The following is a 71,624-nucleotide window of genomic DNA, read 5'->3' as shown; positions in this document are numbered from 1 at the left end:
ATGAACTGAGCTTTTTGGCCGAGGTGACGAGTAGACTAGCTTTTCCACTTCGGGGTACCTAGTTTTGGCATTACATAGGACCTTGCTGACATAGTATACAGGTCTCTGGACTCTGTCATCTTTCACCAGGACCGAATTGATGGCCTCGTCTCCAATTGACAAGTACAGATATAGAGTTTCCCCTGATGTCGCCCAAACAAGGAGCGAGGGTGAGGCGAGGTATAGCTTTAGCTTGTTGAAGGCACGCTGGCACTCCTCCGTCCACTGAAAATTTTTCAACTTCTTGATGGTGCAGAAGAAGGGAAGGAAATGGTTTGCCAACTTCAACATGAAATTGTTGAGGGTGGCTATCCAACCGGTGAGTCTCTATGTCTCCTTGACTGATCGAGGGGGTGTCATGTCTAGTATGGTCTGTACCTTGTTCGAGTTGGCTTCAACGCTTCTTTGAGTGACAACGAAGCCTAAGAATTTTCCTGAGGTAACTCCGAAGGCACACTTGCTCGGGTTGAGCTTCATGTTGAACTTGCATAGACTATCAAAGGTCTCAGCCAAGTCTGAGGTGTGTGCTTCGGCCTTCAGGCTCTTGACCACCATGTTATCCACGTAAGCTTCGACGTTCCTCCCCATCTGATTCTTGAAACCCTTCTTGACAAGGCGCTGGTAGGTGGCCCCTACATTCTTAAGGCCAAACGACATTACCTTGTAGTAGTATGTGTCATGCTCAGTGATGAACGAGGTCTTCTCCTCGTCGTCTAGGTGCATCTAGATCTGGTTGCACCCGAAGAAGGCATCCATGAAGTTGAGTAGTTCATACCCTGCAGTGGCATTGACGAGGTAGTCTATCCTCAGCACAGGAAAACTATCCTTCGGGCAGGCTTGGTTAAGGTCTATGAAGTCAATACAGATATGCCATTTCCCATTAGCTTTCCTTACCAAAACCAGTTAGACAACTAGTTAGGGTAATGTACCTCACGGATGAAACCGACATCAAGTAGCTTATCAACTTCCTCTCCTATGGCCTTCCATCGTTCCGATGCAAAGTTCCTCTTCTTTTGTTGGACAGGCCTAGAGCTTGGGTCCACGCTTAGCCTATGAGTAATGACTGAGGGGTCAATTCCGGGCATGTTAGCGGTAGACCAAGCAAAGACGTCAGTGTTAGTTTTGAGGAAACTTACCAGTTCGGATAGGCATTCAGGGGGAAGGTTGGACCCAACGCGGACCATCTTCTCTAGGGCTGACTTATCCAGGAGAACCGAGACAAGGTCCTTAGCTGGCTGGCCTCGGCTCACTGGCTCCTCCTGGAGGTCGATGCCTTCCAGTGACAAGGCCTCCTTATTCTTTCCTTTTAGTGCCGACACGTAGCATTGGCGAGCGATCTGTTGGTTCCTACGAGCAACTCTGACGTCGTGCTCAATGGGAAACTTGAGGGCCAAGTAATAGGAGGGCATGGCTGCCCCTAGTGCATGAAGGGTTGGCCTCCCCATTATTGCGTTGTAGGGAGAGAAGACCTTCACCACCAGGAACTCATGCATCCAAGTCACCTGGTGTGGTGTTGTCCCTACCGTGATGGGTAGGGTAATTTTTCCTTCCAACCTGACACCGCCACCGGAGAAGCTGATGAGGGGAACGTCAACAGGCTGGAACCGCTCTGGTGTGAGCTTCATTCTCTCATAGGTGTCGTAAAAAAGAATATTGGCTGACGAACCTCTATCCACCAAGATCTTCTTCACCATAAAATTGGAGATGATGGCTGCAACTACGAGGGCATCGTCATGGGGGACTGTGACCCACTCTAAGTCCTTGTTGGTGAAGACTAGGGCATGTGGACAGCTCAACCTCTGTGGAGCGTCCGGGTAGTTCTGCTTCTTTGAGGCAGGCTCCTGGATGTTAAGCTGCTTGGCGTAGGATTTTTGAGCCGAGGCCGAGGCTCCACCCGATGCCATGCCCTCGGTGATGACGTCAATGACTCCTACCACTTGCTGATGCTGCTACTACTGCTACTGGGAGGATGAGGCGTCAGACTCTCCTCCGACAAACTGCTTGAGGTGCCCACGACAGATAAGGGACTCTATTTCGTTCTTTAGATCGTAACAGTCCTCGGTGTCATGCCTAGTGCCACAGTGACACTTGCAGTACTTCGTGGGGTTCCCTCTCTTGCGGTTCCGCTTCAGCTTCGTTGTCCACTTCACAAACTTCTTGATGAAGCGCGATCCGGCCGGTCTTAGCTGTCCACGACCTTGCTTCTGAACGGGGTAGCAGGGAACCTAAAACGGAGGAGATGAGGAAGCTCCGGGGGGAACCCGGTGTAGCGGCTCCAAAGCTCAAGTTAGAATCCTTCAAAAGCAAGATAATACCAGATAGCGCAAAGTTTGCATACCTTCTTTGTTGGGGGCAGGGGGCTCCTATAATCACTTTGCGCACTCGCTCCGAGGCCCTTGTCAGGTCGGGTATGATTACCCTTGCGCTTGTCAATTCGGTCGTCGTCCTTTCTGCTGGGACAGAACCGTCACTGCCTAACTGTCTCTCTAACTGGAGATGGCGGTGTCAGCGGTGGTGGAAGGTGGCCGTTTAGAGTGCGTCTGCCAAGCGTCAGATCCCAAGTCAGCCAGGTGCGGCGCCCTCGGGCACGGACTTCTTCAGTGTCAGGCATGGTACGACTTGTTTGGTTTTGGTGCCCAGAAGGTGATGCGGAGTGGTGAGCGAGGCGAAGTCTTGACTTCGGAGGTATCTATAAGGTAGGTTAGTTCGATGAGGTGTATCCCGAACTGTTACATGGTTGGCCAGTTTGGTGAGGTATATCCCGAGCTGTTACAAGGTTGGCCAGTTTGGTGAGGTATATCCCGAGCTTTTACAAGGTTGGCTAGTTCGGCGAGGTATATCCCGAGCTGTTACAAGGTTGGTCAGTTCGACGAGGTATATCCCGAGCTGTTACAAGGTTGGCCAGTTCGGATTACTCTGGTTTTGGGCCAAGGGTGAGTTCAGGCCCCCCGTAGGGAGTTCGGTCCGCTGGTGTCCCCTTGTTCACGCCTTAGGCTTGGCCCTTTTTCCGAGTTGTTGTTTCTGCCACATGTCGCATAACTGTGAGGTCGGGTCAAATCTTCCTTCATCAATTGCCCCCCACTCCTCGCGCCAAGGGTCTTGCCCTGGTGCGGGGAGTTTCGCAAGGTAGTAGGTGGATTTGCCCCATCCTTCGGATCTTGACTACGCGAGTTGCTTTTGCCAGGGTTCTTCGGTTTCTGTGAAGGATGGAAACGTGCCTACTCATAAATGCTGATGGTTGCGACAGCGCGCGTTTTAAATTTCAAAAATCCACGCCGCTGGGACGTGACAGCGGGTCATTCAAAAAGGCACGCCACTGTTGTACGTCGGCGGACGGCTGTCAGGGAGACGTGCGGCGCGGTCAGTTTCGGAAAGACGCATGTCCACACGACGTCGGTTTCAAGAAGGCATGCGCAGACGTTTCGCTCTTTTCGGAAAGACGTGTGGCAATCACGTCTCGACCTTATGGGACGTGCGGTTAGTGAAAACGTGGGTCGTTGGATCATCTTTGATCTGCACGGTCGATTCTTGGTTACTGTAGCTATAAATAGTGGGGGACCCCAGTCGATTTGTCACTTCTGCGGTTTGTCTACTGAGCTCGCATCCAAGTTTTTTCCAGCTCACGTCAAGGCTGGTTACATAGCCTTCAAGGTTCTTTGGCTTGTTCCCGTTTTTGGAGCCTTCAAAACTTTCTTCCGATGAGTACCTTCCTGAATCCAGCTTTTCCTCAATGTCTAGCTTTGATAGCTCAGATGATTCTTCAAGTAGGGCCGACGTAGGTTCTACAAACCGAGCCGTGTCCCCCGACTGCCTCAGTGATCCTGAGGTGGAACTCGAGGACTATGAACCAGTAGGCCGAGCTGCTTCGGGCAGTTTGGCGTCTACCTCTCGCCGAGGTCGGATGCTAGACAGGTTTGGTCCCTCGACCATGACGCCTAAGGGGCTTCAATCCATACTTATGTCTTACAACCTTCCTGGGGAGTATACATATTTTATTCCTTCGGGTAGCTTTCCTTGAGAACACGGTCCTGATGAGATCGTGATTTTTTGAGAGCAGCTCATTGCGGGGTTGTGACTTCCTTTCCACCCCCTTCTCATCGAAGTCATAAACCACTTCGGTGTCACCATTGACCAACTTCATTCGAACTCTATTCGGAACCTGGTGGGGACAATTTCCCTTTTTTGCGAGCAAAATTTCTCCTTGGACTTAGAGATATTCTCCTCCATCTTGATGCTCAAGAGACAGGCGGGTTCTCTTCCTGGGGGAAGACGGGCGTATTACCTTTCTCCTCGCCAGGGTTTTAAGCTTCTGCATGATCTTCCTAATAAGGTCCCGGCGTGGAAGCGGGACTACTTCGGTGTGCGAAGTGCACAAGGATGGCCCTTTCAGACCGGGTGGGGTGAGGTTGCTCCTGATTCAGGTGTTACTCTTGATAAAGAGACGGTGAAGGGCCTCCGGCAATGGGTACGACAAGGTTTAAAGTGCCATCACTACTTAACGGAGGCCAAACTTATTGCGGTCGGCCTGAGTTCGGGTAGGTTTCTAGCTATGCGGTTTCTTGCTTGCTTTGTTCTTTCATTTTTTCTGATTTCGAACTCGTTTCTGCAGGTGTGATGGACGCAGAGAGAACTCGTGGGGGGCATCTATTCCAAGGTATGAAGAGGAGGAAGCGGGTCGCCAAGCGAACTCGTACCGAGCTGCCCCTGGATGAGGAGCCCCAAGTTCCAGACCACACGCCAGAGGATCTGCCAAGGGAGCCCGAGGTGACTCCACTGATGCATGAAACTGTCAGGGTGCCTTATGCTGAGACCACTCATACGGGCGCTCCTACGTAATCAAGTGCTCCTGCTCACTCTGGGTCCGCTCATACGTGGGCTGGGCCCTCGGGTTCGGGAGCTCAAGGGGAGTTCAGGAGCGTGTTGACGCCGAACTACGCTCTTCAGAAGAGTAGGGAGGCTACTTTTCCTGAGGAGATCGCGGCATGGACCGATCTTCCCTTGAATCAGGTCGCCTGCCGTGCCGTAACACATGCTATGGTGGTAAGTTAGATTCCGTTTGCCTTTTTCATTTCCTGTCACTTTTGCTGTTATTGCTCACTTGTTTCTTTTGGTAGGTGAATTCTTCAATTCATGCCTTAGCGGCCCAAGTGGAGAGGAGCTCGTGACAGGCACGAGATGCTGAGGCTGCCGCTCATGCTGCTGAAGAAGCTTTCCGTGCTGCAGAGGCGAATACTCGGGCTGCTGAGGCGGCCGCTTATGCTGCCGAAGAGGCTGCTCGCATCGCGATGGCCAGACAGGCAAGGTCTCAGCGTGACGCCGAGGCCATGGGGGTAGTTGTCAAGCATATGGCGGACTTGAAGTTGGATTTGCAGCATCAAGTCGAATATCTTCAGGAGGACATCAGGGAGAGAACACAGATTTTTTCCCAAGGCATTGAAGACGCCAAGAAGAAGGCCGTTGAAGACTACATTGCCTCTCCGCGTTTTGACGATCTGATGGTGGATTCTTACAGGAGGGGGTTCAAACTGAGTAGGTGGATGATCCGGAATACGTACCCCGACCTCGACGTTAGTGCCATATCCACTTCGCGTATAACTCAGGAGTTGGCCAATGTTGCCGATGGCGAGCCGGACTCTGAAGGAGAGGCAGGGCCTTCGGGTGTTGTTGAAGTGCCTTCTGATGGCGAAGAAGTAGCTCCGGGCATGTAACAACTTTTTTTTTTTGTAAGCGCCTTCTGATGGCCAATGTACTCCTGTTTCTTGCAACGGAATAGATAATCTTTTTGCCCAAGTGTTCCTTTTCCCCGAACTGATTCTTTGTCGAACTGAATATGCCACTTTCTTGCCCGGGTTATTATACTTTCGCGACCTGTTTTGCCGCGAAAGCTTTTTGCAGCGAACTGATTTTTCGCCCAGCTGATAATATGCTCGACTTCTTTGCTTGTTTACGCCGAGGTTCTTTTTGGCTCTGCATCATGGCACATAGGACCTGATTTCGTCCACTTCGCTTGGCGGTTTATAGGTAGTATCGCCTTAAGTTCACGATGTTCCACGCTCGAGGTACTTGTTTGCCTTCCAAGGTTTCAAGTTCGTATGCCCCCCCGAGTGCTCTTTTTACTTTATAGGGCCCTTCCCAGTTTGGTCCAAGTTTGCCTATGCCGGGTTCAGGCACCATAATCTTACGAAGGACCAGGTCGCCGACTCGGAAGCTTCGTTCCTTTACTCTGGTATTGTAGTAGCGAGCTACCTGCTGCTGGTATGCCGTTGTTCGGATGTGCGCGAGGTCCCTTACCTTGTCCAATAGGTCAAGGTTGGTACGTAACTCGTCTCTGTTCGTCCGGTCATCGTATGTTTCTAGTCACAATGTTGGTACTTCGATTTCCGTCGGGATCACTGCTTCAGTGCCGTAGGTGAGGTTGAAGGGGGTTTCTCCCATGGCGGTTTTTTCTATAGTTCAGTGAGCCCATAAGACACTTGGTAGCTCTTCGGCCCACAATCCCTTAGCTCGATCCAGACGTGCTTTCAGTTCGAGCAAGATGGCTCTGTTCATTACTTCCGTCTGACCGTTTGCCTGCGGGTGCGCGACTGATGTGAAGTTTTGCCGAATCCCCATGTTTTGGCACCACTCTTGGAACTTGATATCCTCGAACTGCTTGCCATTGTCAGAGATTAGTACCCGAGGTAACCCGAAGCGACATACTATGTTCTTCCAAAAGAAGTTCTGTATGTTTCGGGCCGTAACAGTTGCCAGAGGTTCAGCTTCTATCCACTTCGTAAAGTAATCTACTGCAACAACTAGGAATTTTCTTCCACCTGTTGCTGGTGGCAATGGCCCCAGGAGGTCGATGCCCCATTGTGCAAAGGGCCACGAGCTGGCGAGGTATTTGAGGTCGGAGGCAGGTTGATGGTAGATATTGGCGTGCTTCTGACACTTGTCGCATTTTCTGACGAGCTCGACAGCTTCTGCCTTCATCGTTGGCCAGTAGTATCCTTGTCGAAGTGCTTTTTGGGCGAGTGCTCTGCCCCCCAAGTGTCCGCCGCACAGGCCTTCATGAGTGTCACGGAGTATGAACTCGGCTTCGGCAGGTCGCAGGCAACGCAAGTAGGGGAGCGTGTACGACCGTCGGTATAACCGTTTGTCTATTATGACATATTTGGCTGCCTGGCGCTGCACCCTCTTGGCCGCATTGCGTTCTGTAGGGAGGGTTCCGTCTATCAAGAAGCTCACGAGTGGGTCGATCCAGCTCGGCTCTGCTTCCAACACAGGAGTGACCTCCTCTGTCCCCCCGAGAATACTAGGCCGAGGTAAGTCCTCTATGTAAACAGTTCTCATGTTGTTGTGACTTGTGCTGGCTAACCGGGACAGAGCGTCGGCCTCAGTGTTCTCTGACCTCGGGATTTTCCTGATGAAATGTGACTGGAAGTTGAGCAGGGCTTCTTTTACTTTGGCCAAATATGCGATCATGGAGAGCTCGTGTGCTTCATACTCGCCTGTAACTTGGTTGACCACGAGCTGGGAATCGCTGCAGATGATCAAGTGTTTTGCCTTTACCTTTTGCGCTAGGTCCAGCCCAACTATCAGTGCTTTGTACTTTGCCTCATTGTTGGATGCCGCGAACTCAAAGCGTAGTGCGTATTCTAATTTTGTGCCGCCCGGGCCACATAAGACTATTCCAGCTCCGCTGCCTTGCCGGTTCGAGGAACCATCCACGTGAAGGATCCAGGGCTCCTCATCCCAGTTCACGTTTTGCCTGACCAGGAGAGATGCCACACTAGCTGCTACTTCATGGGGTTCAGACTCTATTGGCTCGGGAGCTCCGGGTTCGCCCGAACTAGGGACCTCGGGCTCGACATGTGGGGCTTCGTGGCTGAAAGTGCACTCGGCGATAAAATCTGCCAAAGATTGGGCCTTAATAGCAGTTCTTGGTTAGTACTGGAGGTCGTACTCGCTGAGTTCGATGGCCCATTTCGTCAGTCGACCAGAAACCTCGGGTTTGAGTAAAACTTGTCTCAGAGGTTTGTCAGTCAGGACGATGACGGTGTGAGCCTGGAAGTATGGGCGGAGTTTCTGAGCTGCTGTCACTAGGGCGTATGCTAGCTTTTCTATCTGCAGGTACCTTGTCTCTGCTCCCTGCAAAATTTTACTAACATAATAGATGAGTCGTTGGACCCGGTTTGTTTCTTTTATTAGTACCGAACTGACCACCTCATCGCTTGCCGAGAGGTACAGTTCTAAGACCTCGCCCTCCTCGGGCCGGGCTAAGGTTGGCACACTAGCGAGGTAACCTTTTAGCTCGTCAAACGCGAGCTGGCAGTCCTAGGTCCACTCAAACCCTTTGCCTTTGATTGCTTTGAAGAAAGGTAGGCAGCGGTCTGCCGATTTGGACATGAAGCGGCTTAGAGCGGCTATGCGGCCGTTTAGCCTCTGAACCTCTTTTACTTTCCGATGTGGTCTCATATCTAGAATGGCTTTTATCTTGTTCGGGTTGGCCTCAATACTGCGCCGATTGACAATGTACCCTAGGAATTTGCCTGAGGTGACGTCGAAGACACATTTGTTGGGGTTCAATTTCATGCTAAACTGACGCAGGATTTGGAAGACAGAATCTAAGTCTTGTATTAATTCTTGTGAAAACTGAGTCTTGACGACCATGTCGTCTACATAGCACTCTATCTTCGTGCCAATCAGGGGCCGAAACAGCCTATTTACAAGTCTTTGGAAAGTCGCCCTAGCATTTTTTAGTCCGAAGGGCATGACCTTGTAGCAATATTGGCCGAACTCGGTTATGAAGCTGGCTTTTTCCTCATCGGATGTCTCCATCCGGATTTGGTGGTAGCCCGAGTAAGCGTCCAGGAAGCTTAGCAACTCATTTGCCGAGGTCGCGTCCACTAGGCGGTCAATTCTGGGGAGGGGGAAGCAATCTTTCGGGCAAGCTCGGTTCAGGTCGGTGTAGTCAACGCACATGCGCCACTTGCCGTTTGCCTTTTTTACCAACACCGGGTTGGCCACCCAGCTCGGGTAATGGACTTCCCTTATGAAGTTTGCTGTGAGGATCTTCTCGACCTCCTCGTTGACCGCCCTCCAGCGTTTTGGGGCTAAGTTGCGTTTCTTCTGTCTAACGGGTCTGACTACAGGGACAATATTAAGTTTGTGAGTTATCAGGCTGGGGCTAATGCCGGGGCATGTCGGCCGCGGACCAGGCAAAAATATCTAAATTTTGAAGTAAAAAACTCACCAGTTCGGTTCGTAGGGGTTCCTCGACAGAAGCTCCGATCTGAAGTGTGCGAGCTAGGTCCGTAGCCGAAGTCGGGATTGCGACTGTTTCCTCCATGGGCAAAGTTCGTTCCTTACCTTGTTCCGCAGGCCGCTCCAGTTCGAGGTCGTCGGCCGCCTTGGTTTTTCCCTTCAGGGCGGCAACATAACACTTGCGGGACTTGAGCTGGTCGCCCCGCGCTACCCCCACACCAACGTCCGTAGGGAACTTCATGGCCAAATAGTAGGTGGAGACCACCGCCCGTAGGATATGCGTGATCGGTCGCCCTATTATGGCATTGTATGGGGAGGGAGACGCGACCACCAGGAAATCATGGTTGAGTCTGACCGCACAAGGCCATGTGCCGACTTCCACAGGTACTGTTATTTTTCCGAGGGGCCTGACTTCCTCACCGTTGAAACCCACCAGGGGAGTGCTCGTGGGCTTCAACTCGCTCCTCTGTAGCTGTAGCTGGTCAAATGCTGATTTAAAGAGGATGTCCGCTGAGCTGCCCGAATCTACGAGTACGCGTCTGACCTCGAAGTCGCTGATCCTTAGCTTAATGACTAGCGCGTCATCATGGGGGTAGCGGACCCCTCGCACGTCGTCCTCCATGAAGAAGATTTGTTCTTCGGTCTTTGGTCTCTTTGGTGGGTTCCGTTCCTCGAGTGCCGCTTCGCAAACTAAAGTCCGGGCCGCTGCCGAGGTACACCCTGCTACCACTAAACCTCCCGCAATTACATGGATGGTTCCCCGAACTAGCCTCTATTCTGGAGGCTGTCGCTGCAACGGTTCGGCAGGTCTGCTGCTAGACTCGGGGGCATCCTTTTCGTGCTCCCCTTGCCGACCTGCCTTATTGTTATTATTGTTGTGCTGTACAAAGTTTTTCAAGTATCCACGACGGATGAGCCCCTCTATCTCATCCCGGAGGTTATTACACTGCTCGGTACTATGACCATGGTCTCTATGGAAACTACAATACAAATTCTTATTTCTCTCGTTCGGATTTCCCTTTAGGCGAGGTGGCCACTTCACGTCCGGGGCGTCTTTAATCGTCATTAAGATCTTGGTCCGCCTTGTGTTTAACGGCGTGTAATCCATTCGAACTGCTAGGGGAGCTCGGAATGACTGGTTCGGCTTTGGCTCCCGGGCCGGGTTTTTTCTGTCGACCGGGTTGGAGAGCTCGCCTTCCCTCTTTCTTTTCTCGTTCCCGCCTTCGGTTCGTTGGTTGATTTCTTCCTCTGTTCTCATGAACTTATCCGCGAGCTTGAGGAATTCGGCCACGGTTGCAGGCTGGTTAGCCACCATGTGCCATTTGAATTCTTTGTGTGTCACCCCTCTTTTGGCCGCCGTGAGCTGCACTGCAGGGTCCAACCATGGTATCTGCAAGCATGCTTCGTTGAATCACTTGATATAGCCCCGGATGGATTCTCCTTCCCTTTGGACTACTCCGAAGATGCTTTCCTCTGTTCTGGGGCACCGTTGGCTGGTGACAAAGTGTGCGGTGAAAACTTGCACGAACTAGGCCCAACACTTTATCGACCCAGGGGCCAGGTTCCTGTACCAAGTGCGGGCTACCCCCCTGAGGGTGGTGGTAAAGGTCACGCACATGCACGATTCGCTGGCCCTGGCGAGGTGCATTTGGGACTGAAAGGCGTCAACGTGGTCGTTGGGGTCGAAGGACCCGTCGTACTTGTCTAGAGGTGGGAGCTTGAAATTTCTGGGTAAGGGGACCGCCAGGAGTTCTAATGTGAGGGGGAAAGGAACCGAGAGAATCGGGGCAGCTCCTACCTCGTCCGAGCTCGTCTCTTTGCCTCTGAGCTCTGACAAGACACGGGTGGCGGTTCGGCGACTTCGCCGGCGCCTTCGTTGTTGAGTGGGCCTTGTATTGGCACTGCTGGCCTCCGTGTTACCGAGCTCAATGGGCCCAGAATGATGGTAGTCTGCCGCCAGGGCGCCGAATCAGTTTTCCATGAGCGGGAACTCGGGCTTGGAGCACCAGGGTGCCGACCTCGCGGGCGAGGTTCCCGACCCGCCTGCGAGTTGCGAGGCGGGGATGATATTTTTCTCTCTTCGGCCTGGGGACGAGGCCTGGCTGTTAGGGGGGTTCTGGGGCCGGGAGGCCTTTCCCTGGTGGGGGTGTCCATCCTGCGGGGAGGCCTTGACTAGCCTCGGAGCGGGGTGGCGAGGTGGAAGTAGTGGTTGGTTCAGTGGCAGTTGGGGGAACTGCTGTTGATAGTGATACTGGGAGATGTTGTGTAGTACTTGGTGCTGGTGAAGCTGGTGCTGCTGGAACTGTTGCATTTGGGCTTGGATTGCCCGCATGCACTGCATCAGGTCATCCAACCGGTTTTGGTTGGCTGCCAGGGGGACGACAGTCGGTTCAGTAAATGTTGTCTCAATAGGGGGAGGAAAGGGGATGCTTGTGGTAGGAAGGTTTACGGGTGCCACTGCTTGTGGCGCGTTCAAGTTGGGGATCCCATCCACCGAAAGGGGGATGGTGAACTGTCCAACGCACACCACGGGGACTCGAAGTTGTTCCCCGGTGGTGTTTGTCTTCGTGCCACGTCCGGCATTGCTGGAGGAGGCCATGAGTGTTGGGTTTTTGAAGAAAAGGGGTTATGGAAGTTTGGAGGGAGGCTTTTTGAAGTGATCCCACAGACGACGCCAATTGATGAAGCGCGATCTGGCCGGTCTTAGCTGTCCACGACCTTGCTTCTGAACGTGGTAGCAGGGAACCTGAAACAGAGGAGATGAGGAAGCTCCGGGGGGAACCCGGTGTAGCGGCTCCGAAGCTCAAGTTAGAATCCTTCAAAAGCAAGATAATACCAGATAGCGCAAAGTTTGCATACCTTCTTTGATGGGGGGCAGGGGGCTCTTATAATCACTTCGCGCACTCGCTCCGAGGCCCTTTTCAGGTCGGGTATGATTACCCTTGCGCTTGTCAATTCGGCCGTCGTCCTTTCTGCTGGAACAGAACCGTCACTGCCTAACCGTCTCTCTAACTGGAGATGGCGGTGTCAGTGGCGGTGGCAGGTGGCCGTTTAGAGTGCGGCCGCCAAGCATCAGATCCCAAGTCAGTCAGGTGCGGCACCCTCGGGCACGGACTTCCTCAGTGTCAGGCATGGTACGACTTGTTTGGTTTTGGTGCCCAGAAGGTGATGCGGAGTGGTGAGCGAGGTGAAGTCTTGAGTTCAGAGGTATCTATAAGGCAGGTCAGTTCGGCGAGGTGTATCCCGAACTGTTACAAGGTTGGCCAGTTCGGCGAGGTATATCCCGAGTTGTTACAAGGTTGGCCAGTTCGGCGAGGTATATCCCGAGCTGTTACAAGGTTGGCCAGTTCGGCGAGGTATATCCCGAGCTGTTACAAGGTTGGCCAGTTCGGCGAGGTATATCCCGAGCTGTTACAAGGTTGGCCAGTTCGGCGAGGTATATCCCGAGCTGTTACAAGGTCAGCCAGTTCAGCGAGGTATATCCCGAGCTGTTACAAGGTTGGCCATTTCGGATTACTCTGGTTTTGGGCCAAGGGTGAGTTCGGGCCCCCCGTAGGGAGTTCGGTCCGCTGGTGTCCCCTTGTTCACGCCTTAGGCTTGGCCCTTTTGTCGAGCTGTTGTTTCTACCACGTGTCGCATAACTGTGAGGTCGGGCCAAATCTTCCTTCATCACTTCTCTTTCCCGATCTACATCAGTATCTGAGTGCGGGTGGAGTTGAGTGGCATGTGTCTTTGTAAGCCAAAGCCGGAGCCGGTGGCTTCTTGTTGTCTTTGCCGCCATGGTTGTCGAGGTGGCACTGGTCCCTGCCTTTCCTCTTCTTCTCTGGGGGCCCATCATGGCGCTCAACTGCCCTTTCTTGGTTGTCCCCGGCCGAAGCCTCTTCGGCCGCAATGTATTTTTGGGCCTTCTTAAGGAATTCGAGTTTAGTCTTTGGCGGGGTCTTGGCGACCAAGCACTTAATGGTCGAGCCAGGGCGGAGTCCGTTAATGGCTGTGTGCTTAAAGACCATAGGGTCAAGGTCTCAAACTTCAAGCTCTTCCTTCTTAAAGCAGTCAATATAAGATCACAGGCTTTCACCCAGCTCCTATTTGAGTGACATCAGAGAGACTGCGCTCTTCTGGCATCATCTACTACTGATGAAGTGGGCAAGGAACAACATTGTAAATTGCTCCCATGAGTTGATTGATCAGGGAGGGAGGCTAGAGAACCAGCAGCGAGCGGCCCCCCTGAAGGTGGCTTGGAAGGTTCGGCACGTCAAGGCATCAGAATACCCATAGAGTATCATGAGCGCCTTGAAACCCTCCATGTGGTCATCGAGGCCGGTGCTCATGTTGTACATTTCCAGTGTGGGAGCCTTGAAGTGTGGGATAGGGGCTCCAAAATGATTTTCGAGGTGAATGTGTCCATACGGCTAGCGGAGTTGCCGTACTTGATGGCCCCAATCTCAGCTCGCAACTCAGCAAGCTCTGTGTCAGCGGGAGCATGGGCCCCACTTCTGTCCTCACAGACTCGGTGGGCGTCGACTCGGACTCCCAAATACTCCGAGACAGGGTCGCTGTTCCTCTATGGGTGCGACGATCATTCAGTACGTCCCAGAGATCCAAGACGGAAGGGGGAGTGGTGTTATTCTGAAGATTGATGACTATCTTCGGATTGAGCGGGCACGCTTTCCCTTCGGCTAGGAGGACATATGTTCCTTCATGGTGAATCCCAAGGACAGTTGTTGCCTAATTCTAATGGCTCAGCTAGAAATTTACCATGGCCGAGCGTTGGTGGCTCGACATTCTCATGTCAACCCTGATCCTTTGACACCCCAGCGTGGCGGTCACCTCAAAAGGGACCTCTTGTTCAGGAACAAACTTCTTCCATTCATTAAGTAAGGCGGTCCAAACGATTGAGGACAACCTGAAACTGTTTATAGGTGACCAGGTTCTGATTGTTCCTGGTTCTCCGCACCATGGCTTTCAAGCTTAAGAGGGTTTGGATTTAGAGTATGCTATTTTTTTATCCTAATGTGGGGGTCGTCTTAGCAATGGCTTCACACAGAGGTAAATTCACTCTCTAGGTTCCAAATATTGACCGAGGACTTCATGGCCTTGGAAGAGGTGATCCAAAGCTGAGGGCCACAGACCGAGGCGTGGTCCCTGGTGACCAAAGGTACTGCAAGATAGGGAATGTCAGAGGCCTTGGGTGGGTACCCGAGGCAGAGGCTTCGACACTCAAGTTAGTACGAGGTGTAAAGTAGGAGAGGGTGCAGGCGAGTTCTTGGCAATAGTCCTCGGATGCACCAGATCTCCTAGAGTAAATTCTGAAAAAGCAAGGTAGGTGCAGGGAGTAAATGAGTAAGCTGTGTTAGAATTTTCTGTTTCGGATCCCATTTAAGGGAGAGTTACCTCTTATTTATACTTAAGCGTGCTAGAGGTAGGTGAAGATGAACGCCCTGAATGAGAGCCGTACGAGATCAGGCGGCAGGCCCTGCTGGGTGCATTTGACCACCATGCGATTGACTCCGTACAAAGGTAGCAGGGCTCCCTCCTGTTGTGGCTGACTTTGTTAGACATTAGTGGGCTTGGCCTCCCAGCCCGCGATGGGCTAGGCCAAGCTAACCCACACCAGATGGTAAAAGGAAATGCTGACCCCCTAAAACTATCAGAAAGCTAAAGGAAATTTTTCTAAGGAATTTCACAAAATATGTTTACAATTTTCCCTCAACAATCTTTTTCGCTCTAATTTTCTATCCAATCAAACATAGCCTAAAAGGAATCAGAATTGATCCGACCCCTACAAGGCTAGAACTACAAGAATCATCACCAGCCCAAAAAGGCAATTCCTACCCATTGACAAACCCAGTTTCACTCCGATATGCTTTGGGCAAATAATCCTAATAGCCCAGAACGAGTCTTTGTATACAACTTCCAAAGTCTTGCCTTAAAAAAAAAAAAAAAAAAAAAAAAAACTCCAAAGTCAAAATAAAATAAAATAAAATAAACTTCTGTATTTATCACAATGAGCATTAAAAAGCAAAAGAATGGAGAGAAAAATTAAAGAATTTCATTTTATTTAAATGCTGGCCAGTTTTAGCTTTTAGGCCAGATTAATAGTGTGACAAAGGTAGGTTCCATGGTGGGCAGCTTAAGGTGGAGAAGGAGAAGCTGAGCGTCCAACAAGTTTTAATGCTTCTTCAAGGGTCTTTCTAAACTTATCTGTATTAATCCTGAAATTCTGCCCATCTATGTACACTGCCCTGCTCACGTTGTAGCCTTGCCTATGTATAGACCATGGATCCGTGATGACTGGGTGATCTCGACCGTATACATCAATCAACGTGGTCTCGTCTGGATCGATCTTGTACTCCAAGTAATATATACCCATTTTATGGGACGGCCCACCATAGTAGGCTTCAGAAGCCCATTCCAGACCCCATCCCACCACCTGCACCACCACAGCTCCCTCCGGCAAGAACACCATGTTCGTCAGTCCTGCCCCGTGAGCCCCCACAAGAACATTGCAGCTGTTTAATACCCCAGAAAACTTTCGTAAATTCGCCATATCTTCAGGCGAAGCTCTAGTCACATGGTACCCCAATCCTTCTGCCACCCTTATCAGATCTTCTTCATTCATGAACATTCTCGTTCTTTTGCGTGAAACAAGGACCAAATTTAGTTCTGGTATCTCAGACTCATGCTTTACTCTCAAGTTGAATGATTCTCGAAGGAACTGCTTGAAGTCTAGCGTAGAGTATCCACCCGGAATTCTGCTGGTATTGCAATAGAGGGTGTCATGGTACTTGAGCCCAACAACAGCTGCAGGAAAGCAGTGCACCCTGCCATCGTCGGCCGGATTGATGACCCCATAACTCGATAAGCCTGAGAGAAGTGAGTCGAATCTAGTGACCCACCAGGCATTGAAATCAGTCACGATGAACCTTATGCGCGACTGAAAATGGCGGCATGTAAGGAAAAGTGGGATGGCGATCTCGTTGAATTCATGGTAGATGTTGCCGGTGTAAGTGGTGGCAAATATAACGGCAGGGACGTCGTGGGTAACATCACAGGCTGGTGGGATAAATGTGCTGTTTGGGATCTTTATCTCCACCGGAGTAACAATTCTCATGTTGTTCTCGTCTTCCTTCTTGGGGTAGGGCCGAACCTTGAGCGGCGCATCTGGTGGAATTTGTTTGGACGACAGATAAATTGTTAAGGAACGCATGTCGATCTTCATTTGTTGGTCGGCGACACACACATCGGAATGTAGATCAGATTCGCATGAGTAGCCGGTGGTTTCAAGCTCCATTAGATTTTTTCCTGTTAGCAGCAACTTTGCCAGTGGTAATTAATTTCATACAGAAACCAGAATACAATAACAAATCGATCGTTCTAGCTTGTTAAATTTCAATCAATCTATCTGTTTACTATGTAGTTTTGGTTTTTTTATTTTCTGCAAAGTTAGGATTAATCTTTAATTGAAAATTATTAAGATGTAAGATGGAATGTTATTAAGATGTAATCTTTAATGGAAATTAGAATCTTATTCTCAGGTGGAATGACATTCATGGCATTCAGCCATTGAGGGAATGGCCATTCCCTCCCCCTCCCTTTAAGAATAAAATCTTATTCGAAACTGATTCCAATTTCCATTTTCATTCGACAACTATAATGAGGAATTTAGATCCTAATTTCCATTCCGACTATGAACTAAACGAATCCATAATAAACTAAGAATCCGGAATTAATGGGTTGAATTTGAAATCCCTTGCATGCAAATAAGTTTAATTCTAGAATATGACAACCTTTATTTTGAAAATTATAATGTAAATAGACGCACAGGAACAGGGGCAAATTAGTAAATATCATATGGACTAAAAGATTGGAAAAGGTGGCTAATATAAAGGATACCCTACTTGGTAAAGGTAGACAGCTCAGATGCCAGATGGGCAACATCATCCCTCCATCTGGTAAAAATAAACAGTTTGTGTATGAAAAACAACTTAATCCCTAGCTGAGCTGAATAAGATAGCCAAATAGTTAAGAAAGCTTTTCCACGTGGCAATTCAAATTGATTTCCAAATGTCAACACCTGTTGGAGCAAAGCCACAGCATAAAGGACACACAGAATGACTCTAATGGATCGGAAATGGAAAAAAGTATTCGCCGCCATGTACCCAACCCCATCGGGCCCACTCTATATGATTGACATAACCCCTTCTTTTTTATTGCATTTATTTTTTTATAAAAGTCAAAAGATAAAAAGATAAAATTGTGTTAGTGAGATTTAGGCCAGTTTGAGAATGTTTATGTTAAAAATAAGTATTTTATTCAAATAAGTATTTATATGTATTTGGCACCCTTTTTTAAGTCTTATTTTATAAAAAAAAATTATGCAAATATTTTTATAAAATCATTTTAGTAAAAACATTTTTATGAAAATACTTTTATAAAATTCAACTAAGGATAGTTTTATAAGTAGTATTTTAAAATTCATCTAAGGATAATTTTAGAAGAAAAAAAATGATAAATGCTTATTATATAAGCACTTAGAAAAAAAAACTAAAAATTTGGAGTTAAAAAATAAATCTTTATTTTTAAAATAAGCACTTATATAGGATTTATCAAATACCAAGTACTTAATGGTATAATTTCTGCCCAAATAAACATTCATTTTGAATAAATACTTATTTTTAAGCACTGCCAAACATGACCTTAATCAGAATTATTGATTCAATAATTCAAGATACAAGACAGTTGGCGAAGAGTAATGCATCATCATCTCCCAGAGTCTTTTAGATATTTGAATGCTAGAGAATAAAACCCTTTTCGTATTGCATTTTGTCCTCTTTGTGATTTAAGGCCTCCGTGATGCGCAAGTTACTCAAACAGATTTTTCAATTCTGCTATTGGGACTGATGCAGATGCAGAGGTGAGATAGGAATGTTGTACACAGAGGGAGCATAATATTAATAATATATCAAGGAAGAGTACCTCGCACGAGTCTTCTTAGATGAAGCTTCAGAGGATTCTCCTCCTTTATGTCTTGTGCTTGTGCGCCTTTGTCTTCGTCGTGGTTGTTGGTATTCGCACTGAACCGATCTGTTAATTGCTGCCTCCCTTTTAAAAATGAAATATTAACGAAAACATTAAGATTGAATAAGTGTTTGACAATTAGATAGCATTAACTGAATTAACGAATTTTGTGTTGATCGACATGATCAATCGACCCTGATAAATTCCTAAGGTTGTACGGAAAGTAGACAGGGGCCAGATACCACGCCAGAAACAATGAAAAGGGGGCGGGGGGGGGGGGGGGAACACGCAAAGAGAGAAAGAGATGGAAAAGTGAATTACATGAATCAATTGACCAAGTATCTGACCGGAAAAACGCGAGGTAGAGCAGAGGGAGAAGTAAGGCGAAGAAAGAGGCTGCAGTGAGTGCTACCCTTGGCGATTCCTTGGCCATGAGCCGGTGCTGACCGGGAGAACCTGCTGGCTCGACGGACGACGGTGGTGTTTGTCAAAAGACTCAAAAGAAGATGTATCGATAATATCGATAGTGAATACGATAGTACTGCATGAATAAATAAATACTAATCAAGAAGAAGCCACGAGAGTAGAAAGTCTACTCTCGCGAGTCGTTGCTCCCTTCTAAGTTATAACTTGTAACACAAGGCGGCTCTTTTATTTAATAAAAAAATAGTGGGGATCCGTGCCATATTTTATTGATTGAAAGTGAAATAATGAAAATATATATTTTTATTTTCTATTGTAATACTATTAATTAATATCATTATAGGTGTTTAAAATATATAATTTATAATTTATACAAAAAACAAATGTATTTTAAATATACTATGAACTAAATACATTTATTTCTTGAAGATTGTTGATAATTAGAACATTTTGGTGGTTATATTTGTATTTTTTTGGTAATTTGTTATATTTATTAGAAACCATATTAATCCATTTCTGCTAATTTCTTGGATAGTTTTCGGTAATTATAACAAAAGTATTGGTACTTTATTTTGGTTATTTTCTTGGCTAATCTCTGTTCATAAAATGTAATTTTCTGCTATATACTGATTAAATTATATATAATTACTATTAATTACAGTTTAAGATTTAATTATATTATTTACAATATCAAATATAATTTAAATAATATTTAAAATACAATTTAAATTATTACTTATATTAGTTAACAATTTTAAAAACTGTTAATTAATAAATACTGTAATAAATAATATTGCAATTATTGTAAAATATGGTTAATTATTAATACTGTAATTATTAAAAAACTTAAACAAACCGGAAGAGATAAGGGAAAAATTATGCTTAGTCAGATAATAAGTACATGCTATAAACAATTAAATCTCAAAAGACAACAAAAATAACAAAAATTCTCAAAACAAAAATAAATAAATAAAGTAACAGATGATGAACAGGAAATTAGCAAATGGTTGGGAAAACTAAGAAATTGCCTCAAAAAATAAAAAAGAACATCGATTGTTTAATTATGACATACTAAAAAATTGGCTACATATTTTAAGCCTCTTTTCTGAATTCTGAGTGGGTCTCTCTCTCTCTCTCTCTCTCTCTCTCTCTCTCTCTATATATATATATATATAGATAAATAGATTTTTATTTCCACGTTCTTTCTCCTTTAAATTGCTTTTTCTCCTTTAAATTGCTTTCTTGGTGTGTATGTGTGTGATGGCAAAGCATTTGGGAATTAGCTAGGACCAGAGCAGAAGGCTAGGAGAATGAAAAAGACATGACAAATCGGCAATTCTGTTCCTTGTATATTTAGAAAGAGATGAAATTAGACTCTAATGTACAATCGAAATCGACCATCGACCAACTTTGGTGAATTACATTAACAGTTTAACACCATCTCTGGGAATTAAAGGGGGGGGGGGGGGGTGCTTCAACTCGGGCAGAAATGCTATGAACAGTACATCTTTTATCTATTTCAAAATTTCAATCCACTGTTACTATCATACACTTGTGCCTTCCTGTTTGTTTATTATCACTTATCAGAAACGAGATATTCCCAAACGATCACTCCCCAGTCCCCCCCTCCACATATTTTCTTCATCGATCATTTATTTATTTATTTCTGGGAAACTCTATGATGCCGGAAACGGATGATACCGAAGAACTTTGACCAATTACCGCACTCCTCAACAAATAACCCTCCTACCTCCATTCTCTTCTGTATAAGACGGAGACAGCATCATTTTACTACTATTTGACTTTCTCCCAAACAAACATGATAAAGTCAAATATGAAAGCAAAAATAAATCAAAATTTAAATGGGCCGTTTGGGTTATCATACATTAATCCTAATGCAAATGAAATTATCGATGCAACCAGCAAACTGAACCTATAGTATTTTCGGCAGTCAGAGAAATGAGGTGGGCTATTCGGAAGTTGGGATGGTTCAAAATTTAAATATATAGAAGACCACTGCCGTGTTGGGTGGATGCTGCTTTGGACATATATAGTTGTTTGTCCAGTCCAAAGTACAAAGTCTAGACTGGCCCATGTTGCTGTAACCAACCCATCAAAACGTAGTTCAGTTCAGCCCACCAAATTCTCATCCTATTCCTCGTTCTGGGCCCCAGTGGATCTTCACGCACCACTAGTTCATTATTGGATGTATGATGCATCTGAAGATACTACTTATAATAATAGAGTAGGTAGGCCTAGGCATGCAAAACAACAATTAATACAATAGTGGATATCTTTTTAATGGAGGATACCTCTCAAAGATTTTGGAGATTTGTGGCCATGGGAGAGATCAATTGTGGATGCATGTCTCATAGGTATCCTGCAATCTGCATGCATGATAATTTTTTTGTCTAGGCTTCTATTGACCGTTGATTAATGCTCATGACAAGTGCTAATAACGTGCATGAGGCGTGTCACGTGAGCTCCTCATTCTAGGCTATCACATCATTCATGGCCATTGATCACAAAGATAACAAGAGTAAAAAGCAGCTTGAGCCTTGAGCTGAATGAAAGCATGGATTTGAAATGGGATGGTCGACTGGCCGTGTCATTGTGAGACAGCTACTTCTCATTCATGGTCCAGATAAAGATCCGATTGGTCGTCTGTAGAGCTTCCCTCTCTCTCTCTCAGAGGGAATGCTCTCGCTTCTCACTCGCCAATACATAAAGAACAAGGGATAAAGGCATTCAACTTTTAACATAAACATCCAAACATGATAATCCTAGCTAGCTAATAAAATATTCACACTAACACATTTCTCAGCTGTCTTAACCAACATTAGCTGTCTCTCTGTGTGTATCCATCTCATATTGATGACTTCATGGTATTTTGCATGGATATTCCCAAATGTACCAGATGTGTCATATCCATACTCCTGGATTGGAATCTCAAAGTATGCTATTTACATAACATTTTTTTTTTCTTTTTTCCCCCTTGTTTCTTTGAAGTAAATTAATAGTTAATGTACATTATAAATGCATGGTGCTTAAAAGAATAATATAATCTTATCTTATACATAAACCCTTATTTTCTTCTTCAACGAACATCAGCATATTTTTGTGAGTACGATCTGACCGGACCAACAACCTCCAGTATCTCAAGCCTCAATTTCATTTTGGGTTACCTAATTTAATTTATACAACATTCCCTCTGTTATATTCACTAAATAATTAAAATTAAAATTAAGAAAAAAAAACACTAATGTGCATTAATATGAATTAAACATGACCATGCATCAAGCAAAGAGACAAATTCTGTACAAACCCAAGTACTTTTCACTAAATACAATTAAAACTAATGAAAAAAATCAAAAACATTAATATATATAATATTAAACATGAGTAGCAAACAAAGAAACAAACTCTGTACAAAGTAGAAACCCAATGAGGGGATCGAGCCATGCATGGAATATTTATAGAATAGCATGGTAGAAACCCAGTCCCAACCAATGAACCTGACTGACATGAAACATGCAAAACTAGTAGAAAAGAATTAAAAGATACACTTAATTAGTTAGATGGCCTCATTCTGATAGAAACCATGAACATTTTTCCACGAGTCCTCCCTCTGTATGTTGAGTTGTTTGTGGAAGTTATTGATGAAATCTTCAGCCTTAGTAAACAGCTCTTTTGCACTAAGAATTCCCATTTCCTCTTCTTTCTCGTCATCTTCTCCAATCTCTTCTTCCTCATCCCCACCTCCTATGAAGAAAAGGCTTGGCATGGAGGGGCACTTCTTCATCATCTGCACCTTGACAACCGTAACAATCTTCTCGGAGGTCGATTTTCCGACCACCGGTACCTTATTGGGCTTCTGTTCACTAGGGCATTTGGGTACTCCGTCATTGCCACCAAGGACATTGGTGGCATTCAGTGTGTAATCAGGAGAGGCCTCTGCAACAGCTGAAGAGATGGCAGTTGGCTTTGTTGCAGCGACAACAGAATCGGGCTTCTTGTCTTCCTGGGGACCAGAGAATGAGGAGAGAAGCCCAGCATCGGCACCCAGAGCAATAATAAGGAGATTGACGAGGAAATAGAGATAAGGGGGCCTCATTGATGTCGATAGCAGAGGCGTGATGAGGAGGAGCGAAGCAATGAAAGACACCTTAACAATTTCAGACCTCTGAAGCTTGTCCATGTTTTTATTTCTCTTCGAACTCGATTGCGCGGGGTAGCTAGATAGTAGTAGTTAATCGTGATATATAGGACTTGAACACGTATATATAGAATCACAAGCTAGTAGGAATTAATGCATATAGATGTTGATAAACATCAGAGAGAGAGAGAGAGAGAGAGAGAGTCTGTTACTCTCTCTTTTGTCGTTTGAGGACTAAAGAAAGTTGATAGACGGAATGTGACATATAGACACAGGCACTGCTCTGGAGTATGGAGTCTGGGCCCTCCACTGTAACAAGCAAAGAAGGGAGTGGACTAGTGGAGGAAGGGTTGATAGATGGAAAGAGACGTATGTAAACCAAGGCAGCCAAGACAATACACATGCAGCAGAGGTGAAGTACAAATCTAATTGGGTGTTGCAAGATAAGGTCGGTGCGCGAGCATATTCCCACAGCTTTTTTTCTGAAAACGTTGCCTCTCGAAACGTGCGGTGCCTGGTGCTAGGTTTCCTTCTGTGGGTCCCAAAGCTGGGGGACCCACGACACATCTATGATCCATCTAGGAACCTTGTTTGGTTAAACTACTGAGAAGGGGAGAGAGAGAGAAGCAAAAAAGCGAATCTCGTCGTCGGCCATCTTCAACTTGGATTTGTGGGTTTCTGGGTCCAGTCCATATTTTCAAGTTTTTAACACCCCAACTTGCCTCCGCCTGCCCCAACCTCTTTCAGTTTTTCTGGGAGGGAAGATGCCGCACTCAGCTAGCGTACAACCACAGGACCCATTATGGGCCCTCTGCCTATAAAAGAAAAGGAGTCCATATGGGCCATACGAACCATTGGACCCAACGTAATCTTGATTCTCGAATTGAAATATACCCAATAACTTGGCCCAGTTTGTCTACAGGGCTTAAGGCTGAACCGTTCATATTTCATAAAATGGTCTCTTTTTCTCCTATTTTTTGATTTTTTCTTCAATATAAAACATCTCTCATTTCCTATGTCATTCCAGCTAAAGTGCAACTAGTAGAAAGAGCAAGCACAATGCATTCAAAGAAGCTTTTGGAACAGAGTTATTAGATTCAAAGCACATATACAATCTGAAAATAACCGCTCTTTGTATGCATTCAAAGACAGAATCAATTTTGTTGCTGGCCCATCTAATTGAACCGCGAATCTCTGAATCACAATGTAAATTTGGATTCTTGATCAAAATTTCTTCATTTGTCATTTCTGTTTGGACACCTCCAACTTGTACCAAAGTACCAAAGAAAGCAGTTCAAAGCTCAAAAGCGTGCTAGAATGAAGGATCCAGCCAAACCCATGGGCCAGTAATCCCAACTAGTCGGTTAAAATGATATACAGCCCAAATTTGTCTTGGACCCAAAAGCCATCAAAACAGCCCATCTCGTCAGCACTTTTGCTTCAGTCAGCCTTCCACTTCCACTAACAAAGATTTTCGTTGATGGGATGGGATAATCTCCTCAGCAGTCAGCAACCTCTTCACTGTGTTCAAAAGTGAAGCCTCTTTCTCTGAAATTGGAAGAATTTAGAGTCAAAAAGGTGAATCTTTAGTGAGATATCCCCAAATACATGACAACACTTACTACGACTACATGAGTTTTATTATTCCAATCTCCCACTCTGCTTGATTTGATCTCCCCAGACCCTTATCCCATCTTGTTATCTATCAACCCAGATATTTCTATGGTTACTGTTTATCACTGAAATTGCAGCCGTAGTACTAACCTAACCTAACCTAACCAAGTAGTAGCAATGTTTTCAAACCATTAGGCTGTGTTCGATTGCAATGCAAATTTACTTGTACTGATTCAAAATCATGGCAGTGCAAATGATTTTGGTGCAAATTATGGTTTTACTTTCATCTTATTTTGAAGCTTGAAGTAAAATAAAATAAAACCCAAAACAAAATTAAACCAGAATTTGCATTCCCATGCATTTGTACTAGTGTAAATAAAATTGCACTGCAATCAAAACACAGTCTTATTGATCAAGAAATTTAAACCAGTGGGTCCCTTTTTGTGGCTTGGGTCATTCAGTGGGTTAACCCGCCGGTTGAATTGCTAAACCAAACCACATCTTTATATTATAAATCTCAAAGTTTCGTGTTACAATTTACAAAAAGTAATGTTAAGAGTTGAGAGAGTCTTGAGACCTTTTGAGTTCAGACTGAAGAAGACTTAAAAAGCCTTGAATAGTTGAACCAAGTAATTAAAGAGATTCCCTTAGGCTTTCCTTATCCATTGCTCAAAGCATCCAAATTACTAAAGGTTTACTTTTTTCTGGAGGCCTCGGCCCTGGGTTGCCATCATCAACTAAATCTGGTCTGGATCAATGGTGACTCATACACAGATACAGTGATGCCCTAACCGTGGAGATTAGTCTAGGACAGTTTGGGATATGGATTTTAGTGATAGGTATATGGATACGTGATAATGCCAACCCAACAACGATCTGCCAGTCCATATCAATCTGGTAGTGGTAGTGGGGTTTTTGATGTTTATCACTAGAGCCAAAATGCCATCCATTTCCCTTTGACATCAAATGACGAAGACATTGTTTGCTTAGTTAAGCCGGGTTTATTCAAAGCACGAGACAAGGTAAACAGATGGAGAAGAAGATTGCCTTGACAAACAATTTTTTTCCTTTGTTTTAGAAATTGCCACGTCAGCAAAATTACATGTTCTTCAAATGTATTTTTGTTTTAAAAAGTAAAAATTAGATGGTTTTGTTTAAAAAAAATTGCCAATCTGAAGGAGCTGACAATGAGTCTGAAATCCGAATACATAGTGAGTGTAAATACTAAAAATCACCAGACTGCCGATCCAACTAGCTTGGAAAGCTACCCAAAATTCTAAAGGAGCTGATGAGCTGTTTTCTGTAAAGCCTACAGCTCTTGTACATAATCCTAGCAGCAGCTACATATCTTTCCATAAACTATTGAATAGAATTATTTCGTCATCCTGTAAAAAAGTAGTACATATTATCACCTTTACACCGCAATATTAATCTAGATTTCATTCTCCCGTGGCATCTCTTTTCTGTCAGAGTATTATCCATTTCATTTCCTTGTTGAAAGCTTTCGGATTTGTTTAACCAATTAAAGCTGGGTTACTCCGACAGTCCGACTCCAACTCCAGTGTTCTTGTTTCGTTTTCACAATCAAGAAAATAAAAACTAGAAGGCAGGTCCCATTCTTCAGGCAAGGGTTGTATTATGCTAGTTCGGATAAAGTAAGCACGTTAAATGAGTATTTGGAAATCCTTAAAATACCCCCAGCCTATCCTTGAAAAAACATTAATACCCATTTTTGACAATTATCAAAATATTATCAAGTGCTTATTTTTGTGTCTATAAAGCATGCCCTACAGCACATCCCAACCGTGTATTGAAAACATCTTTCAATGATATGCATGCGGGGAGTTAGTGGAGGCACGCTCTGTAGGGAGAAGATTTGAACTCAGCTAGCTCTGCTACCACTGCTGCTTTTCCCATGTCATTCATCATTCCCATAGGTAACTAAACTCGCTATTCATTGAATTGAGGAAAAAAAAAACTTTTATCCATTGAAAACACAATTTATGGAGAACTCTGCAACATTACAGATAGGAATGGTGGAAAATAATGAAAGGCTGACCATTGAGAATCATGAAATATAAGTGTAGATAAAACTGGTGCAGCTTCCAATTTGATAAGAACGGGCTTATGATCTCTTTCTCGTAGTTCATTTCACTACTCAAAATTTAGCCTGCTTTCATCCTTTTCCCCATGCATGGAAAAAATACTGTTCAGACTAAAAAGCTTACGCAGTATCTGTAACATCAGATTCCTTGGCATCTGATCAATATATTGCCTCGCATTTTCGGCCAAGGTAGCCTTAAATGACAATTACCCAAGAAATTACATTCTTCTGAGGCATTAGTTTAAAATTTTTAATTGCTTCGCTTACTCTCCATTATCTAGAAAACCGCACAAAATCATTATATTCCAAGAAAACAGATTCCTCAATGGCATCTCAGTGAGAATATATTTGCTGTCTATTTGATATATTCAAAATTTCAAATATGGCCAGACTCACCAACCAGAGCACCAAGCATTTACCCAAAACCATTGGCTTCCAGGAAACATTGTTCTTCCTGGAACCAGCTTTTTTGCGACCCGACGAACTCCCATGCACCTAGATATCAAACTGGTCCCGGCATACACCATTAGCCTTGAAATATTCAATTGATCATCGCAAAATCATCTCATATGCTTTTTCCAGGCGTTTTATTTAAAAAAAAAGGCTTATAATATCTAGCAATTTCAAATAGACGGCGATCATCTTGGGATCTGACATTTTTCACGCTCATCAACGTCCCTGCTCCTCCGAACCGGTGAGGTCAAAGTTCAGGGGAGGTCAATGCAGTTGCCGGAAATCGGAGGGGAGGTTTAACCGTTTAAGCTATAACCATCTGCTATTTTTCTTATCTCATCATTTTGTGTGAATATGATGTTGAACAGCCACTGTTACCTTACAAAATTTGGATGTAAAGCATAAAGAAACTGTTACTCTACATTTATAATTTTCATCAATTCATGTAAATCTCTTTTCGGTGTCTCTCTCATGACACCCTGCGACATTATCTTTTCCCGGAATTAAAAGAAGATGGTCAGATGCTGTTAGAAGATGAGAACTGGTACCGGTGGGACAATTATGAGTGGTTGTCTATCACGGCAGTGGCAGTGGCATCAAAGGAACCCACTATCCCCTCATTCAGAAGGCGGATAGCAGCATCCTCCGAGAACTTCCTTGCAAATAGGAAGCAGGATACAAACGTAGAATTGGTACGACACCACTCTGTCCGTAACTCAGTTTCATAATACACATGGTCAATGCCCTGCATTATATAAATGCAAAATGGAATTGTTAGAGGGAGAGAGACAGACAGAGAGAAGCTACAGATTAATCAGTCTTCAAATCAAGAGCAACGAACAATGACATGCATGGAGCCATGAACTGCAAGAAACATCAAGAAAGCAACATTATACAATATAGATCCTGCAGCATTCTACAGAAAGAGAAGCATAATTTCTTCTGAAAGTTGTGCCTAGTTGAAGCCACTTATTCCTTAACAGCAAGAGAAGGGGGAAAATAGGGGAGTAAAATCTTTAAATAGGTCATGTAGAGTGGCTCAAGATCACCTAAGTTTCATTTAATGAAATTGGGGCTACCTTTTCTTCCTCAATGAGCCTTTACCATGCTAATAAAATGAACTGGAGCGACGTTTTTTCAACCTTTCTGATGGCTTACAGGTTAGATACTTTGTAATGTCAGTGGCATTTCTTATTATGTCCACACTGTTATTTGCCATGACTACCAACTACGCATTGAAGATCTCCAACTCTGATTAATAAATAAATAAATAAACACATCCATCTCTATAATGGGAGATGATGCATATGACCAGGATCGCATGTTATGTGAATGTGCCTGCTGAAGCATCACATGGCCTATACATCAAGGGATCAAATCAAAAGATGCAAGATAATTCACCTTAATTTCTTTGATTTGTTGAGGACTTGTATTTGCATAATTGAATGTGACAGGATGCCAAGCTTTCCCCTCCGTTTCTGTGGTAGATTGGTTCCACAAGGTGTAGGTCAAGGTTCTTCTTTCAGCTTCATCTTCAAGGTCTGTCATCTGGCAGGACCATATATAGAACAGAATCAGAAATTTGGTTGAAAGAAGAAACTCCTCTAGAATATGAACCTAAGTATGCCTATTTCTGTCTGTATATATGCATATATTGCTTACTGCAAGTAATGTCTGCACATAGTGTTCATCTGGGATACAGTTATGCTGCTTCTGAAGTTTCTGCATTTGATATTGAGGAAGTAATCAGAACAAAGAGGAAGGAGTGTCATCAAGAATGAGAAATATAAAATGCTAGCAAACAAGAAATATCTTTTTCTTTTGATGAATAACATCTCTGAATTTTATTATTGGTAATAAGAAAGTGCTAAAGCTAATTTCATGCATCAGATGGCAAATGCCTCAGAATTTGTTAGACTTCTTTAACCAGCTCTTGAAGGACCCATGGTAAGCCTATTACAGTTCTCCCCTTGGAGAGTATCAATCCCCAGAACATCTGAATATACTTCCACCACAAGCTATGACATTGAAGAATGCTGACATCACTAAAAACAGAGAAGCAGGTCCTCTGCTTGTTAGAAGCGTTGAACACATCCAGGAAGGTGGATCTATCACTGTGGGAAGCCACTGGTGATTCAAGGTAAAAGATAGACCAAACAAATGGGTGTAATTGTTGTATCTGCATGCTTCCCTTCCAACCAATCAAAATTTCCTTACTATTAACAGAAATAACGTAGTTCCATAATAAGGATAATCCAACCAGTCAAACTTTTAAGAATTCTCTGCGAGCTATTGAATGGAGGGATCCAATTTCATTTGTGCCTACTGGTATCTTTTTCTACATCAACAAAGTCTCAATTCTTAAAATTAGGCTTTATAAAAAGCTTGGTTGATCAATATCCATTTTCCAATAAGACCAAGATCACACAATACAAATGTGATTCAAGTTACCTGTTCATGGGCCTGACTTTACACTGTGTCGGGCTTGGGCTTCAGGCCAGGGCCATTCAATTTTTTTTTTTTGATAATTGAAAGAAATTTAATAATCAGCAATGATAAATAGTACAATGTCCCCAAGGAGAGGCACAAGATGCAACCTCTCCACTAATTAAGTACAACTTTCCAATATACTAGAACAAGTTAATGTAGCACAAAAAAGATCCTCCCTGGAAACCCTATTTGGCCAAAAAATCAGCCATAGTATTAGCTGACCTGCTTTTACCCATTTTACTTCAACTCACATATTATTGGTTAACCACTTTACTTTTTTTATGAGGTCTTTGTAACCCCAAATGGTAGCATCCAGGTTTAGGAGGCACCTTGTTACCACCTGAGAGCCCTTCAACTAGGAGATGTTCCACCCCAAGCTGGCTAGTGATCTGAATTCCTTGTACAGCAGCTAGTATTTCTGACCTTGTAGAGTCCCCCATTCCCACCGGTCCTGAGAGAATAAGGAGATGATGTTGTTATCTTTATTCCTCAGGACACCCCCTATACCCGAAGGCCCAGGGTTATCTTGGCTGCTCCCATCAAAATTTAACTTGATGACACCTTTTGGAGGCGGATCCCATTCTAACAAACTTATATTCTTCTTTGTAGAAGTATTAGCTATTACTAACCAATTCCTCCACAGGTCATCAAAAGAGAAATCAGCAAATATATCCAAGATTTTCAGCCAATGTATTGCTCTTTTTAGAATATAGTCCTTCACTTCATCCAAGCTTCTTTCCTTCTCTAAGAAGACTCTTGCATTCCTTTCCTCCCAGAGAGTCCATAAGGTGACCGCCCTAATACATTTCCACGTGAACTTGCCTCTTCTGGTGTGCCATACAAAAATAGATGGGTTAAATAACAAACTCACATCAGATGGCGTAGACCACCTACCTCCAAATAAACTAAGGCTCCAACTCTATAAGGCTGTAGCAAAGGAGTAGGAGATCAGCAAATGGAAACAGTCCTCATTCTGGGCCTTACACAAGGAACACCAGTTCGGGGAAAGACAAAGAAAGGGTCTCTTTTTCTGCAAGTTTTCCAATGTATTGATTTTCCCGTAGTAGAGGGCCATTCAAATTTTGACAAAAGCCAAGCCCAAGGCCCATGAACAGGTCTGTTATACTATACAATAGAAAGCATACAAGATCCATGATGCAAAATCCCGAATTTCAAAATTTCAATTGTACAACAATTCTATGGTATGCAGTTGCTGTTAGAGTTTAATAGATCTACAAGTCCATTGTTTATGGTGCAAGACAAAACTGAGATAACAATAAAGTCATAGGTTTAGAAGTCTTTATTCAGTTGTACAGATTTAACAGTTTTTTAGCCATAGTTGTTTGGGTAAGCCTCTATTAACCTACTCACATAGTGTCACATTCTTTACTCCACATTTTGATTAGGTGATTTTTTTTCTTTCTCAGCTGTTTTGCATATATTAGGCTTTGTAACTGTGAATTATTTTCATGACAGAGACCCTATAGTAGTCCATACATGTCTTACTCTTTTCGTTTCCCTAAACCCTTCTGCTACAAGTTTTGGAGAGTAGTTGGTCACACCTATACCCATAATTTTATTTTAAACCTAAATTCTCAACCTTAGGCAACAGAATGCAATTTTGGGCCCAAAAACCAAAAGCTCTAGTATCAGCAACACAAATTCATTCATTTCATTAATAAAAAAGAGAAACATTACAACCAGAGGTTGTGAAGAAACTGTCTATTGTCTAACCCAATACAAGACAAACCCACCTAACTGTATCACAGCCTTTATTACAACTGAGCCCAGTACATCTGCTGTCGATTTACTCCTTGTTTTGCTAAACTATTAGAAGATCTCCTAAGAGCATGGCAGCTTTGTCCTGTTCAACACCTTTTTGTTTAAAGCAAAAAGTAAAGAAGTTGATTGACTTTACTCAGGGACTCCCGTAAATGAAGTGTCATGGGAAACTTGAGTAATGAATAATGCTACTTGTTTGGGCAATTTCACCAATACATCTGTGAAAAAGGACAATACACTAGGGGCATTTTGATTAACAAAAGTGTCTAGTGTTTCTATCCTTTTCACAGGTGTATAGCACCAATGCAGCTAGACTCCACAGTATAAATTTGTAATTTTTTTTTTTTAATTTCCATTTTCTACTAATAGGATAGGTTAGGAAATTTAAATTCCAGAAAAGGGTATGGTATATTGGTCAAGGAAGAGGAGACAATTTCCATTTAATCCTCTACCTCTGCCCCTACATCCTCCCCTTTTCTACACTCTTCTCAAAGAAACCTCCCAAGTACCCAATATGATAGGTAGTTGTCAAGGCAACACCTAGGCAACAAGGTGCCCATGGAGTCACTCACTTCATTGCCAAGGTATTTTGTACATGGTGCTATTATATACTTTTCCTATTGTTGAGATAAGGTAAAATATTTTATTATATTGATAACACAAAATATATACAAAGCCCTGCACAATAAGACACTGGGCAGGGCAAGTACTTTTCTTTTTACAACCCAAAATCCCATTTCAGTCAACTTGATACAAAAATATTACTGAAATAAAAAAAAAAAAAAGAGTTATAAGGTATATTCTTGAACATCCTGTGTGCTGCCGCCCAAGAGTATAGTCTTCCCCAACAACCTTTTAAGACTGTATCTACTGTGATGAATTTATTTATAAAGAACTTCCTATTTCTCTCTGTCCAAATGGATCACATCACTGCTACTGAAACTACTCCCCGTACAATCTTTCCTTTCCTGGACAAATCACACAGCTCCATGGCAATGCCAACAGGTCTTTTTGAAAACAAAACTGCACTCCAAACAGCCTCAAAGATAGGGGCTCAGCCCCTCTATTTTCTAAAATTTCTTTTCCTTCTTCCATTTTCTTCATGAATATGTTGATTTTCTATGTTTTAGATGAAGTTCATACATTTTTTATGATGATTATAGACAATTACTGGTGAAAGATGATTGCTGCTTGCCATGGAAGATAATGAATTACCCTAGGTTTCGTGGATTTTATTCAAAAAAAAAAAAAAAAAAACCCATCGCCTAGGTGACTAGGTGACCCCCTGCCACCTTGTCTTACCTTGGTGCCTTGAAAACTACCCACCATTTCAGCTTCTCCTTTGAACATTTAAAGAATTCCAGAATTTTGTCTATCCTCCCAAAAAACAATAATACAGGGTTCTCATTTAACCTCCAAGGCTCCAACTGTAACAGGTCTGGGAGGGAAAACCTTGACATAGTGAACTTTTTAATGATAGTATTCTGAAAAACACAATCATATCATAAAGTGTACGAAGGATGAACCATGAATCATATTGTAAATCAATTGTAAGATTGTTTTAAAGATCGTTTTATTTAGTATACTATTGTTTTACAGGATTCTTTTAAAAATTAACAATACATACCAAAGAAGAAATATACCCCGTTTTTAATTCACATCCACCATACTGTACTTAATAGAACAGATTTTACCACCTTTAAACAAGAAACAGAAGATGATGCAATTAAGTTTGAATTTAAGTCAATTAACTCGCATATGATGGCTATGATTTCTAAATGGGTTTTAAATAACCTAATAATGAATCTCATTCTAGTAAGATCTTCAAAACAAATACCCTTTTAAAGAAATTAAAAGAAACAAAGGAATGACAGAGTAGAGAACTAGATCTCAATTTAATTGAATCATATGACTCTTATGAATCATAAGATTCAGATGGCAACTGCACAATTTTTAATAATTGTATCACAAAATCATAAGATTTTTGTTTTTGATCAACGAAGAAATTCATTAAGCATTAAAATTAAATTTAAAATTGTTACAAGTTGAAGCATTCCAACTAAACCCAAATACAAAGATCTAAACTTTTGCAAAATAAAATTAAAAAAAAAAAGTATATTGAGTGTTTTTTCAGTGGAGAATGCTTTCAAGTCCTTCTAAATCTTGGTTTGAGGAGATGTTATCGGTACTAATTTCCTTAAAACCCTCATCTCTCTACCTCTTCATCTAGGGGTGCAAATGGATCGGATCATGATCCAATCCTATTTGGTCAAATTCGGGTCACCCCTGTTCGGATCTTTGGATCAAATCAAATAATAGGACCCGATCAGAAATCAGATAAGATTCGGATCACCCCCTATCCGATCCAATGTATATTATATATTTATAAATATAAATATATATAATACATATATATATGTTTTATTTATTTATAAATATATTTTTTATATTATTTATTTTTTATAAAAAACATGTATATATATGATGAAAATAATTAAAAAAAAGCTTGTATTTTTTTACTTTATTTAAATTAGTATATTTTATTTCTCTTTCAATAATTTATTAATTTGTAAAGAAAAAAGTCAGATTGGATCAGATATGAAGACCTAACGTACCAATAGGATTCCAATTCAAATTGAGTCCTATCAGATCCACTCGGATCAGATCCAAATATCCAATATGAACGGTGCCAGATCAGATTCGAATATTCCCTGATCCGAATCCAATCCAATCTGTTTGCATCCTTATTCATCCAAATCCAAGTGCAAAAGAAGCTTGGAATGCAAATTCCTCAAGTTCTTGAAATTTCAAGCAACCAATAACTAAGATAAGCGAGAAAACTACTAGAGGCTAATGTCAAATAATTTAAAATATGTCAAGGAAACAAGATAGACGATTGAAGGACCTACCTCTCGGATTTGGCCTTAGCAGTCAACTTCTAGTGATTAAACTAAGTGGAAATTGTGTTTGATGGAGAATTTGGCCTTGTAGAACATTTCCAATCAACCTTCCAAGCAAAATATGAGAGGGTTATTAAACTAAGTGGAAATTGTGTTTGATGGAGAATTTGGCCTTGTAGAACATTTCCAATCAACCTTCCAAGCAAAATATGAGAGGGTTTGTGTTATTTTTAGGGGTGTCAATGGTATTCAAAAATTCAATTTCAAATTCGAGATTCTACGTAATTGAATCGAGTTCGGATAATTCGAATATCTAATCTGTCGAATTCGGATAATTCGAATATCTAATCGGTTGAATTCGGATATCCTATCCATATCGAATAGCTAATTGGATTCGAATTCGGATATGACCTGATTCGATTCGATAAATATCCGAAATCAACCAATTATTTAATTCGTATATATAATATATAAAATATTTAAATTTTTTACATAATTGAGATATATAAATTAAACTATATAAAAATTTATATATTTATATACTTTAAATAAATAAAATATTTATTAATTACCTAAAATAATCAATTGGTCGAATTCGAATCGAATATTCAAATATTTAATAGAATTCGAATTCAAATATTAATTTTCAATATCCGTCGGATATCGGGTTTTCTAATCGGATCTGAATTCGGATATTGCCTTTTTCGATTCGAATTCAATGTGTTTACACCCCTAGTTATTTTGAAGTGAGTCAAAATTTGGAAAGGCAACGAGCAAGGGGCAACTGTTTGGGGCGGATTTGAACCTTGGATTGCAAGCTTTTGGGGGGTTTCATGTGAAAAATGAAATCAGAGTTCTTTTAGATGCTTAAGAATGTTGTAGAATTGTTTCCCCCCATTTGGACACAATTTGGGTCCCTTTTTATAGAGAACTGAAGGGTGAATCAGGTCTAGAACTTGCCCAGACACGTGGCTAGAGTTTCAAGAGAACGTTTTCATGAAAAAAAGTAAAAGATTTTCAATATGGAGAAAGCGCAAAATCAACCTTACCTTATGGGTGCAATCTTTCCCCTTGGTTCGGGGCCGATTCCAAGGGGTTTTGTGCATCCAATGGGAGGCTAGGGCGTTACTAACACATCTGGTCCAAATTTGGGGCTCCGAATGGCATAAAATGTAAATTGGGGTTGGCCATAAAGGCCATTTGGTTTTTTCCAAGCATTAAGTGGGGGTATCTTTAGGTTTTTTGGGTTTTTTAACTCTAATGGACATAATTTTATTGGTCCAAGTGTTTAGAGGGGTTAAGTGTAGGGCTGACATCAAACCTCGCTCTCTTGAGGTCTCAGAGTAGGGTAGATGAAAGGGCGATTTAATCCGGTGCATAGAAACCTTTTGGTTCACTAGTCAAAGGGTAGAATTAGGGCATGAAATTTGACATTGTAGGGTTTTTTGGGTCTTTGAACATGATGTGAGGTCTATTGTTCAAATTGGGGTTCGGTCTTATTTTTTGGTCAGAAGAAAAGCAGTTTGATCATAAGTGGCAGATTGTAAATTCCAACCAAACCCAAAAGGTGAATTGGAAGGAACAAGAAAGGATTGGTTCATTCTTATGGGAAGACATAGCAAAAAGGCCTGGAAATTGATCTTTCAAAGGGGAATCCTCAACCCAAACATGTTCCCAGAATTTGATAAGGTTACCAGAATGCAAATCATACATAATCCATGGAGAAAATAAAGGCAAGATGGCTTGAATATCTTTCCAAGGGGAAGCTCTCATAGCCCGTGCTAGAATTCCTAAGTCCCATCCATTATTTGCCAGTCCATGTATACTTCCCACCACCTTAACCCACAACCTTTCTTTCTCCAATGAGAATCTCCACAACCATTTCCCTAGTAAAGCAAGATTCCTAATCCTAATATTACCAATACCCAACCGTCCTTCCTTTTTACCTCTACAGACCACCTCCCACTTTACCCTATGGTCCCTCTTCTCCTCCCCCAGCTCCCACAGAAAATCCCTCATTAGCTTTTCCAATCTATTAGCCACCTTCACCGGTATCCTGAAAACTGACAAAAAATATATAGGAAGGTTAGCCAATGTAGACCTAATTAAGGTGATTCTCCCTCCTAGAGACAAATAATTTCTTTGCAAGTTACTTTTCAAATCTCTCCACAAAAGGAGCCCAAAAATCATCTCTCTGAGGATTACCCCCTAAGGTAAGCCCAGGTAGGTTAATGGCCAGTTAGACACTACACATCCCAACATATCTGCATACTCCTTAATCTCCCATTCCCCCATATTGACTCCAACTATACAACTTTTTTCAAAGTTCACCCTAAGATTTGACATTTGTTCAAAGAGTTGTATAGAGAGTTAAGTGGGTGAGAACAAGGTTCAAAGTATCAGAAACGCCAAGTGTATCGGAAAGGCAATTTTAAGAGATGTATCGAGATATGCATGTGTATCAGAAAAAAACTAAAATACGCATAGATACGCTTGGAAACACTATAAATACTTTAATAAATCATAAAAATACATCAACAACACTAAATATAAGACCTCAATTAAGTGTATATACATTAAAATAATATATTTTAATAGTTTTATGAAAAAATATACTATAGCTAATTATAATTTCATTAAAAATCCTATGCTTAACATAAATTTATAAATTATAATTCTTAAGTTTTAATGTTTTATGGGATGAGCAAAAACAAACTCTCCTATCCAACCACAAAACATGCATTGGCACAACTTCTATGTGAAAATATAATTAATAATTATTTAATTTTTAAATAATCATTGTTTATTATTCATTTCTAAAAACTATAAAAAATAAGTAAACATTATATAATATATTCAAAAAATAGTTATTAAAGAATAAATTTCAATTGCTTTGTGGATATGATAGATCATCTATAGAATTATAATATATTCAATCATTGTGATCAAATGTTAAAATATAATTAATTATTTATTTATTTTGAATTCTAAAAAAATAAAAAAATAATTATTAAAGAAGAAATTTCAATTGGTCTATGGATACGATAGATCATCCATAGAATTATAATATATTCAATTGTTGTGATCAAATGATATAATATAATTAATTATTATTTATTTTTTAATTCTAAAAATATAAAAAATCAAAAAAAAATATTAAAGAAGAAATTTCAATTGCTCTATGGATATGATAGACAAATCCATAGATCTAAAACATATTTAGTCTTTATAGGCAGAGAAAAAACTTACATTTCAAATTTTTTGTTAATTTATATTTTCCCCAAATATCTTCATGAAATTTCCATAAATCTAGTGATAGCACAAAAAAATGTGGTTTTGAATGTAATAAATATAGATCAACATAAATTTAAACATTCAAGAAAAAAGAAATCACATATATTATAAAATACCTATTTTTTCCATATTTTTTCAAAATTTGAAAAAATCTTCAAAAAAATTAACGATTCACACTTGTTTCTTGCAAACTTTTGCAAATCTAGCACTCTAGGAATGAAGTTTGGAGTTTTAGAGTCATTTGAGGGTGAAAGAAGGCTTGTTTCGGGGAAAAGAAGCTTTCTTTCCACCTTTAATTTTTTTTTAGTTTTTGGCCATATCTTTTTTCATCGATACGCTACTGATACGCCCCAATATGCCCTTATATGCTGCAAATATGGGTCCGATACGCATGCAAAAAGACAAAACATCCGATTTCCATGCGTATCCTGTATCGGTTTTTCAAAGGTACGATACGATACGCCCAGTATTGGGCATATTGTATCGAAATTTTAAACCTTGGGTGAGAAGAACTGCAACAGCTTGGCAGAAGATGGTCTAGTTAAGCAAGGAGTACAAAGAACTCAAATTCTTGTTGTACTAATGCCTGTTTTTTATTAATGAAATCAGTTCTGTGTTGCTGATAAAAAAACAATGGCTGAAAGCTTTCCTAGTTTACATAAACCAATATCTCCTAGTCATTTTGGAATACACCTCTTATACGAGATTTCTTGGCTAGATTAGAATGGTAAGTCTGATTGTGGACATTGTTTATAACCATTCTACAATTCAAAATCAAAGATTTTTGCAATTGTTCAATTGTTTGGGGGAGTGAAATCGCTTCCCCAATTCCAGATTAGTTTCCTTTCACTTGTTTTGCATAACAAGGGATTACAAAAAGGGGAATTTTTTCAAGGTTCTCTCTAATAGGTTTCTTGTTTTGTGTACCAATTTTATTACAGTAAGTTTCATTCCTTTGTTTGGGGGTGGGTGGGGGGAGGGGGGAGATCTTAAAACTAGTAAGTTTTGGAAAGAACAAGAGAAACAAAACTTTGGGGAGCAAGAAAAGAACGGGATGGAGGGTGCGCTTGGGAAAGAAAGCTTCCAAGAAGTCAACGGGTGGAGATTTAAGTTGGAAATTGAGTCGAAGAGATTACTACTTGAGCAAGGAAGAATCAATGGAGGAACCACTTTGAAGATCAGAGAAGACAGAAGAGCTATCATTTTCCTACCCAAAAGTGTGATAATCTGGCTAAAGGGTTTCACCGATGGTGCGATTTTTTCACTTAAAGTTGGGTGGAAAAAATACAATGTTAATGCAGAAGACCTTTGAGGCCGAAATGAGAAAAAATAGGAAGGGATGGTTCGTGGCAACAACAGAATCTTTTCGCAAGAATAGGAGGCAAATGATTTGTACCAGAAGGGAAAGAAAAAAAAAAGGGTGGTTTATCTCTTGTGGGCAAACTTCAGGATTTCCTCTGCTCTGTTATAAGGCCAACCCTCAAACAAATGGTCTGGGAAATTGGTCCCTAAGACAAGATGTAAGGGAATTATTGAGCCTTACAAGGGAGTTGGGTGTAATTGTTAATTGGATTAGGAGGTCAGCAAATGCTTTAGCTGACTTACTAGCAAAGCAAGGGGTGAATAGAGAGTCTTTGTTTTGGGCTGTGTTGTAATTTGATGTTATGATCAGGGGTCACTTATCCTTCTGTAGGTGACAGTTGTAATTCTGATGTTCTAGTTAATGAAAGTTACCGTTTCCTATCAAAAAAAAGGAGCGTGGAGAACAATTTTCCTCTAATTCTCCAGCTTTTTTAGACAAGCCTCGTGGAGAAGAGAAAACTTCTAGCTCAAAAGAAAAGATGCCCACCCTTTGTAAAGTCATGATTTCCAATCTGAAACCTGTCCAAAAACTGTTAGTCAAGGCAGAAAGAGGGAATTAGGAATGAGACTGGTGATTAAGTTTGAGGAAGGGGTAAAAAATTGGAGCAAAACTTCTGGTACAGTGGTGGAAAAACTGGGAATCAAGAATACAGAACTCCTCTTGCCATTCAAAGAAAGGAAAGCAATACTCTCTCGACGTAGGAAATGTGGAAAGATACTTCAAAATAGTTGATACTGAGGAGCTTCGTTTCTTGGTGCAAAACTGGATGCCATGTTGCAATGAGAAGATTATCACAGACAGAAGTTTTTTAGTTAAATTGTTGGGCCTTCCTTTTCATCTTTGGAAAGAACCTTTCCTTGAGAAAATGGTACGAGCTCTGGGAGGGACTACTGAAGATTTTGATTTGCAAGATTTGCATGCCGCAAAGATCCAGATTGCTGGAGTGAAACCAAAAAAACCTTCCCCATTCGATCGAAGTCTGTCCGGATGGAGTTTGGTATAGGGTATGGGTAGCTTCAGAAGTGGAAGCGACACTGTGGGGGGACGACGCCAAGGTTGAAGATGAAGGTGGTGTGGCAAGGAGAATCCCATGTGGAAGTGAAGGAGAGGTGGAGGGAAGAGGGATGAGGAGGGATCCTTTTCAGGAAGCTGAACAGTCTATTGGGGATTCTCGATTGGGGTGCTTGCCTTTTAAAGAAAAACATTCAAATTCTTTTTAAAAAATAAAAGAAAAAAGGGGCAGGTGAGAAATCTTATGCTAAGGTGGAAAAGGGTGGAAACTTTCTTTCACTGGGAGGGAACTCAGACCACCTTTTTTCAGTCGAACCAGCTGCCCACCTTGAGTCTACCTTTAGGCCAGTCAAAAACCAAACCCATGTGATAAATTAAAGTCACATTAGTCGGGGGAAGGGGCCATTTCCAGACAGATTTGGGTATCTATCATTGTCCCAAAAGAATGTGGTCATCTCCCTTCCATCGAATGCTAGAGGTGCAGCGACTGCAGACTTGCAATGAAGCTCCCTCCATTGGAATCCAAGGCCTGATGTGTCGGAAAATGGTGCTATCCCACCATCATGTGACTGTCTGAACCCGAGATGCATGAGGCATCGGCTGGAAGAGAGACAAGAAGAGGATATTGAGTGGGTCACTTGTAGCGTGGAAGAAGATGAAGATGACTCAGGAGCAGCATCAAGTTTAGGAAGTTTTGGGGATGAAAATCAACTTGGAAAACATGTAGGGGAAACTCTCAACCTAGAATCTCTTTTTCATGTTGACGAGGAAAGATGCAAGGGAGATAATGTTTTGGTCTTGTCTGATGAGGTAACAGTAGGGGTGGATTCAAGCCGAGCTGAGCCGAATACTTGGCTATTTGAGCTCGGCTCACTGAAATAATGTTAGGCACGAGCTAGAGAATTGAGCTCGAGCTCGGCTCGATTCAAAAGCTCGCAAGTTCAAGCTCGGCTCGAGCTTAACTACAAGCTAAGCTTTTTCTAAAATTAAAAATTATACATATAAAAATATTTTTTTATTTTACATGCAAAAAATTAAGAATTATAAAAATTATTTATTATTATACATATAAAAAGCAAAATATATACATATAAAATTTATTTTTATTTTACATACAAAAAAAGAATTATAAAAATTATTTACTGCTTTAATAAAAAATAAGAATATTATTATATATATAATAAAAATTATTTATTATATATATGTATATGTATGGGTATGCATATATAATGAAAAATTATTTATTTATTTTACTAGGCTCGATTAGGCTCGTGAACCTCATAAGTTGAGCTTTACTGGGCTCGATTAGCAAACGAGCCTATATATCGGGCTCAAGCTCTGCTCGAAGCTCAGTTTAAATTAAGCCAAGTTGAGCTTTTCACGAGCCAAGCTCGAATAGCTTGTGAGAAGCTTGGCCCGTGGCCATAACAGTAGCATACGGTGTATTGCAAGGAAAGACTCCTTGAGGGGGGGGGGGGGGGGACAAAATTCAAGCAGAGAAGAATCGGAACCAAATCAAACTCTAAGGCAAGATTTTCATAACGAGGTAGTCAAAGTTCATTTAAGCTAGAAAAAGGATTCACCAAAAGGGGATAACCAGCAAGTTTTGGGAAGTAATCCTTGTGTTTGCACAAAGGATAGCTCCAAACCAGAATGGAATTTAACCCTTTATCCTCTAGACGAGAAAACCCCTTTGATTGCATTTTTCTAGTTCCAAAGTCTCGTCTAAGCCTAATTTTAGGCAAGTTTGTCTTCTCTGGCTTTGGTACTAATACATGCTCCTTGTCTACAGCCAATGTTCCAGATTCTCACTCATTCTCAGAGTAGAAAGCCAACCTGAAGTCTCCAAGGAGAGGGATGAAATCGGAGAGGAGAATTAGGAAGGGGTTGATTCTGGGGCTGAGGTGGAGAGGGTTAACAAAATCTAGGAACTCATTGTGAACCTTTTGGAAGAACATAAAGGAGGGGAGATGCTGAAAGAAGAAATAGAAAGTTTGAAGGATGAAGTCTTGAGAACAAGGGTAGAAGGATGGGGTAGTGCAGAGGGCAGGTCAGACTCTAAGAAGGGAGGTGAAGAGGGACCTACTATTGAAGATTCGCTGGCTGGATTTGTTGAAAATCTTGGATGTAAGTTGAAGGGCCCAAATGATTTAAAGCTTTTCTTAAAAAATGAGGACTGTAAGGTGAGGAAAAGGAAACTAAGTAAGGTGGAAAGGTTAAAAATGGATGTGGAATGGGACAAACAATTTAGAGTGAAAGGGAAAAGAAGGAAAGGAAACAAGTCTTGGTGGTAAAAGGGTCAAAAAAGGACAAGTTTAGAATGAAGATTCTTAGCTGGAACGTAAGAGATTTGGGGAGTGCAAGGAAAAGAGTTATAATAAAAGAAGTGATTAGAAAGTTGAATCTGGATGTGGTTTTAATCCAAGAATCAGAAAGGACAGAATTTGACAGAAGATGAGCAAGAAGCAAGGTTCAAAGTATCCACACGTATCGGCCCGTGTCAACCGATACGTATCGTTCTGAGAGCTCCCCAATACGCCCCTACAGAGGGTGTATCGGGGTTCTGACCGGTTCAGGGGGTGGAGCCTTAAACTGGTCCCCCTGAACTGGTTTTGAAAAAAAAAAGTAAAAAAAGAAGTATCATATCACCTTATACACCCCTACCGGTGTATCGGGCGTATCGATATTTTGAACCTAGGCAAGGAGTATTTGGAATGTTAGGGGAGTCAAATGGGCTTGGAGGAGCTAATTGATAAATTCTCAATGTCATTGAAATTTAGACAAGTGGAGGATGGTTTTGAATGGGTCATGCCTAACATTTATGATCCTAATGACTATAGGGAAAGGAAAGAGATGTGGGAAGAGCTAGGGGACATTAGAGGGTTGTGGAAGGGTCCTTGGTGCATGGGGGGTATTTTAATGTAATCAGGTTTACAAAGGAAACCAAAAACATAAGGCAGAGGGTGACCACAAGTATAAGGAGTTCAATCAGTTTGTGGAAGATTTTGAGTTAAAGGAACTTCCACTATCACATAGCAATTTCACTTGGTCCAATCTCCAATCCAACCCTATTTGTTCTAAGCTGGATAGGTTTCTTTTTGCTTTGGATTGGGAGGAACACTAGGGAGGTTTGTGTTCTAGAACTCTCCCAACAGTTACCTTTGATCACTGGTCTATGGTAATCTGTAAGGAGGATTTCGGAAGTGTTGGGCCATTCCCTTTTAGATTTGAAAATATGTAGCTGTGCCACCTGGGGTTCACTAAGAGGATAAAAGAGTGGTGGGAGGAATATGTAGGGATGGATTTCAGCCGAGCCGAGCGGAATAGTATGAGGCTCAAGCTCGATTCGAGCTAAAACCTTGAGCTCGAGCTCGGCTCGAGTCAAAACCTCATAGGCTCGAGCTCGGCTCAGCTTGAGCTTGATTTGAAAAAAAGTATATTTTATAAAATTTAAAAATTATATATAAAAAATATTTTTTATTTGATATTAAAAAATAAGAATTATAGTATTTTTATTATATATATTATTTTCTATAATTATATTGTATTATATTATATATATAATATATATTATATATTATAATATATATATATAAATATTCGAGCCAGCTCGCGATCCTCACGAGTTGAGCTCTATTAGGCTCGATCTCGGCTCATTTTTAATCGAACCTATAATCTAAGCTCGAGCTTGGTTGAGACCGAGCCGATATGAGCTCAAGTAGCTCGTGAAGAGCTCGACTCGTGGCCACCCCTAGGAATATGAACCTAGTGTGTTGTGGAAAGGAATGAGATTTCATAAAAAGCTTCAATACCTAAAAGATAAGTTAAAGGCCTGGAATGAGATGAAATTTGGGAGGTTAGAAGAAATGAAGCAAATTGTGAAAGATCGAATTGAGGAGCTTGACTTGAAGGAAGAAAGGGATATTCCTGAGGAGGATGAGAAGGAACAAAGACAGATTATGAGGAAACAATTGGAGGATATCTTGTTCAAAGAAGAGGTAAGCTGGAAGCAGAAGTCAAGATGCAAGTGGTTTAAAGGAGGGAGATCGAAATACAAAATTTTTCCATACTTTGGCCAACAATAAAAGAAGGAAAAACTTCATATCTAAATTAGAAGTTGAAGGTTCAACTCATACCCATCAAGAAGAGATTATAGGGGCCTTTGTGAATCACTTTAAATCCTTATTTAGAAGGCCTCTAAATAGTAGGATTTTATGATTTGGATTGGCCAAGATTAGAGGTAGGGCTCAAAGATTGGTTAGAAAGAAAGTTTAAGTTGAAAGAGATAAAAGAAGCAGTTTTCTCAATGGATAGATCAAAAGCTCCTGAGCCAAATGGACTCACAATGGCTTCTACCAAGACTATTGGGATATCTTGAAAGAGGATATTTGGTTAGTCTTCGAGGAATTTCACAGAAGGGGAGTAATCAATCCAGGCCTAAATTCCACCTTTTTGGCCTTGATCCCCAAAAAATTTGATGCCTCCCATCCCCATGACTTTAGACCAATCAATTTGGTTAATAGCCTATATTAGGTTATAGCCAAAGTGTTGTCCCAATGGATTAGGCTTGTTTTTCCCTCTATCATTGCTCCTAATGAAGGGGCTTTTGTGCAAGGGAGACTGATCATTGATCAAATCCTAATAGCAAATGAAAATGTGGATGATTTAAAGAGGTCTAGTAAGAAAGGAGTGGTGTGCAAACTTGATTTGGAAAAATCCTACGACTTGGTTGGTTGGTCCTTTTTATTGAAGGTATTGGTTAATTTTGGGCTTGGAGAAAGATGGTGTAAATGGGTGTTGGGATGTCTTAGGACATGTCATTATTCCACTTTGGTGAATGGAACAGTGGTGAACTTTTTTTCCAGCTCTAAGGGGACCCTTTATCCCCTTTTTTGTTCACCTTAGTGTCAGATGTTTTAGGAAGGTTGATCACTAGAGCAGATTTGAGAAACCTAATAAGAGGTTGGAGGATTGGCAGGGAAGGAGTACGAATTATGCACCTACAATTTGTCAATGATTTTACTCTTCTGTGAAGGAGGGCATATGAGGTGGATTAGGAACTTGAAGTTGGTTATACAACTCTTTGAGCAGATATCTAACTTGAAAGTTAACTTTGAGAAGAGTTGCATTGTCAGAATCAATATGGAGGAGGAGATATCAAAGTGTGCAGCTATCTTGGATTGTGTGGTTTCGAATTGGCCTATAAATAATTTGGGTTTGCCTCTAGGTGATAACCCTAGGAAAGGAAGCTTTGGGACCCCAGTAGTTGAAAGATTTGAGAAAAGACTTGCTTCTTGGAAGAAAAACTACCTTTCTCTAGGAGGGAGAATGACCCTTACTAGATCCACCCTTGCTAACTTGCATGTATACTTTTTGTCAGTGTTTAAAATTCCTGTAGGGATGGCTAGCAAGTTGGAGAAACTAATGAGAGATTTTCTCTGGGAGCCAAGGGAGGAAAGAAATGACCATACAGTTAGGTGGGAAATGGTTAGTAAAGGTAAAAGATATGGAGGTCTTGGAACTATAAATGTTTTGAAGAGAAATTTGGCTCTTTTGGGAAAATGGTTTTGGAGATTAGTTGTAGAGGAAGGAAAACTATGGGTAAAGGTGGTGGTGCGCATTAATGGGCAAACAGAAAACAGTTGGGATGCTGGAAACCAGGCTAGGACTACTGGAGCCTCCCCATGGAAAGTCATCCAAGCCATCCTTCCGTTTTCGTTGCCCTGGATCAGGTATGATTTAAATTCTGGTAACCGAATTAAGTTTTGGGAACGCATATGGGTTGGGGATTCTTCTCTAAGGGATCAATTTCCACCTCTGTTTACGATGTCCAATTATAAAACTGAACCTATTTCTGCTTTTTTGGTTCCTTCCAACTCTAATACCGGGTTCAGTTGGGATTTGAGTTTCAGAAGGGCTATTAGGGGCACAGAGTTAAGTAGTGTTATTAATGGCCATCCTTGATGGGGTTTTCCTAGATCCTACCAAGCCTAATAAGAGGTTTTTGTTGGGAGGCCTTTCTGGAAAAAATCAACACATGTGATTTACTTCAAAGAAAAAGACCTAAAAGCTACATTTCCTCTCATTGGTGCATTCTTTGTAAGGCTGAAGGTGCTATCACTTACTAATTTCCTGCAACTTTGTTAAAAGTATTTGGGAATGGTTCTACTCTTTGTTTGGGTGCAGGTGGACCCCTCCCCCCCCCCCACCACCAACCATGCAGAGCTTGTTTGCTTCTACTTTCTTCAGATGGCCAAAGAAGAGGGGAAAATGATGTGGAGATGTGGAAGAGCTGCCATTAGCTGGAATAATTGGGAGGAAAGAAATTCAAGAATTTTCTCATGGAAGGAAAGAAGTAAACAAGCTATCATGGAAATAATTCTTATCAGAGTAGCTTACTGGCTGAAGACCTTGGAGCTTTTTCAAGACTTCTCAACAGATAACTTGCTAAGAAATTGGCCTCAGTCCTACATTGGACTTCTCCCCTTAATGGTTTTTTAAGCTAAATTTTGATGGCAGCAGTGTTGGGAACCCAGGTCCTTCAGATATTGATTGGAGGAGTGATAAGAAATGAGGAAGGGAATTTAGCTGCCCTCTTCTCTGAGCCGATTGGAGTGGTGACTCCCTTAAAGCTGAGATCCTAGCAGCCTCGGAAGATGTTCAAGGCACCAAGGAGATGAACGTTAACAAATTGATCATTGAAGGGGATTCCAAATTAGTGGTGAGCTGGTTGAAGGAAAAACAGAAATGGCACAATCTATGGGCTTACAGTAATGAAAAGAAAAAATTCAAATGGCTAACGCAGAGCATTGAAATTAGAGTGTGCTGGATTAAAAGTTCTAACTCTTTTGCTGATGGGTTAGAATTAGCCAAACAAAGGGTGAACAGGGCTTCTTTATTTTGGGCCCAATTGTAATCTGTTGGTTTTTCTTTCTTCTGGAGAGCTAAGAGAGCTTACCTCTCCTTAATGTATCTTCATTCTATTTAATGAAGTTTCTGGTTATTGATAAAAAAAATGGCTTGCCCAGTGGTCCACTTTATCAGGACTCTTCACTCTATTTCTTAGGTGGGATTACTCAAGAAAGATGGGAATTGTATTTTCTAAAATTCAGATATGGTTCACGGGCACAATTTGAAGACTAGACGATAGGCGGTTCCAAGACACCTGTAACTTTTGAAGAGAAAACTTGCCACTAATGATCCAAGAATTCATTAGAATTCTACATATTTTGTATGGGTCAATACCAATGGGATACAAAGTTTTCATCCATTAGTACAAGGCAGATACTCCAGTTCTCACTTAATAAGAGTGAGATTTAGAAATTGTAAAGCACATACAGGCAAAAACATAATGTCCTTAAATCAGTCCCCAAACTTGTGTAATTCATCAGTTATTTTTTAGTACTAAAGAATTAATTACAAATATTGCACCACTCATTGCACAAACACATTCATTGAACATACAAATTGTGGACTAAATGGCCAAATCATCTGGAAATAACTTATACAATAACATGTATTTCATAAAGCAGTCAACGTGAATAGATAAGTTTATGCTGATGATAGCAAGAATCAGTTCAATGTATTACCAATGTGAGGATGTCAGAACTACATGTAAAAGGGAAAGAGTTTCTTCTTTTTTAGGATTAAATCAAAGATCACTCACAATATTCTGCTCCCCCTTGCTGGGATCGACAGGTGGTCGACGCTGCATGGTGAAAGCATTGCTTTGAGATAATGCATTACAGAAGTATAAAATAATGATCAACATATTTAACTATATTTGCATGGTAGGGGGAGACACACACACACAGATTGCAATTGTCTATACATTGAAATTTTATTTGATGGATAGATGAAGTGCCCTAATGAATGGTACTTGGTTGGCCCTCTAGCCCATCTCTGTCCAGCATTGAGCAAGAAATGAGGCTCGTTTCTTGCCCAAAAGTTGCAATACATTTGGGCAAGTTTTAGCAAGAAACAATTCATTGTGGGAATTATAATATAAAATAGATAATAAATACAACATAATAATATGATATATTTATACTATATATAACATAAAATATATAATGCTTAAGAAATATTATATATGATACAAAACAATATTTATTTTTCTAAAAGAATATGATATATAATGATTTTATAGCATATGAAAATATATTGTATATTATAGTATGTATCATATATAATTTCTTTTAAACCAAATATATTTCTCATTCTTGTTGTTTCTTTTGCAGAGAACTTTCAATTATTGGCAAAATGAACTAATCATTCCTTATTCTTCCCACCATTCCTTGTCATTCTGTTTCCAGTCAAAAATAGAAAATATTTCAGGCAGGAAATGGCAAGAAATAGCATAATGAGAATCCAAACCAAGAGCACAGAATACCTTGCAGAATGTCTTGAAAACTGAGAATATATTTTCATCATCTGCAACATCTTCTGCATGTCTTCGAACTAATGTTATCCACTGAAATAGCCAAACTAATTCAAGTTAGAACTTTGATTTGAAATAGCCAATTGAAAGGAAAAGCAAATTCTCATCCTGATTTGAGGGTTTTCCTGTTTCAAAGCATAAAAGAGATAGTATCCTTCTTGTAATCTCGTTCTCCATTGATTGTGGAAGGTTCAGAATAACTTGATGCAATGCTCGTTTAAGATATTTGATAAGAGAAGCATAGACACTGGAAACCTAAAAGAACTGCTCATTAAATTGGATCCCTCATTTTTTTTCTTATCAATAATTGGACCCCTTGATCTGCCAACAATATTGCAAACTTCCTAGCTTGCAAGGGAGTGCATAGAGGTGAATTACTTGCGGTATGCAAGGTCTGGATGGAGAATTATTTATTGAAAACAGTCAACCTTGATCATTTTGCCCCTTTATGTGGTCAGTGAGAAGTGGTTGTATCTGCCTTCATCCTAAATTTTTCAGGGATAAACTACCTCGTTTCCCATCTTTTAATAAAATTTCATTTTTTATTTTGCTGACCAAAAAAAAGAATAGGAGTTTCAGAGCAATCTCAAAGAAGTAACCTCTCTATGAATTCAAAAGTAACATTTCTTTTTCTTCCTGTTTCTCCAGAAAAATCCTTTCCCAAAAGAAGTTACAGTTAAAGCTCGTATAAAACAAGTTAGCATGCATTGTAGTGAACGAGAATTTTCAATGGGTAACTGGGCTTTCTTAGACTTCAACCTTTTTTAGACAAATGTCAGTCAATGTATGGTCTTCAATGAAGCTCTCCCCTTGGCACTTTGGACCTTACAGGATATTGGAACGCATAGGCCTTGTTGCTTATCGCATAAACGTGCTGGCAAGTTCCAAGATACATCCAATATTTTTCATATGCCTTGCTTAAAGAAAAATATAGGAGAGCATGATGTTGTGCAACATCATTTGCTGGATATCTCATCTATTGGTGAGGTTCAGGTCCAACCTCAAGCTATTTTGGATCATCGAATTGTCAAATGCAAAAATTAGGCTATCATATAAGTTCTTGTTCAGTGGTCTAACCTACCAGTCGAGGATGAAACTTGGGAAACTTATCAGGTGCTAGAGGAGAAATTTCTCAAGTTTGTCGCCACACAACCTTCATGACAAGGCTATTTTGAAGGCCAGAGGTATTTTAGGATCCCATAATTTTAGTAATTAGAATAGTAGGAATTTTTTATTTCCCAATTGAGGTGAGTATCCATTACAAAATTGGACCAAGTCCTATAATGAGTTTCTTCTCTTAAGCAATCGATAAAATTTCAAGCTTTGGCTTAGGAGGTCTAATCCGCTCAAAGTGATCAAAACTTCATTCTCTTCTTTTCCATTTTCCAATAAAACCTTGGGTTTTATCACATTCAAGTTCATTTTTTTAGTTACAGGAACCCAAAAAATTAAGATATGGAAAACATAGCATGCATTAGGAAAAAAATACATGAATTTTCAGATGGTTTGGTTTGATAAGTATTCTTGATTTTACCCCAAGTACCTGTGCTGGACATAACACAACATGGTTACAGACATGGGATATATGTTGGATCAACCAAATCCATTTATGCCTTTTATGCAAAATCTTGATGGATTAGATATTTATCCACTTTATTACACACATACCCAACATAAATTATTAACTTTGTGATAGAAATAAACACTAAAACTAGAAGTTGAAGCTTAAAGATATACAAATGTTCTACTAAGAACCCTTAAAGTACATAAAATATGGATTTTCTAACACCATTATGTTATGGGTTTTTAATTCATTTATCTTTGCTTTCTTTTGTTCTTGATGCTTTTCATTTTCAGATGTCAGTAATGGAATGTTTCTAAATTAAACACAGGTTACTTGCATGATTGGAAATTAATATTTATTATCCAATGCATGATGTCTATGTATGTTAGTACTAATTGGTGGATTGACTTTAACCATCTCCATTTCCCAAGATTTGAGGTCAGAACCAGACAATATGATTACTAAACACATACTCACACCCAGGTGCATGTAACATGGTCAGTAATAATTAAATAATTAATTTACTTTATATGTTTTCTAAAGCAATAATTAGATTAGCATTTGTTAAGTATCTTACATAGAACTCATGAATCAAGAAAACGGCTAGGTACACGAGTACACCAAGTTCCATAGTCAATTCCAAGTCCTAAGATTTTTAGAACCAGTATGATGACAAAATGAAACTACGGAGAAAGAAAGCAAACCTGGGATCCTTTTCGCCATTTATCCTTGGGTATAACAGGTGACATCTTTGGATTGTATCGACCTTCCTTCATGTCAAGAAAGCTGCATATGAAATAACTACAAGTTCAATGAACAAACAGCATAAAACCCAGCCTTCTTTCCCATAACCACAGAAAGCAACTAATGGGTGGAAAAGCACAATGTTGTTATAGGTTAAATTACAATTTTGAGAATTGGCACAAAATTTTCAAAGAGAAACCATTAAACTTCAGTTACCTGTCCACAAAACTCCTTGGAGAAGACATAACATAGTCATAAATATAACTGAAGTTGTACAAGGGAACACAGCTGCAGGGTTGGTGGAACAAATTGGATCAATAAGAAAACAAAAACAATTAAAACAGATGTACCAACAGAATAGACAATAGACAAGACCTGTAACAAGCAACCAGTTATTCATGAAATCACAAACAGGCCATAGTCTAAATTAAAGCTTTCAGAAGCATTCAAAGTGTAAGTTCTGAGGCAAGAACTCAAGGTGAAACATGGTCAAAACACCCAAAGTTGTAAGTATGAAGTGAAATGTCTAAGGCATCTGTTAGAAGGATAACTGAGTTAGGCCTATCCAAATAAAAGGATAACTGAGTTAGGAACACATGCTTCGTGAGAGGTGCATGCAATTTTCACACCTCAATCAGAGGCGTGTACCTCTTTAAAATGTCATTTGAATTAAGAAAAATATGAAATTTGAGGGAAAGTTTCAAAATCATTTTAATTTTACTTATCCTTGACATTCAACAGTAAAATAAGTAGTATAAGCTTAACCTAATTGGACAAGAAATGATATGTTAGAAAGGAAATCCAAGAAAGAAGATGTTATTATGAAGCTATTCATGGCCCAAAACCTTTGAGACATCATCAATGGAATCCAAACTAAACTCCTTGCTTCAATCCAACCTTGAAACAGGAAAGACCTAACCAGGGAAATGCTTTATGAGATCCAAATATCACGTGGAGCAGTACATCTGTAATATAATAAAGCTACATTTTTCAATAAGTTTTTAGTGATGTAGCTTTGACTGTACATGAAAACGTGATGGTGTGGGTAATAATCCAAAAGCTGATGAGCAACTACATCACAAAATTCAATCATCAAGAAGTTGTACCAGAAGATAAAGGATACCCACATCGATGGTATTAGGTACTTATGGAATCTTAATTACTAAAAATGACTTCTTTCAACAAGTTGAAAATATAAAGTTGGATGCCAAAAAGACATTAAAAATATATCCTAGGTTACCAAAGATAGGTGCTTCTAATTGGTTTATTACACCTTTATGAGTCATGCCCACTTTCCACTAACCCCAACTCTAAATAGGATGGAAGAAGGAAAAGCGATGCACTCCCTCTATGAACGGAAGAGTTATAGGGAAGATCCCTGGCTGTTGAGACCAACTGACTCCATATCTTGATTATTATCTTTGCAGACAAAGACCCCCAGATATCCCTACCAATATGGGGTTGTTGCAACTCTTCATTTCTTAAAATTAAGAGCACTGGTACAGGTATTATTGTCCCATCCAATGTGCTGGTGATTTTCTTTTACTCTAGGTTTTTGCACTACTTATCTTTTTTTCAATGCCTATATCCCTTCAAATTCAATGATGTTGTAATATTTCCAAAGTTTTATATGATAAAAGTTCAAAAATATTATTTATTTTTTTGTTGACAAAATATGTGCATAAATTTTTAGGACTTAAGAAAGTAACCTTGAAAAATAATCAACATATGGTGTTGATACATGTATTTTAACTTTTAAGCATGTTCAGTTATCCAGGTATCATAGCCTGCAAAGCAACTAGACACCATTATATCCCATTTGAAGTTGTTGTACTAATTACCAGTAATAAAGTCGGTATACCACAAAACTATTCCTCAAAGGATTTAATCTTCTTGAATTGATTCATCATGATGGATTGAGGGAACTTTCAAGGTTATTTCCTTTTATATTTGCCCATTCAAGTGGCGTATTAAGGCATGTGCAGAAAAGGGGATTCTTTTTTTATTGAAACTGTAAGGTGAAGTAATTTCATTAATAAAGGCAGAGAAAACTTCCCTTAGTCTCCAAAGAATGAGGAGCTGCAAGTTTAGGATCTAAGAAGTGAAGAATCATATGCAATTTGTTAACTCAACATCTAAAAGTCTGAAAGAAATTTTTTTAAGTAACAAAAGTGGTTAAGGCATTGGTAAATAAATGCAAAAAATATAAGGTAGAAGGTGGCCTTCATGCATGGTAAACAACCTCAATACCAGCCCCCGGAGTGTTGGGCTGATTAGGGAATAATTCCTATGGGTTATAATAAGGCAATGAAAGTTCTGAGTAAAATGGCGTTGTTTTGTTTTTGTCAATTCAACTTATTTTGATGCAGAAAGCTACCTTTTTTCTTGGGACTTTGCAACATTTCGCCCTCAGTATTGACTACCAGAACCAGAGTCCTCTCACTATGAAATTAGATGACCTTCCTAGACATCTATCTTACGCTTTATAGTTCTTCTTCAAGAAAAATCGCATAGTCACAGTGGAAAAGATCAACTAATTTCACTCCATTCTCAATGACAACTGTTAGCTTTTCCTGACATCCAAGAAATCAAGAGAAACCACTATATTTCCACAGCGGATGCAAAGGTTTATTTATTAGAAATAAGAAAATCTACCTATCTGAGAGGAGAACAAATCTCTGATTTGCTGGATCCTCAAGAGCTGCTCCAATCAATAACCTCTCCGCTTCAATCATACTCGATTCTCCCCACATTACCTGCAACCGGTGACTCAATTCCATCAGATTAAGAAAACAACTCCAACCAAATGCACCATAGAAAAATAGAATAAAATAACGATAAGAAATAAGCAAAGCCAAATCCTTTCAAAATGAAGTACCTTAACGCTGTTGTTCAACTGTCGGCCGTAAAAGAAAGGCGACCTCGTTGTTGATTCATCGAATATAAAACCAGGCTCCGTGTGAATATAAATGGAGAAATTTGCGGCATCTGCATTCTGTAAACTCCCGAACTCAATCATCACAATCTTCCATGTTATTTAATAAGGAAAACATCATTAATAACTGAAAGAAAGGAGGCAGACCTCGAAGAAGCTCCCCCACAGAAAATCGAGAGGAAGGTCTCTCCGTGCCAGGAATAAAAAAGCAATCTTGGGAGGACCTTCGTAGTGCTGGTTCAATCTATGGAATCTGCGAGAGGAAAACGAAGATTGAAGCTTGGAATAAGAGTGGAACCTGAGAAGCGCGAAGATGCAGAGCACGATCGAGATAGAGACGACGAGCTTCAACCCGAACCAGAGCACGTAGCGTACCGTACACGGAGTTCTCTTCTTCGTCATCGCTTCTCCTAGACCTCCTGCATGCATAAGAAAACAAAGAAGACTAATAAGAGGAAGAAGAGAAACAGATCGAATAGAAAATCTCCTGAGAGAGAAAGAGAGGTAGAACTTACATTGAGGGGACGGTTTCGAGAGGTGAAGAAAACGAAGGAAGCATTTAAAATTAGAAATGAAACCGCATCTTGTCTGTGACTCTCTCTCCATCTCTGTGTTGCTCTTTCATACGCTTTCTCTCTGTGTTGCTCTTTCATACACAGGAAGCGGAGCGAAAGCGAATAAGGTTTTCTGAATTCTGTTTCGGGGTCGATTCTTTTCTGCATGAATATATATGATGATCATGTGTCTTTCAACTCTTTTATTCTTTAATCCTTAATTTTTTATTATTTTGTTGGAATGTATGCAGGATTTGTTTCGGTACTAAGACTCATGTTTTGTCCTTACTATTTTATTCAAGATTGATGGTCAGGATTAGCGATTGCCTCGGGAACAGGAAGAAGAACTAGAACATGAAAGTGGTCCCCTCTCTGCCCCACAGGCTACAACTTGTAAAGAAGGCGATCCACATCCACTCATCATTAACCGTTAAAACCGTTGGTTAGTTTTGTTATAGAAACAAAACAGTACAAAAAACTCGCTCCGGAAACTTGGAAGGGGTAAGGGGTTGGATCGGTTAGGAAGTCAACAACGTTTGGTGTGTGTTCAACCTACTCAGAATTCAACTCAGTAGTAAGGGTGTTCAAATTTGGATCAGAAACCAAATAAGTTAATTCGATATTGATTTGGTTCGGTTTTTGTTGCATTAAAAATCGGTTTTCGGTATTGGTTCAGTTCATCTACAAAATTTAACTAAATCGAACCAAAAACCAAAATAATATATTGTGTATAGCTATATTATACATTTAATTATTTATATTAATTGTATTATGTTTTATTAATTTAATTGTTGTTTTATACATCACACGTTTTCCTAAATCTCCCTTTGGGCTTTGGGCCCAATCAAAATTTTAGTTAGTATTAGTATTAGTACTAAATAAAAACACTAAATGATTAATAGAATAATAGTAAAATTAATTACCATTAAGTGGGATTTGGAAAACTCAAAAGGCACTAAAAATCCCACATGGAAGAATTTTGTTTCTATGACAGACACATGGAGCCTTTTTGGGATTCCATTAAAAATCCCACATATTTTGGGTTGTCGACATCTGACTCATCTAGCAAATCCAACCCACACCCATTGCAAAAAGGATTTGGACAATACACACCAAGTTTTGTCATAGCTTCTTCTGTATCAAAGGAAACATCCAAAATGAGATTATTTAAAAGAATACATAACAGGATTTAGATAATTCTATTACAGAATACTTACAAAGTAGTTCTTTGGGTGGATCTGGATATGATACAGGAACAGAGTGAGTGATAAGTATCTTAAGATCAATTGACCCTTGTTCAGTTCAGTGACACTAATAGGTGTTTCTTCAATTGAGTTGCATTCAAATAAATAATCTTAGGTAATACACAGGATAAATACTCAAGGCCAAAACACAAGAGGCTGATACAAATAAGCCTAAATACATGTGGCAAACCATTTGTTTTATGCTCTTTGTTTTTCCTCATTAAGACCAAATCAACCAAGCATCTTTTCTTCATTTCTCGGTAATCTAAGCTCTGAGGGATTTGAACCATAAACCATCCGAGCAGTAGTATCTCATGAACAAATACAATTGGGATTTGGGAGTCAGCTTTCAGCATTCACAGTCGTGACCTGGTTGGTTGTTGTAGCTCAGTTTCCCGTGTAATCATCTCACTGTGGTTTGATTGGATGTTCTGTATGGGCCCACTTATTGAATGATCATGATTTACCAATCGATTGTTATATTGTTTAATTCTTTGCATTTTATTTAGGGTTTGCATGTTTTAGTATTAGATGTGATGGCTTTACATTTTGTTCAAACTTTCTTAATGAAGTTCTTCTCTTTACTAGCCTTGGGTTGGCTGGCATTAAGGAACCACAGGCCCACACATACCCCTAGAATCCTAAGCCCATTCCAATCTAGAAGCCCACCTTAGGCCCAAGCTCATCTCAAACCGATTCCATGCTCAGCCCAACTCGGCCAAGGCCATATAGGCCGGCTGTAACCTTAGGTCCAAACCATTCCAACCCACATCCAAAATCTGCCAAGGCCAAGGAAGTCGTCCAAGCCCATTTCAGCCTATGGCCCAACCAAGGCCAGTGTCAACTCCAACCTAGAAGCCCACCTTAGGCCCAACCTCATCTCAAACCCAAGTCCAACTCTACCTTGGCCATAAAGGCCAAGCAAATGCTAGTCCAAGCCTATTGCATGCTCAAGCCTGAATTCAAAACTTGATTTGAATAAGAATAAACAAATTAACATATTTGTCAATACTAACATAATTCATATACTTGGATTCAGGTATATTATTCTTGTGGCCATTTATCTTTTATTTTATTGTCAATATTAACATAATTAGTAGGTTATGGCTATTAGTCAAGGGAGAAATGGGGGGAGTTCTCGGTCTACGTGGACTCCTGAATTGCATAAAACTTGGGTGGATGTATCCTTGCAACCGACTCTAGATGATGACTAGATGGATAAGGAATTACAACACGAACCAAAGACACCCATGTCTGCATCTGAAACAATGCAGGATGTTGGAAGGGTCCCAACAAGCATTCACTCATATAGAAGAGATGTAGGGGAGAGTAGCAACTCTATAAGGAAAAAAAAAGACATCAGGTGCTATGCGGATTAGCAAGTGTATAGACAGAATTGCATCTGCATTTGAGCTATCAACTACCCGTAAAATTGGCCAGGACAAGAGACTAAGTTCTATGGAACGATGCTTTAACCTCCTAAAAGAGATCCTTGAGATTGATGAGAGGAGTCCTTTATTCATGTTTGCTAGTCTCCAATTCATGAAGGGTGAATTCTATGACTTGTTTATTGCAATTGGGTCTCCTGCCGTACGATTGAAGATGATCCAAGAGTTGTATGAGCATTCCAATAGTGTGTGAAACTTGTTTGCATCAATTTGTGTTTAAGTTTATGTTTGTCACATAGACTAGAGAACTTGAGTACTCTTCATTTTGACTAGTATTTCGTAGGATTATTATCGTTGGACTTTATTTATATTTTTATGTTAATTAAATGTGTGTTTTTTATATTTTCTGCATTTATGTCTTCATTCATTGATTATTAATTTTGTTTGTCTTTACTAAATTTCATGATAGTGTAAGAGATGGCTATTGATAAGGAAATTGAAACGAAGACTGAGGTAGTATTAGATACATAGTCCGATTTCGATAGTAGCTTCTCTTACAATGGGGTGATGGGTACTAATGATGAGCATGATTGCATTGTGAATGTTGTCTCCATGGTGAGTGTGTTTTATTGTGATACTTGGGTTCACAAAGAACCCAAACATACCATGGACTGTACGGAAGCAATGTACGCAAGGTCTCTCCTTGAAGGGCATGATGATTGATTGTATGAACTTTGTCATATGGACAAAGATGTATTTATATGACTGCAATACTTTGAAAGAGTGCGGCCTCATTGCAAACAGTGAGGATATTTCAGTGGAGGAACAACTAGCCATTTTCCTTCATATTGTTGGACATAATGAGAGGAATCAGATGATGCAAGAGCGGTTTGAACATTCCAACGAGACAATTAGTCGTTTTTTCAATGACATGCTGATGGTGATAGTCAAGCTCTCATTGTCAATAATATGCCCTCCCAACTTCAACATTGTCCCTCCAAACATCCGCCAGAATCCAAAATATGGGCCATATTTCAAGGTAGCATTCTTACATTATGAGCCCTTTTTTAAAACTACATCGTAAATAATTGATATTGAAAGCTACTGCTTTCTTTTGAGCTATTGATGGGACAAACATATCAGCATGGGTCCCTACTGATAAGCAAACACCGTACCGGCATAGAAAAGGGCCTTGCACACAAAATGTAATGGTCGCATGTGAGGGAACCGCAAATGACTATCGCATATTTGTTTTATATAAAGTGTAAAAATATATTCATATTCTCTTTATTATTCTTAGGTAAGTATTATGTTGTTGATTTTGCATACCCCAACATTGTTGGCTACATGGCACCGTACCGTAATACACGGTACCACTTGCCTGATTTTCGAAGGGGAGGACAACCTACAACAAAGGAAGAGTACTTCAATAATGCCCATGCCTCCTTGAGAAGTGTTATCGATCGAAGTTTCGGTGTATTAAAGGCTCAATTCCCTATTCTGAAGTGTATGCCATGCTATCCATTAAAGACACAATGGTTAATGGTTGTGGCTTGCATGGCAATACACAACTTCATCCGGTAGAACCAGGACAGAGACACCCTATTTAATGAGTTTGAGAATGATGAAGAGATTGAAATTCAACATCTATCTAAAACAAATGGTGAAGGTTTCGATGAGGTTGCTATCGACAATGTGGTTCAACAACAAGAAATGTTGTTGCTTAGGCAACAACTTGCAGATGCAATATATGCTGACCAAAATCAGCCACCATTGAGGAGGCGTAGATCAACATAACCAATGTTGGTGGTCTTAGTGTTTGTTTTTCTTTGGATTTGATAAACATTATGCATCCAATGCGGATATACTTGACTTTATTATATGTTGGAACTTTGTGTTTTTGATACTTTATGTTAATCTAGTAGTTGATAGTATATATTCTCTCATTATAGGTCATTAATGATTGGTAAGAAATACTACGTAGTGTTCATTGGTCGTCGCCCAGGTATATATGATACCTGGACCTAATGCAACTCGCAGGTCCATCGTTACAGTGGTGTAGTGTTTTCCTCATATAAAACATACGAAGAAGCAGATTGTTAATTCCATCATTTTATACCTTTACATGATTCTTCAATTGCTAAGCCGTCTAGTCGGAATGATGCATCCAAATTAACCTGTGTACTGGGCATTCACGTGTGTTTTACTAGTTGGAGTTATTACATTGGGCATGTTGTACATGTCCAAATGATATGCAATTTTACAAATGTCCGCACTTTTATGTTACTTTAAGGCACATTAAACAAATATGGACAGGGAATTGGCTTGTGAAAATTGAATTTTAATTACATCTTTTATAAGTATTTTGTGAAAACTACACCTTAAAAGCACTTTTTGGAAGTATTTTAGAAAATTGTATCTTGAAAGTGCTTTCTGGAAGTATTTTGTGAAAACTGTGCCTTAAAAGTACTTTCTGGAAGTATTTTATGAAAATTGTCTTAAAAGTACTTTTTGAAAGTATTTTGTGAAAACTGTGCCTTAAAAGTACTTTCTAGAAGTATTTTGTGTAAACTATGCCTTAAAAGTACTTTCTAGAAGTATTTTGTGTAAATTATGCCTTAAAAGTACTTCCTAGAAGTATTTTGTGTAAACCGTGCCTTAAAAGTGCTTTCTAAAAGTATTTTGTGAAAACTACACCTTAAAAGTACTTAGTGGACGTATTTTGTGAAAATTATGCCTTAAAAGTACTTTTTGAAAGTATTTTGTGAAAACTACATCGTAAAAGTACTTTTTGGAAGTATTTTGTGTAAATCGCGCCTTAAAAGTGCTTTCTGAAAGTATTTTATGTAAATCACACCTTAAAAGTACTTTCTGAAAGTATTTTGTGAAAACTGTACCTAAAAAGTACTTTCTAAAAGTATTTTGTGAATTGTGCCTTAAAAGCACTTTTTGGAAGTATTTTATGTAAATTGCGCCTTAAAAGTGCTTTCTGGAAGTAATTTGTGAAATCTACATAGTAAAAGCACTTTCTTGTAGTATTTTGTTATTTACCAATATTATTCATTATTTGTTAATATTAGTTATTATTATTATTATTATTATTAATTGGATCCACATGGCAGCCCACATGGAGGTCCACGTGGGCTCTCAGTTGAAATGTGTAATAAAACATGTGAAAAGCATTGTATATATGTATGAGTGAAGTGAGGGTTAAAATTGTCATTTGCGTAAATATAAGCATTTATGGGGAAAGTAGCTTACCAAACATTACCACCCCCGATAAGTGCTTAAAAACATAATAAGTGATTTGAAAAGTCGCTTACCAAATAGCCTTAAGAGCTGTTAAAATAAGTACTTCTAAGAAGTACTTGTGAATTCTTTTAACAAGTACTTAATCATCAAATAGGGCCTAAGGCTACTTTTGGCATTTCATATTTTAAGTACTAATCTCCTTTTTGCAATTAAAAATTCAGTGTTCATAGGACATTTTAATTGTAAAAAGGTGATAAGCCCTTGAAATAAGAAATGCCAAATGCAGCCTAAGACGAAACAAGACTACTAGACTAGACAAGTTGAAGTAGGAGTTGAAGAGTGGAAAGTGGAAAGTTTCCACTGGAAATTGGAAACTCAAGAGGCAAAACACAAAGTGACAAAACTCAAGCCTCCAGGAATGTCAGTATGAGATAACATACTACTGACGAGATTGGAAATTTCGGATTTAGAGTCATTGGTGATTGAACTAGATTGAACAAACTACCCTAGTGGCCCAGTGTCAAAAATTTAGATCTTTTAAATATTCCTAATGTCAAAAAACCAAATTTGGTTCAGTTTGATTCGTTTTGATTTAGTTTAGGGATATGACCAAATTGATTAGTCAGTTAGTCCTTGATTTGAACCGAACCAATCGAATGTAGACCCTTACTAGCCCACTTGCACAATAAGCATCCCATACAACATAAACACTATCCAGCCCCGCCTTGGCCAGCTCCAAGCATAGCAAAAGCTCAAGTGGGGCTTGGCCGCTTGGGTGAGATCATGGTATTATGTAACATGTCATGTGCTAAAAATTCTATCTATATCTATATATTAAACTGGAATGATTTGATGTGGTAGTTGTCTTTTTTTTTCTACTTTTTATTGTTTTAATTATAGGTAATTCCATGTAGCCCATATCTATGTATTATTGTTCTCTAGAATTCACATTAGCGCCCCAAAGCACATCGCAACTATCTAATGGGAACATCTTCCAGTGACAACTAGGGAGATGTTTCCAATGCACACTAATGTAGGGAACTTGTAGGGTGTTAGATATGATTTCAGTTTTTTGTGATTTTCCTTTTTTTTTCTTTATTCAAAAAAATGAACAAAGAGCACTTTATGAATATGATGTTTCCCTCTCCCATGCTTAACTATTGCCTATGCACACTTTTCCATCAACCTAGAACCTAAACCTACCGCCTCCCTTTTCCACTAGCTTATTAACCTATATCATAAAAACCCACTATTTATCTTGATGGATGGTGATTTGGCATGACCTAGCAAGAAGGGGACAGGTAGGCGCGATCTGATCGAAGGATGACAACTCAGCTAGGCAAGCCCAGTTTGCAACATTCGGAGTTTGGGTATTCAACCACCTCGGCCCAAAACCCACCTCAGTGTAGAGGCACCTCGACACCCAATCCAGTTCGAGACTAAAGAATCAAGGTTCCAACTCGGAGCTAATGAGTCGAAGCGCTACATAACCGACTCCAAAGGCCTCCCCAACAGATCCCGAATCTCTTGAAATCACGATGAGCCAACAGATCCCGAATCTCTTGAGATCACGATGAGCATACAAATCCCAAATTTCTTGAGATCATGATGAGAACTCGTTCAAGCTCCACCTAAATCGGATGTAAATGATAAACCTTATCAACATACTGCTCTCCTTCAAAAATGGAACAAGCCTTATCTCCACAGCCCGGAGATCCTGGAGCTCTTTTGTAAGGCCCATGACTACTCCAGTATATAAAGACATGAAACCTCAAGGCAAAGGTACGCATGATTATTCTACTCACTAGCACTCAAGCTCTCAAGCATTTAGCTTGCATTTATAGCATAAGTACTGAATTAAGCATTTGAGCGATCTCACTGGGTTAACTACCATGGGTTCTCTGATCCACTGTTTTGTAGATTGATCTAGCTCACCCCCGAATTGGAGTTCGGATTGCCCTCCAGCTAGAAGTAGCCAGATCGCGCACCATCAATTGGCGTCGTCTGTGGGAAATGATCGAAAGGTCATCCCTATCTCTTTATAGTTTCAAACTTAATCTCAACCTCAATGCCATCTTCCAGCCACACCGGAAAAAGTGTCAAGATAAACGTCACCAGGGGCAAGCCCGACAATCAACCTTCCCCCAAAGTCCTATGGTAGGCATCAGCCAGTTCACTATTCCGCTCACAGCGTTCGGAGTCCCGTCACTGTTCGCACCACCAAGCACCACGCAAGTAAGCGTCCCACTTCCCCCAGTGGTAGGCGCAACTTTCTCTGAGCCATCCGTGGTTCCCCTTGGAATCGGGCATTCCCAGTTTCATGACCTCGTTTAGTGCATCCGGTAAACCGATGAAGATGCAACAACGGCGATGTCGCAAAGTACGCTGTCCCTCGGCCAGGAACAGCCCGCCAACGAAGCCAGGCAAGCAAGAAGAGCAAACCAAAGGAAGAAGCGAGCTTGGTGGCTACAAAGACTGCACTTCCACTACTTTGTCGGTTATCCCCTCTGTCTCCCGAGCTCTTGGCAACTCCAGTGCCAAAAGATTTTAAGATGCCCCCATTAGACAAGTATGACGGGTCATTTGACCCCAATGACCACATGAACTCTTTCCAGTCTCAGATGCACCTAGTTGGGGCTGATGAGTCTTGCATGTGTGTTTCCTTCTCTACTACGTTTAAAGGGGTAGTTCGAACTTGGTACCGAAATCTCGCACTAGGCTCTATCAAAAGCTGATCCTAGTTTGCCGACTTGTTTACTGCACTCTTCATTACTAGCAAGAAGTGTCCGAAATTGCAGAAAAACCTTTTAAACGTGGTTCAGAGGAAAGGAGAATCGATCAAAAGCTATATTAAACACTTCAAAGACACTTGCTTGCAAATACCAGACCTCGACTCGACGGTGCGTCTCACTGTAGTAAAGAAAGGAATCACCCACAAAGAGTTTAAGTGGCATGTGGTAGCTAACAAACCAAATGACATCACCGAATTTCTAAAGTTAGCAGATCAGTTCATCGATACCGAGGAGGAGATCAATCAAAAGATCGACAACCCACCGCCGGAAAAGAGGAAGAGAGAGAATGAATGAATGAGCAATGGTGGATAGAAAATGAAGAAAAGCAAGTCCCTGAGCAGGGGAAGAAGCAACTCAAGAAGCCAGCTCCCCTCGCGAACTCGTAAGTCAGGTCGATGCTCCAGGACCCCACTTGTGGAGAGAAGGAGCTATACGCCTTTGAACGCTAAGAGATGAGAGATCCTAATGAGTATTAAGGACTCCTCCTTCGTTAAATGGCCTCCCAGGCTAAGGGGAGACCCAACAACAAGAAACCCAAATGTTTACTGTCATTTCAACCAAGATCAGGGACACAACACAGAGAATTGCAAGAATCTCTACGACGAGATCAAGGAACTTATCCGACCCAGATACCTGAAGAACTACATCTTGCAAGAAGAGAGGGGACTAACAGATTGACAGGGGGACTAGAGGAGGAATGGCCCCGAGATCAGTAGGTAGAATGAGTAGCCACTGCAACAATTGAAGGAGGAAAGATCGACCCGCGGGGTAATTTACATGATCACCGGTGGGTCCATCATCGTCGGGTGTACATCAACAGCTGGGAGGACCTCGTTCTGCGAGTTAGAGAACGAAGAGGAAAACCCACCAAAGCAACCTCGGCTCAAAGAACCAATATACTTCACTGAGGACAATGCACGTGGGATCTAGTGCCCTCATGATGATGCCCAAGTGGTGAAGCTGAGAATTAATGACTTTGAGGTAAAGCACATCTTGGTAGACTCAGACAGCTCGACAGATATACTCTTCAAGGAGAGGTTTGACAAACTATAGTTACACTACCTGTGGAAGATACTCCTTTAGTAGGGTCCAACGACGAGGAGGTTAGACCTCTTGGTCAAATCACACTACCCGTGGAAGCCGACATGTGGCCAAACATCGTGCAATTTGAGCACACATTCTTGGTAGTCGCAACTCCCTCCCCCTACAATGCTATAGTAGGTCAACTCATCATGCATGTTCTACGTGCGATAGTATCCACTTAGGCACTTACTATTTGGCGATGAAGTTTCCAACTGATTACGGGGTGGGAGTCGTGCGAGGTGACCAGCTCGAATCATGCAATTGCTACATGGCTGCCCTAAAAGGAAAAGCTAAGCTAGTGGAGGATGTTGAGCTCGAGTGACCAGCGGAGTATATCGACGAGTGAGCTACCCCGAAAGAGGAGACGGTCCACATACCAGTCTCTGCTAATGAACCGACCAAGACTCTCCAGATCGGTGCCTCGACCAATGAACCACTTTGCTCACAGCTAGTAAGTTTCTTACTTGAAAACTTAGATGTTTTTTCTTGGTCCACGACAAAAATGCCTCGAATTGATTCAAAAATTATAACTCAAAAACTTAATACCGACCCTTTAGTCAAGCCAGTAAGGCAGTAAGCCCTAGATCCTCCACATCGACGACTCGTCCAACCAGCAGGGAAGCAATGCAGGACAGATACTGTACAACCCAAGCGAGGTGAAGATGGAATATGCTCTCTGGTTCGGATTCGAGGCATCAAACAACGAGGCATTGGTCATCGGGTTAATCTTAGCAAGGGAAATGAAAGAAAAGCACCTCATCGTATGCAACGACTCACAACTAGTGGTTAACTAAGCCATTGGTGAGTACGAAGCCCATGACCCCACTATGGCAACTTACTTGGCCAAAGTCAAAAAGATTCTGTGCAACTTCGTCTCCTACTTTATCAAACAAATTCCGAGGTCCAAGAATGCTGAGGCCGATGCCTTGTTGTGACTAGCTAGCACGAGCAGCAACAACATGCGAATTGCGTACATAAAGGACTTACCTCGACCCAACATTCTCGGGGGGGGGGGGGGGCAGAAGAGGTCAGTCCCGTATCACAAGCGGAACCAAGCTGGATCGACCCACTCATGAGTTATCTGCTCCATGGGACCCTACCTACAAAACGCAATGCGGCCTGAAGGGTAGAGCGCCGGTCAGCTAAGTACGTCCTTATAGACGAACAGTTGTACAAAAGATCTTTCATGCTCCCTTACCTATGCTGCTTGTGACCCTTGGAAGTTGAGCATTTACTTTGCGACACCCATGAAGGCTTGTGCGGTGGACACTTGGGGGGCAAAGCTCTCATGCAGAAAGTGTTAAAGCAAGGCTATTACTAGGCCACGATGAAGGCAGATGCGCTCGAGCTCGTCAAAAAGTGTGACAAGTGTTAAAGGCATGCCAACATTCACCATCAACCTGCTGCTGATTTGAAATACCTCACTAGCCCGTGGCCCTTCGTGTAGTGGGAAATCGACATCCTTGGTCCTTTCTTGCCAGCAACAGTGCAAAGGAGGTTCTTGGTTGTAGTAGTAGATTACTTTACGAAGTGGGTGGAAGTCGAACCCTTGGCAACGATCACAGCCCGCAACATACAGAGTTTCTTCTGGAAAAGCATAGTTTGTCACTTCGGACTACGTCGAGTGCTGATATCCGACAATGGGAAGTAGTTCGAAGATATTAAGTTTCAAAATTGGTGTGCTGAAATGGGAATTCAACAAAATTTTACCTCGGTGGCACACCCCTAGGTGAATGAGCAAGCAGAAGTGACTAACAGAGCGATACTGAAAGAATGGTAGGATCCATCTAATGGACGTCATAAAGACTGCGGAATGGGTGGGGGAATTTCAAAAATTTTTCTACCTTCTCTCAACTAGGAATCATATTCCCTGAATTTAGAATACAATATTCAAGGATCCTACTTGAACCATAATTGAACCAAATCTGAACCAAAAGGGAAGAGAGGAATTATACCTGATCCAGAGAAGCAGTATCTCCCAAAGTTGGTGTTCACGCCCAAAGAGGACACCAAGATCCGCTTCTGTTGAAGATGACACAGTTGTATGTGGAACAGAACCAGCAGAGTGCGTCCTACACACTGGATCATTCACAAGAATCCTCTGGAAACTCTGAGCACCAAATCTTTTTCAGTCTTTTTTGCAAAATTGATGTCAAGAACTGATTTCTTGATTATTTCTTCTTCAAAGATCGAATCTTGTCAGAAAGAATGGTGGCGGCTGGAGGAGAGCTCCTGGGACGAAGATGGCTGAATAACTTCTCTTCTTTCTGGAGTGTGTATGAGATCCAATCTCAATTCACAGGATGCTTTCTTTCTTGCAAAAAACCCTAGGTTTGAAATTTGATATTGAGATCTCTTAGGGTTTCTCCTCTTTTCTTCTTGATTAAGAAACCTCTTAATTAGGAGTTATCCCTCCTCCTCAGTAATCAAGGCTTCCACTAGGTAACTATCCTGGTCATAACCATATCGGACTGGTGGTCTGGATATCCGAGTGGATCTTCTAGGTTGGTCACTACCTGGAACTTGTAGGACATCTCTCACTGCTCCTGAGCTCTCCTCATCAAGAACTATTTCTTGACGATGGGTGTCCAGGATGTATTCGGTTTCTAACAATTGGGCGTTTTGACTGCAAAACACTTTCTGCTCACTTGGGTCATAGAATAGATAACCCACTGAATCTTTTGGGTAGCCTATAAATAGGCAACGACTGGTTTTGGACTCCAACTTGTCTGCACTTGTTCTTTTAACGTGTGTAGGACAACCCCAAATCTTCAAGTGTCTTACACTTGGCTTCCTTCCAGTCTATAGTTCATATGGAGTTTTCGGAACTGATTTGGTTAGAACCCGATTCAGCACGTAGATAGCAGTCTTTAATGCGTATCCCCAAAAGGATGTGGGTAATTCTGAACGTACGAGAAGTGACCGGACCATGTCCAACAAGGTTCTATTCCTCCTCTCTGAAACACCGTTGAGTTGAGGTGTAATAGGAGGAGCTAATTGTGACACTATCCCATTGACCTTTAAATAGTCCTTGAATTCGTCAAAGAGATACTCGTCACCTCGATCTGATCAAAGGGCCTTAATTTCTCTCCCAAACTGTTTCTCGACTTCTTGTCTGAACTCTTTGAACTTTTCAAAGGATTCAAACTTTTGTCTCATTAGGTACACGTTACCATATCGTGAAAAATCATCTATAAAGGTGATGAAATACACGTGTTGATTTTGTGTCCTAACACTCAGGGGACCACATACATCAGTATGTATTAGGTCAAGTGTGCCTGCAGATCTTTCAGGTTTACCGTCAAATGGCCGATTAGTCATCTTACCTTGGAGGCAAGGTTCACAAGTGGGAAGATCTTCTACGGTTAGAAAATCCAAAAGACCATCCTTTACCAGCCTTGTGATTCGGTCAACACCAATATGGCCAAGTCGGTAATGCCAGAGGCATGTGGGATTTACTGTATCACGATTCCTTTTCTTGGGATTTTTGATCGACGTAGTTTCGGTTAAGTTAGTTTATAGAGAAGGATATAGAACATAGAGACCGTTCTCCAGTTCCCCGCGTGCGATGAATTTGTTATTCCATTTAATAGTATTCATATTACTAAAATAAACAGTATATTCATCAGCACATAGTTTAGAAAAAGAAATTAAATTTCTTCTCAAGTTCTGTACATAAAGACAATCTTTAAGTACAAGCACTCATTCTCTAAAGACTAATTCTACGGTTCCTATTGCCGCAGTTGCAACACTTGCAGTCGTTCCCAAGAATAGTGTCACTTCGCCTTCACTCAATTTTCTGCTAACTTTGAACCCCTGGAGTGAGTTACACGCATGAGTTGAAGCCCCGGAGTCAACACACTAGGACACAGAAGTAACTAACATATTAGTTTCTATGACACAAGTTTCGACGTTACCTTTCTTAGATTCCAGTTAGGCAGGACAGTTCCTCTTCCAGTGGTCGGTTTGCTTGCAGAAGTGACAGACATCAGATGCCTTGTTCTTCTTCTGCTTCTTAGGCTTGGCAGCTTTCTTCTGGGGCTTCTTTGCCTTTCTCTTTTTCTTGCCCGATTTGTTAGTTTCAGCAAGCATAACCACAGGCTCATCCTTCTTAAGTAAGTCCTCGACCCTCGGCAACATATTGTTGAGTTCCTGGACGCTGACATTCAGCTTATTCATGTTGTAGTTCATTGTGAACGCATTGAAGGAAAGGGCAAAGAATTCAAGATGGCATCTACTTGTGTACCAAGATCTAGCCCGGATCCAAGGGCTTTAAGTTTGTTAATGTAGCCCATCATTGGAAGATAATGGTCATGAACTTTCTGCCCTTTGGACATCTGCACGGTCATGAATAGTTTCAGGACCTTCTGTCGAGTAGAACGGTTATGCTCTTTATACATTGTCTTTAGACTGTCCAATATGTCATTGGCTAGTTCGATCTGATTGAACTGCCTCTGTATTGAGTTGTCCAGTGAGGCAATGACAAAGCAGCGGGCTAGGGAGTTCTTATCCTCCCAATCCTGGTAGTCCCTCCTACGGGCCTTAGAAGCCCTATCACCCGGACGCTCCAGGGCAGGATTTTTTCACCACCTTAAGCTTGTTATCACCTAGAAACTTTGCGAATTAACCATTTGTCATTTTCTGATAAAACAGCAAAGACATTAGTCCACAACCTTAGTTTGATTCATGTTACCTACATAGATATGGTTTTTTAATCTATGTTCCATTCCCATTTGTTCATCTCTGAGATTTTCCTCCTTTCTCAGTGACGGAGATGATGAAATGTCTCTAGAAATGTGGGAAATCACATGGGGTGCGTGAAGCCAACTGTTTCAGCTGCATAACCCCACCACCTTTCTGTGACAGATCATATCCACTCATTGAATGAGTTTCCCTTTGGCCTCTGTCAGACAAGGTTCAGAGCCATTTTCAAGTAAACCTTTCTGTCCAGTGAGTGCTCACCCATCATATTCAGGTTATGCCAATGTACCGAGAGAGAGTTCCCATTTTCTGCTGAAGCCCCTCCCACATTGGTCTATGACGCCCCTATCATCTTATGAAACACTCTGACAGATCCAACAACAAATGGATAGCCCAATTTTATTGTGCGTTTCCTCACTAGTGAAGGACCCATCATTGTGCTAAAGACGGAAGTTCTTTAGAGAGTCCATCATATGGATCTCCCTATCACATGCACTCATATTTGCAGGAGGGAATAAAATTATGCCCTAGTTCTAATTAAGGTCAAACCAGAGTGGCTCCCACTAACTTTTATAAAGTCATATTTCTGGTAGGCCTTAGTCGGCTAGGGTTTCCGCACGCATCCCTTTTCAGGGTAGTGGGGCCCACCAAGTAAGGAGGGGCCATCCAATGACCTTAAGGGATATACATTGTATGTAAGGGGGTCTAAGAAAAGAGGCATTCAATCTCTCCGGGGCTCTTCATCCTTATTGGAGACTTCGGCAGGAGGATCTATTTCCATATGGTTCTCACTAGCACCGGTTTGCTCCTCCTCGTCAAGCAGGTCATCATCACTCTCCGCTTTGGAGTACGGATCTTTGGCAGCTTCGATGGCCATCCCCTTGGTGATCTTTGATGTAGTTATGGCACTGAGGTCGAGGTGGGGAAATTCACATCAAGTCAACCAACTATTGAGTTTGAATCCCTTGCGGTAACCCGCTATCCTTGCCTCGACCAACCTTTCCTGAAGCTCCACTGAGGACTTGTACTTCTCAACAGCCTTAACCTTGGCCTCCTCCATCACTTGAAGCAGTAGCTCGGTTCATTCCTTCACGTGGGTCTTGAGGTTCTCGACCACCCTCTTCAATGCCGTTTCACGCTCCTCGAGCTCCTTCTTCTCCGACATCAACAGAGTTAGCATCTCCTTCTTAGCTCGCGCGTTGTTCTTCACTTGGTTGATTTCGTTGCGAGCTAAGTTTAGTTCGGCGTGGGCATTTCGGGAAGACTCCTCGGCTTTGAGAGCCCTCTTCAGGTTCACCTCGGACTGATAAACCAAGGCATGGATGGAGGAATTCACCTACCAAGAGAAGAAAATGAGTCAGTATAAAAAAAAAAAAGATCTAAGTACGAGACAATTTGAAAGACAAGTTCAAGAATATACCATCATACAGTGCATAGCCGCACAGGCCTCGAGCTGAGCAACTGGCAAGTGGGCCCAATGAGCGAACTCCTTAGTGAACACCGCATCCTTGCTCTTGAGAATGCCAAACTTTGGAGTCAAAATGCTCCGAATTGGAGCATCACTACCCGAAGAAGTGGCAGCCACTGGGATGGGCTCTAAAGATGTAGCCTCCTCGGGCATGCGGGGTGGGGTGGGCTTGCCCGAGTCCTCATCAACCAAATCGATCACAGAAGGCTTCTCAGTAATTCGTGGGTGCCCAAGCTCAGGAACAATAGCCTCAGTCCTGGCTGCTTCACTCTCAACGCGAGCCCTTTTGGAGGTTCTCTTCTTCTTCTTCCCCTTCTTCATGCTCCCGAAGAGCTCATCGACATGGATGTCGTCCATGGCAACTGCGATGAAAACGAGCTAAGTCAGATACAATACCAAAGAAATGAATAGAAAAAGTACACTAAATAGCGACCTACCAAGAGTACTCAAGTCGGCTTGCACGAGCTTCTCCTCGGTCACAAAGTCTTCAAACTTTAGGCCGAGCTCTGCCCAAGATCAGACCTCCTCCCTTGTCTTCAGGTCCAGTCTAACGTTGGGGACTTGAATGGATGCCCTCCAATGAGTCGGGAAGGGCCACCCTTCGGTGTTGCAGTGATGAGACTGAAAAGAACCCTATTTTTATCCCCTAATATTCACTCTTTTTTATTTATTTAGCACTTAAATAGACTCATTACTCTTGTATTTCAATTCAGGGCAATAAAGAAGGCAATTGGAAGAAAATAGGGCAAATCGGGTGAATTTGCATAGTTTCGGTGATAGTGAGTAATCTGGGCATAACTCTCAATTCCGAACTCCGAATTGGACAATTCAAGAATTATTAGAAATATGAAAGGAAGGCCCACAACTTTTTTGTTTTGGGTTTTTGTAGATTCGGTCCGCATCAAGTCCAAAATTGGACCCGAATTCGGAGCAAGGTTCGCAGCCAAGCCCATTTCACAGCTGAAGCCCAACTCGAAGAAGAACATGGAAGCAACCCAAGTTATCAGAGAAGCCCAACTCGAATGCAAGAGCCTAGAGTCCTAATTTGAATGTAACCTCTAAGGAGGGAGAGAGTCTTATTAGATCTAAATTCTGAATGTAATCCTATAAAGATAAGAAGGATGGTGATTAGATAAGAGATAGGATAAGATTAGTTCAAAGAAGATCAGGACTCTCTTAAGATAAGATGATCTCCTAGAAGGAGTTGGAAAACAACCCTCTCCTTTGGCTATATAAAGAGGGGGGCGGACCAGCTCTAGCATCACTCAATCATCCAGCAATCAAGCATCAAGCAACTCAAGAAGATCAGTTCGGCCATGGAGGAGCAGAGCATGGAGGTTTCACAGATCATAAGCAGTTAAGCTTCTTTTTCTGGTTCAAGGGGGGAGGTTCGATTGTGTCATTGTGAGGTTATGTAGTTAATTTATTTTCTTTCTTTTTAATTCAAGTATTCATTGGTTCTTGTGCACATTTTTATTGAATGTTAATGTTAATTAGTCTAACAAACTAAATTAATGTTGATTTTCCTACTGCTATCCATGATTTTGGTGATCCGTAATTGTC

The 71,624-nt window shown here is 41.1% G+C and overlaps 3 protein-coding genes across 4 annotated transcripts; all 3 read right to left on the bottom strand.

The window, feature by feature from the left end:
• Positions 1-366: 366 nt before the first annotated feature.
• On the bottom strand, positions 367-1,943 carry LOC148875289 (uncharacterized). Its single transcript, XM_088963995.1, has 2 exons — positions 1,176-1,943; positions 367-678 (listed from the first exon to the last, which is right to left on the bottom strand). The coding sequence occupies exons 1-2, from the start codon at positions 1,941-1,943 to the stop codon at positions 367-369; spliced, it is 1,080 nt and encodes a 359-aa protein (XP_088820121.1).
• A 13,372-nt stretch (positions 1,944-15,315) lies between these two features.
• LOC148875288 (alpha-1,3-arabinosyltransferase XAT3-like) lies at positions 15,316-18,931 on the bottom strand. Its single transcript, XM_088949107.1, has 3 exons — positions 18,628-18,931; positions 18,265-18,390; positions 15,316-16,590 (listed from the first exon to the last, which is right to left on the bottom strand). The coding sequence occupies exons 1-3, from the start codon at positions 18,737-18,739 to the stop codon at positions 15,419-15,421; spliced, it is 1,410 nt and encodes a 469-aa protein (XP_088805233.1). The 5' UTR covers positions 18,740-18,931; the 3' UTR covers positions 15,316-15,418.
• An 8,428-nt stretch (positions 18,932-27,359) lies between these two features.
• Positions 27,360-54,502, bottom strand: LOC148875287 (glycosyltransferase BC10-like). 2 transcript variants are annotated; one of them, XM_088965158.1, is made up of 11 exons: positions 54,095-54,502; positions 53,727-53,998; positions 53,523-53,639; positions 53,300-53,400; positions 50,861-50,932; positions 50,605-50,686; positions 48,289-48,369; positions 47,563-47,604; positions 28,719-28,778; positions 28,458-28,604; positions 27,360-27,801 (listed from the first exon to the last, which is right to left on the bottom strand). In XM_088965158.1, the coding sequence occupies exons 2-11, from the start codon at positions 53,979-53,981 to the stop codon at positions 27,616-27,618; spliced, it is 1,143 nt and encodes a 380-aa protein (XP_088821284.1). In that variant the 5' UTR covers positions 53,982-53,998; positions 54,095-54,502; the 3' UTR covers positions 27,360-27,615. The 2 variants fall into 2 exon arrangements, with proteins under 2 accessions (XP_088821284.1, XP_088821285.1); XM_088965159.1 differs by having other exon boundaries at positions 53,523-53,632; positions 54,095-54,280.
• Positions 54,503-71,624: the final 17,122 nt, after the last annotated feature.

The sequence above is a fragment of the Nelumbo lutea genome, chromosome 1, assembly GCF_056320005.1.
Source record: "Nelumbo lutea isolate HS-2025 chromosome 1, American lotus-T2T, whole genome shotgun sequence".
NCBI lineage: Eukaryota > Viridiplantae > Streptophyta > Magnoliopsida > Proteales > Nelumbonaceae > Nelumbo > Nelumbo lutea.
The sequence above is the reverse complement of the archived record's forward strand: the minus strand, read 5'-3'. Positions and strand labels throughout refer to the sequence as shown.

What these genes read in the sequence shown, in the direction of transcription:
- LOC148875289 (XM_088963995.1), bottom strand. Translation starts at nt 1,943, where the DNA reads ATGGCATCGGGTGGAGCCTCGGCCTCGGCTCAAAAATCCTACGCCAAG. An exon ending in CTGAATGCCTATCCGAACTG is followed by an intron (nt 679 to 1,175) that starts GTAAGTTTCCTC and finishes TTTGGCCTTAAG; the next exon opens with AATGTAGGGGCCACCTACCA.
- LOC148875288 (XM_088949107.1), bottom strand. Translation starts at nt 18,739, where the DNA reads ATGGCCAAGGAATCGCCAAGGGTAGCACTCACTGCAGCCTCTTTCTTC. An exon ending in TACTTGGTCAATTGATTCAT is followed by an intron (nt 18,391 to 18,627) that starts GTAATTCACTTT and finishes CATTTTTAAAAG; the next exon opens with GGAGGCAGCAATTAACAGAT. An exon ending in TCTAAGAAGACTCGTGCGAG is followed by an intron (nt 16,591 to 18,264) that starts GTACTCTTCCTT and finishes TGCTGCTAACAG; the next exon opens with GAAAAAATCTAATGGAGCTT.
- LOC148875287 (XM_088965158.1), bottom strand. Translation starts at nt 53,981, where the DNA reads ATGACGAAGAAGAGAACTCCGTGTACGGTACGCTACGTGCTCTGGTTC. An exon ending in TGTGGGGGAGCTTCTTCGAG is followed by an intron (nt 53,640 to 53,726) that starts GTCTGCCTCCTT and finishes GGGAGTTTACAG; the next exon opens with AATGCAGATGCCGCAAATTT. An exon ending in TTTGTTCTCCTCTCAGATAG is followed by an intron (nt 50,933 to 53,299) that starts GTAGATTTTCTT and finishes CCAACCCTGCAG; the next exon opens with CTGTGTTCCCTTGTACAACT.